General features: G+C 45.4%; 1 protein-coding gene and 1 pseudogene across 1 annotated transcript; both read right to left on the bottom strand.

The window, feature by feature from the left end:
- Positions 1–5205: 5205 nt before the first annotated feature.
- LOC133084571 (ester hydrolase C11orf54 homolog) lies at positions 5206–6405 on the bottom strand (annotated as a pseudogene).
- A 20855-nt stretch (positions 6406–27260) lies between these two features.
- On the bottom strand, positions 27261–28082 carry LOC133084840 (proteasome activator complex subunit 2-like). The gene has a single exon (XM_061181613.1). The coding sequence runs from the start codon at positions 28026–28028 to the stop codon at positions 27309–27311; it is 720 nt and encodes a 239-aa protein (XP_061037596.1). The 5' UTR covers positions 28029–28082; the 3' UTR covers positions 27261–27308.
- Positions 28083–60948: the final 32866 nt, after the last annotated feature.

Below are 60948 nucleotides of genomic sequence, written 5' to 3'. Positions count from 1 at the left end.
GGCTGCTGGGGCTGCTGAATGAGGTACCACACCGTGTATTGTCTCTCGGTTCTGGAGGCTGGAAGTCCAACTCCGGGTGCCAGAAGGGCCGGGCTTCCTCTGACACCAGCTGGGAGGCCTCCCCAGCTTCTGGTGGTTGCTGGCCATCCTCGGTGTTCCTTGGCCTGCAGACCCATCACTCCAACCCTCCCCCTTCACTTGGTCCTCTCCCTGTGTCCTGTCACCAGATGCTGCCCATGACATCTATTTTAACAAAAACTGATTGGTTGCTAATAAATAAAAATGGAAAAGTTGACACCAAAAATCTGGATTTGGGTAGGTAACAGTGACCCGTGTGCCAGCTTTGCTAGAGTGCAGGTGACTGTCTTCTCACACACACGAGTGTAAATGAATTCGTCGTACCCTTTTCTGAGAGTAAACACAGAGAAAGGTGCGGGACACGGGATGGGGCCCTCGAGGTCGGAGGTGAGAGGGGACACCTCTGTCTGGGGCGGGATGAGGGGACCCGAGCCCCTCAGCACCTGGGGGTGCTCCACGGGCGGAGTGGACCTCAGACCCTGCCAGTGCCGCCCCGGCAGCGATGCTGACGCTCAGAGCAGCGCCCTCACTCCTTGGCCTCTGCACCACCCTCGGTCCAGCCTCTCAAGGTGCCCTCCTTCTCTGGCACTTTCCTCGGGCAACAGAAAGGTTTTTCATGGGATATTTTGGAGTTTTTTTAATCATCTGTACACGTTTTGGCTAAGGAGGTGTTTTCTGTGACTCCCAGCCATGCCTACTTCCATCTGGTTTCTCGTGGTTTCCAGGACAGTCCTCGCCCCTGCACCGCCCCTGACCTCGAGGCAATCAGAGCTCTGATTTTCAGGAATATTTCTCACCTGCACGATTCTGCACCCCTTAGAGCCTCTGCTGAGGAGAGTTCTACAAATGCCGTCCTCATTCATTTTTGTTTATACAGCACAGCAGGAGGCATTTGTCCACATCCTTGTTCCAAGGCAACACCGTAGCTAAAATTCCACTCCTCAGTTTACCCCCACTTTTGAATTTCTTGGTTGAGGGCCATCAGTTTCTTAATTTTTTAAAAGACTTCCACCACTGACACATAGCATTTGGCTTTTTTAAGGGCTATTTTCGACAAAGCTACTAATCTTTTAAAAACGATTTAAGTACTATATATACACAAGCTAAAGGTTCTATCCCTGATGAGTTGGAACAATAAGAAAGCGCTGAGTTTCAGCTGCTGGGAGGTCAGCACGGTGGGGTCCCTGGGAGGCCCAAGGTTCTGGGTCCACACTGGGTGAGATGCACCCACACGAGCCTATGAGGCACACATTGCTGTCTGTGTGCTGGAGAGGGGTGACTAGAGCTCAAAGCCCAAGGAGCTTGTCCAAGGTCACTCAGCTACTATAGGGCAGAGCAAGACTGCACTCGGGCTCCCTCACAGCAGAGCTGATTATTCACAGCCTCTGGCCGGGTGACCACCTGCCTCACACCCCCCACTCAGGGGAGTCTGGGAGGAAACACCCTCCTATAGGGGGTGGGGAGCAGGGTGGGGAGGGAGTTAAGAAGACACACCTTTAACTTTATTTGTTTGTGGATTATTCAACTTTGATCCAGGGCCAATTTATTACCTTGGTAATTCTTAAGGAGCAAGAAAATTTTAAAATCGATCCATCCATACAAATAAATATTTGAAGCCTAAGAGAAAATGAAAGAAATGGAGGCTCAGCAAAACTGCATTATTCCATGTCATTGACTTTTATAATCTTTTTTTTTCTTTTTTGGCCGCATTGGGTCTTCGTTGCTGCGCGCGGGCTTTCTCTAGTTGCGGCGAGCTGGGGTTACTCTTTGTTGCGGTGTGCGGGCTTCTCATTGCGGTGGCTTCTCTTGTTGCGGAGCACGGGCTCTAGGCACGTGGGCTTCGGTAGTTGCGGCACGCAGGCCCAGTAGTTGTGGCTCCCAGGCTCTAGAGCACAGGCTCAGTAGTTGTGGCGTGTGGGCTTAGTTGCTCCGTGACATGTGGGATCTTCCCGGACCAGGGCTCGAACCCGTGTCCCCTGCATTGGCAGGTGGATTCTTAACCACTGCGCCACCAGGGAAGTCCTATAATCTTTTGAGAATAGTTGTAAATCAATAGATGTTGAGAGTCTGTGGTGTTGGCTTGGCTGCCATCATCTTGTTGGAACAGAATTCAGTTCTGGATTTTGTCTCCTGTGTATCACTGCTGACCTTACGAATTTTGGGGGTGTATTTTGTAAATTTGCATACCCGAAGGATGGCAAGCCCCTTCAGAACAAACTACGTTCGCATTGCACCTTTATCATCTGTTGTCTGGGGCATCTTGGGCAAAGTGCGTAAAATTCTCATCCTGGGTCTGAGAACAACAGATCTTTTTTTGCTCAGAAAACTAAACAACTGGAAAACAGTTAAGACATAAAAGTCACATGAGAAGTACACAGCTTAACTCAACAGTCAGTATTTACATAGTTAATATAAAGTGGATCATTAACATATAAATATATTTGGAGAATGAAAGAGGAAAAAATAGAAGTAGGTAGTTGCGTTAAGTTCACAAAAATCCTGTGAAAACATTGGCTCTAAAGTTAATATGTACCAGAATCATCGACTAAAATGGTTCCAGCGTTGCCACTGGGAGTGGGGCTTAGGGTGGGGCTGCTGTTTTTCATTAGAAACCCATAATCCTTTATTGTCAGGGTTCTTAGTTGAGACGACAGAATCCACTCTAGCTTTTTTCTTAAGAAGACAGGAGTTTAAGGACTAGCTGGAGCTCCAGGAATCACAGGGAGATGTGAAGAGGCTGGGTTTCTACAGTGGTTCCACACTGGGCTGCAGAAACGGCCACTGCCTGGACGCCCACTGCCCTGCTGAGAGCGGCAGCCTCCTCGCCCCAAGGAGGCGAGGCTCCAGGTCAAAGGTGTGGGAGGTCAGGCGATGGGCAGAACCCACCTCCCACGGTCCGGAGTGGTGCTGAGAACCAGCAAGGCTAAAACACTGCTGGGAAGGCGGGTTTTTATGACATGGAACTGTTCAAACGAATTTTATTTTTTGAAGCCAAGCATACATATTACTTTGATGAAAATAAAAAAAACTAAAAAAGAAAAGGGCTTTGTGAGCTGGAAGTAGAGCCAGCTTCTAGGCTTGTCAAGTACTTTTAATAGGATGAGTTGGCATTTTCACGTGGTAGGTGGAAAGTTATTTGAAGGTTGGTTTTTAGCTCACTTCATCTTAAGGGATGCGGTGTAGCCCTCTTGCTGGCTGTAGTCAAGTACAGGGGAGGCCATGAGCCTGGTCCTTACCCAGGAAAGAAAGGCATTTGCAAAGCCAGTGCCTCTCCCCCGGTTTTGTTCCGAGCTCCTGACCTCCCCTCTTCCCCAGGCCCCTTATGATCGACATGTGAAACTTGATTATCCTAAAGCAGTCATCTGAAATCGCACTGTGTCAGGTCAGATGGCTGACTGAGCCTGGCCAGGGACAGGTGCCCATGGAGGAGGGAGGAAGTGGACACTCCAAGGGGCGTATTTATAGCAGTTGGAGTTAAAAATACAACCAGCCTGTTCCCAAAGCCTGGGCCGGACCCGATGGCGTGGGGACCTCTGTGGTGAGTGAGCCTCACGGTGCCGAGGAGCAGAGTGGGGTGGGGAGGAAGGCCCCTCGCCACAGAAAGCCCCAAGAGACAGCTTGCCCAGAGGTCTGTGATGCCATGAACACAGGTCCCGGGAGGTGACTAGTCACCGGCAACCCGAGGTCTCTTCCCACGTCTGGCTTCCTCGCCAGCTGGAGCTTAGATCGTGGAACACCGAGGGGAGCTGCAGGAACGCATTGATGAAATCTGCAGGGCAGGGGAGGACTTTCCAAAGAGCTTCACATTTAGTCACGGTATTTTCCCCCAAGTTTTACTGAGATATAGTTGACATATAACATTGTCTTAGTTTGAGGTGTATAGCATAATGATTTGCTATATGTATATATATGTCTTGAGGAATGACATGGTGGTAAGTTTCGCTAACAGCCATCACCTCACACAGTTACTCTTTATTCACAAGTTGACTGATTGGCAAGTTTGTCACTGATGTACATTGTGTTGTATCTATTGAAATGCGCTTCTGGAAAGAGATGGAACATTGGTGAAAACTGCTTTTGTGGTAAAAACATTGTTGCAAATGACAAAAACCACTTTTTTTTTTTATGAGTGTAAAATTTTTATTCATTTCTTTTGGTACAAACTAGTGTTTATTTAAAAATAATATTTAGGAATTTATACTCACAGGACATGTTATAGTTAACATCCAAAGACAAAAAATATTTCTTGACAATTTATTATATGCTTAGTACTAAAAAGCTCCGAAATCTGAACAGTGTTGGTATTACAACATTAGAGAGTTGTTTTTGGCTAATGATAATTATAGAAAAACACTGAAGAAAATTTCAACCATTACAATCGGTAAAGGTATAATTTTATATATCATGAAGGACAGTAGTCATATTTAGCAATAGCCTCATTTATAAATTAGAGTATACTCACTTCGAGGTTGTATTTTGATGCTGTTTCTTTTCAATTCTCTTCTTGCAAATAACCAACAAGGCAGAAACTGCTTCCAATTGACAGTCCAAACAAAGGAGGAATCATGGCTAACCGTCTGGTTGCTAATATTTGTTAAAGGCAAATTGCAAACTTCTGAGTATGGTTCAACATCACCAAAAGGAGTAAAGTTGCTCCCTCTGACCACCTTATTCCATGAAAAAAGTGTACTTTGACTTCTAAAATGGATTTCAAAAACTCAGTAGAAAGATTTAACAACTATCAACATTTCCAACACTGATTTTTCTAATACCTAGAAACATCCACTTAGAGGTTGTAAGACTAATTTGAAAAACTGAATACTATTATACAAATGTAAATTATTACTATTAGCTAGTAGGAGTAATCACTTGATTCTTAATCCTGTTTATATTTAATTATAAACATAAGACTGATTTTTATAATAAAAAGATTGAAGAACATCTCCATCATGTGTCTTTGTTCCCAATAATCCCTCTCAGATAGATCTGTGAATACAGAGCACAGTGTCGACATACCTTTCATTTCAAAGGCCGAAAAAAATGGGCCTTAAGTAGTGAGATCACTTCTATTAGGCTTTATATTAGCATCAATTAATGAGTTAATCAGTCAAACGAGTATCAGTTGATTTAATCTCGCCCAAATGAATGGATCTCTGTTGGTTGATCAATGCAATAGAGAAACTCTGCAGGTAAGAAGTATCCAAGAACTCCACTATAACTGGGGTGGTGTCATAATGGTAGTGTCCACCTTCTTCATGATGACTGAAACAATGAGTGTGCTCCAAATCACAAATCAAACCCTGGGTCTCTGGAGATAAAAACTGGCAAACCAAAGGATGCTTCATCTCATAAAAACGTAAACATTTATTCAAGTCTTCATCAGAGTTCAATGGGCAGGAAGAAAATTCTGCCGGCATAATGTGAATCTTCACTTTTCTGAATCACGCAAGTACCTCCCATTCCTACAGGCTTATTTCCATAATGTTTTTCAAGAGTCTGTCTCATACAAGTCACAAACTTAAGTTTTCCAGTTCTTCTTTTGGCTTTCACCTCAATGACCTTTCCAGGTTGGGCTTCACTGGCAAAAAGATTAGCCAGTAATGCACACCCCAAATCATGATATTTCTCACTGTATTTCTCTAGTAGGCACCCTCCCTCTGCCGAGTTAACACGAGCAAAGTAACTTCCATTCACAGGAGGTTTGTGTTCACTTTCTGTTTGAACAACTGGCATAAACTCAGAATTGAATCCAAGAGTCTGAAATGGGCCTGCTCCTGCTCCAAGAACAAAAGCTCCAGGAAGCTGGATTTCTTCTGCGATTTTATTTAGATCATAAACTTTTTTTTTATTTATAAGAGGCAATAAGTAAGGCACACCTCCTACTTCTGCAATTCTAGTTTTCCCACAGATACCTTTTACGGGAAAGGTAAACGGCTCCTTAGTCAAATTAGGGCAATCAACTACAGACACCTGGACATCAGCAAAGTTATCCGTTAGCCCCTTCTGCTGAACTCCAAACTCCGGAACTCCGCGCTCCAGCTGCCCTCCTTTCCACGTGCTGCCTCTCCCCTTCTGCGCAGGTCCTAAGCAGAGGCCCCACCCCACGCTCCAACGTCCCCGAAACCGCTTTCTGAAGGAAGAAAAAAGGCTGCTGGGAGAGGCGGGGAGCGGGCCTCTGCCCGCCTGCGGGGACCCAGTGCAGAGCGGGTCCCGCGTGAGGCCAGGGACGCGGATGCAGACCTCTGGGGCCTGTCGCAGGCCTGGATTAACTGACACACACGGCAGAGAGCCGCCAGCTCCCAGGTACTGCCCGCCACCGTCCACCATCTAGGGAATGCGGCCGGGGAGCCCCTCACACACTGCCCTGGGAGCGGGACGGGGCTGAGAAGAGGAGAAACGCGCAGGGATGAGGCCTGACCAGGGAGCGCCCAGGGGACCCACATGTGAAATCTAAAAAAAGATGGGTGGTTTCTTTTTTCAAGAGAGAAAGAGCTGGGAAGAAGCACACTAATAGGAGACCCGAGTGTGAGCGGACATGTGCCTCCTGCACACGCTGCTGGGTTGATTACTCACCGTGGCCGGGCCGTGGGGTCAGGCTTTGCCCTGGGGAGTTGGGCACTCACAGTTCTGAGTGTTGAAAAAAATAGTCTCATTGCGCCCATGGGCACCTCTGGATGCTCAGAGGGAAAGGAGTCAGCAGGGTCCTCCTCGTCAAGCTGCCCAGAGACCCTGACTAAAGGGGAGAATTATGTGTATTGAACCCCCTGCGTTCTCTCCCCCTTTACTCCTACCCACCCCTGCTTCCCAGACCCCAAAGCAAAAAACAACACAAGAGTGACAACGGTGGCCAGCTTACAGATAGAGAGCTGTGAAAAAAATCCAAACTAGATTTTCAAGTCCACCCTGTTTATGCGACTTGCCAAGTGGTTAAGTCAATGATTCCCAGCCCCGGTTTTAGGACACCCCCAGGTGTCTTTATTCCAAGGGCGATCGTGAAATTCCAAAAATAAAATGATTTTAGGTCCCTGCACTTTAAACTAAGCTCACACCTTGTACTCGTTACAAGCACACACTTTCAGAGGGAAAGAGATTGTGAAATCCAACAACAGTCTGATTCCAACAGACCAGCCACAGCAATCAAAATACCACTTTGTATTTGGGTAACGCTTTGCGGCTTTGAGAGCACTTTCTGATTCCTGGGTCAGTGACTAAACGTGTGAATTAATACAAAAGATGACTGTTCTAGCCTCCACATTGCACTAGAGGTAGGAACGGAGACGGGCCCTTCCTCTGGCACGAAGCGATCGCTATGTAGCTCCTCTGTGAAGTTTCAGTCTGTCAGCGGCTGGTGGAGGTGCTGTTTGGAAAAAGGCTGGTGGCCCAGGCCTGGGCGACAGTGGCATTGCTTGGGCCAGGCAAGCAGGGCTCTGCGGGGCCTGGGGTCATGGTCAAAGAGAAGGAAGGGCAGGCAGCTTCAGGCCGGCTTTCCCACTGGGCCGAGCAAGGCTGGAAGTTCCGGGGCAGCAGCGTGAGCAGCTGGCCAGGTTAGCAATGAGCTCATGAGCAGCAAGGCCCAGACTGAAATCTGGGTCCATTTCTTCCAGAGCTCACTCCCCTGCCAGCCTGCGGAGCTGCCTCTCGGTCGAATTCCTAGAACTGAGTTGTGTTCAGAGAAACTAGGGTCGGCTTACGTGGGGCTGCCTGCATCCTAACAGGTTGATGTTTATTTTAAAGCAACACCATGGAAATTGAAGAACAGAGAGCAAACTTGATTTTAAAGAAAATAAATATGAGACAGAAACTGAGAGAAACATTATGTGTCACAGAAACACAATTCAAAGAGGTTCAGAAGGCCTTCTGCTGAAGCAAGCAGAGCTTCTTCCTCGACTCCTACCTCAGGCCTCACCCTGCTCAGCGCCGGCCCACCTGTTCACTCCCCCCTGAGGGGCTGACGTGCTGTCTGCTTGTGGTTTTGATGCCTCGTGGCAGGATGGCTCAGGGCCCCTCTCGGGAGAGGGACAACTCATTGAGAAAATGGCCAAGGGCAGAGAAACAGCTCCAAAGGCTGATAAGACCAGCCAGAAAGAGTTAGGATGTAATTAGTGGGGTTTGCGTATCTGTCTCCAGAAATCTAGCCCAACAGGTACACTGAGTGCTTAAAGAATGAACTAAAGTTAAAAACATAAAAATGCACATTATATGTGTGTTGTGAGTGACTTTCACATGCACTATGTACAACTGTACTGAATACAATTTTCCAGTCCATACGTGAAACAGTGTGGCAGATTAATAATTTTGGCAATCATATTAGCTGTAGATAACCAACACATAAACCCACATGCTACTGTAAATTGGCAGTTTATTTGTATTTTAGGGAGTCACAACTAACGCTGCATAAGTACATCAAGGTTCACTTTATCAATTCAGGGACTGACTGTTGTATTATTTTATATTTCACTCTGAAAGAATTAAAAAATCTTTAGGGTAGAAAAACATATTTCAGAAAAAACTTTATTTCCTCTTTAAATTGACTGTATCTGGCTATATACTTTTTAACTTATTTCAGTATTTTTAACATGGGTAGTTAGATCTAAGCAACAAAAAGGAATTGTCATTCCCCAGGATATAATATACATGATAGAAAATGACTGTCCTTCTGTATTCACACTGACACAGACAATTACAAAAGGGGCAATCTGGGATCTACTTTATTTTCTGCAGTTGTCATAAAAAGCAAATGTCTATTTTCACTTGGGAAATGGGATACATTATAAAAATCAGGTCAAAAGATGCAGATAGTTGTCACTGTTTATGTGTAGCTTTAAACCCTGGAGAATGTTCTTAATGTTTTATTTCCCGTTCCTTTAGTAGCTTCCATAACTAGGTTTGGGTGCAAGGAAATTTCTGGAAATTTACTTCATAAAAAATTATGCACCACATATTCTTAGTATACACTTTCAAGAGTCAGGCATAGTCTCCAGATTTCGATTTTTCTAAAGTCCTGGCAGTTTGCTACACGTCAGTGATATTGGTTCATACTTTATATACTATTTTATGATGATTCAGGCAGATTCGGGTTATAAGTATCTTTAGGAGAACTGCATCCTTTGTTTATTACAGAATATAGACAATGCTGCATGAATAATTTCTAGCCTAAATGGATGGCAACCGCATACTTCTACTTGCTGAGGCCAAACTTTCAGAATCATTTTTGATTCCTCTCACATTCTACATCCCAATCCACCAGACAGTGCTTTTGACTCAACCTGTGGAATATATCCAGAATCTTCCCAGGGCTCACAGCTTCCCCTGCCATCCTGGAGTGAGGCCCCGTATTCGGGCACTGTTCTCCTGTCTGGGCCTCCTGCCCCTGCCCTGGTCCTCTTTCAGTCTGTTTTCTGCCCAGCAGGCAGAGTGTCTCTTTTAGAGCATGAGTCAGATCTTGTCACTGTCCTGTCCCAGCCCTGCCATGGCCCACCTCACTCAGAGGCAGAGCCAAAGTCCCCACGATGGTCAGCCAGGCCCACACTGCTCGCCTCCAGCTCCACACCCTGCACCAGCCACGCTGCCCTCTCCACCCTGCCTCCAGGCCTTTGCTCTCCCTTCCTGGATAGTCACTTGGCTGGTTCCTTCACCTCCTTCAAGTATCGGCCTAAATCTCACCTTCTTATTGAAGCCTGGTGCAAATACTCCCATTTAGGATGGGAAACCGTCCTGTCACAAACGCGTTCCCCCAAACAGTGCTGATCTCCCCATGCCACTCTCCTCCTCCTCTTTCCGTAGCCCTTATCTATCACCTTTAGCAAACGGTAGAACTTGCCTATTTATTACGGTTATTGTCTGTTTTCTCTCTAAACTGGAATGTACATTCTGGAAGGCAGGGATCTTTCTTTGTTCTGTTCACTGATGCATCCCCAACTCTAGAATGGTACCCAGCCTACAGTAGGTGCTTGATAAATACCTGTTGGAGGCATCAGTGTGATGCCTCAATCTACCTAACGGAGCAGCATCACATGGTCGCTCTGGTGGAGGCCTGTGGGGCTGCAGGCCATCCTCCCTGCACTGGCCTATGGCTCAGTCACGTCTTACCTGGAGAAGGACCAGGGCCCAGCCTCCTTTGAGCTGAGTCTGCTGTCTTATAGATGGATTCGTGCAGTGCCTGTTTTTCTTTTCGTTTTTAGCACCTTTAATTATCATGAAAAACAATTTGAGTGTGATGGTAAATTAAAACATGTTTCTAACATGAGTAATTTATTCTGATGTATGTGCTTTTCCAGGTTTGCAGGCAGGGTTGACCTCGTGAGTAGACCACCCATGTAGTCTTGTGCAGTTGGAAGGGTCTGAGGAAGGCCAGCTTGCCCCCAAATATCTTCCTTCTGGTGGCGTGGTCCACCAGGAGGTTAATGGGCTGGAGGGACAGTTATTGAAGTTTGTGATGACTCCCACCTGGGGGAGGCAAGTCGTGATTGTTCACTTGGTTAGTGAAATCCTAAATGGTGAGAAATAGCATGGAAATGCATTAGCGAATGAGTTAAAGCTGGAAGCCTGAGAATGCATATTAGGGCAATGGCTTGTTGACGGCATGTCTGACATTCACAGTGCGGTTTTCCTTTAATGCCCTTCAGAATGGAACGTCAGCGTCTGCCTCGGTCAGGATGGGGCGGGAGGCTGCGTGGTGGTCCCTGGGCCAACCTGCCTGTGTTCCCTAAGGAGAGCTGACCGGCCCTCCGCTGAGGCTCAGTTCAGAGAAGGAATGCCTTAGAACAGCAGTCACCTACCAGACAAAGAGCAAAAACTCTGGGCACCTGGTGACAAAGATGAGCACGGCAGTTTTTGTTTGAAGGATTTTCCCGGATCTTTCTGATCTATCCATCCGGAAGTTAATGCGAATGAATGCCGACCATTAGTCTGGACCAACGCGCCTTCAGCCTTCCTCGGGAGCATTCGGGGCTGGCAGCTTTCCTACCAGACACACTATCCACTCCCACACAGATGAGGAAGGGAACAGCCTTGGGCCCTGAAGCCTGCGGCTACTCAGACACGAGGCCTCGGAGGCCGTGAGTGAGGAAAACAGGTCCCGCAGCGTCTGTGACCGTAGTGCACAGACCGTCACCTTCTTTTCTCCCCACTGCAGTCAGGAAAGTGCAGGGTCTGGAAGTGCACACGATGCAAAAGGGGACACCCTGTTTGTACTGCGCACATCTGCGGTTTCCGAAGTGTAGGCTTGTCCACAAGTGTAACTTCTGCTACAACGCAACGTCTTTCTGCTGCTTCTCCCTGCTTGAAGCTGGGAGGCCTGGCAGGGACCACCACTGGGCCTTCATTAGGTGGGTCTCACCAGGGCGCACGGGCACGGCCTCTGTTCTGAAGTCGCTAAAGCATTAGCGCAGGCCGTGGGTCCAGCCCTCGGCCCATCGCAGGCCTGCCCGGCTCACTTTCCAGAGGGCTGAAGTCCCTGTCCTGCTTCCCAGTGTCCACCAGGCCACAGGTTGACTGATCCAGGAGCTTCCATCTCCAGACAGGCCTGGACCTGGGGGGCGGGGCCGCGGCAGGATAAGGAGGAGCCTGGAAGGCGCAGGGCCTGGGGAGAGGTGGAGCCTGGGCTGGAAAGGGTGTGTCCTGGGTAGGGCCTGAACTCCGAGTGGCGGGGCCTCAACTTGGGCGGAGCCCGAGGTGGGGCAGGGTAGGCGGGACCTGAAGTCCCCACCCGGGTTGGGTGGGGCCTAGGAAGGGGTGGGGCCTGAACTGGGAAGGGTGGGCCCTGGGTGGAGCCTGGATTGGGAGGGGCGGGGCCTGGGTGGGCGGGGTCACCCTCCCTCTGTTGGCTCAGGTCCCTCTAGGCAAAGCTGCGAGTCTGATCTGGAGGGGTTTCCTTGTGGAGCGATTGCAGGAAGGGTGATGTGCTCTAGCCTTCTTGTGTTTGTCCTGTTCCTCCCCTACACCCAGGGATAAGCTAACTGGTTCAAACAAACGGAGAAATGTGCCCCATCCGGGGCTCCAAGCGTTTTTCCCAGACCAGGCTCCTGGCCATTAGAGTAGATGAGACAGACACAGGCCCCTTAGGAATGAGCTGCCTTACAGGTGAGATGAACTGTGACCTTCCACGAATCAAAATGCTTTTCAGTGGTTTTATGGTTTAAAAAATCACAAAAGAAATACAAGATTATTGCTTAAAAAAATCAAAATAATGCTGTTGTGTATGAAGTAAAAAGTGAAATCCTTCTTTATACTTCTTGCCCTCCACTCCCGCTGTCCACATGGGACACTGTTGTAAGCACTGTTGAAAGGTTTGGTGCACCTTTCTGGAGGTTTTCCTGTCCTTTAAGTGTGAGTGCACACACAATCCACATTAAACATACACATGGTATTTTTTTTTCTTTTTCTTATGTACATAGGGCTGTAGCTTACATACTCAAAACAAAAACACTGCATCAGGAGGGTGTTCCTAGCAGTATATTTGATCTATCTCATTCTTTTCAACCAGGGCATACCATTCCACAGTATGGGTGCAATCATGAAAACATTTGGTGGCTGTATTAGTTTCCTGGGGCTACCATTAAAAAAATTACCACAGTCTTGGTGGCTTAAAACCACAGAAATTTGTTCTCTCACGATTCTGCAGTCTAGAAGTCCAAAATCAAGGTGCCAGCAAGACCATGCTCCCGCAGGGCTCTGGGGGAGGATCCTTCCTTGCCTCTTCCAGTTCTGGGGGCTCTAGGAAATCCTTGGTGTTCCTTGGCCTGCAGCTGCATCACTCCAGTCTCTGCCTCCATCTTCATATGGCCTTCTCTGTGCATCTTCTCCTCTTTTTATAAGGACATTGAATTTGGGGCCCATCTTCGTAACTAATTGCATCTGCAAAGACTCTGTTTTCAAATAAGGTCACATTCTGAGGTTCTGGGTGGACACGAATTTTGGGGGACCACTATTCAACTCACTATGGTAACCATAGGTCTTGATGGCTTCATTTTACTGCCCATTGTCTGTGTCCCAGTCCAAACCCAGGTGGAAGAGTCATAAGGGCCCATTCCTGAAGAACTTTCCATTCATCCCATGAACAGCAATGGACTGAGCACCTGCTATGTGCTAGGCACCTAGATTAGAATAAGCTGTGGGCAAGTCCGGGGCTCCAGCCTCACACAGTGCACTTGCTCTGTGACAAGGGCTATGTCTGTCGTCAGAGAATCCCCATGCCTAACACAGTGCCTGGAGCTTAATAACTAAGTGTTCAATTAATGAATGAGTGAATGGATAAATGAGAGATACTGACAAACAAGCAGATAATAATAATACGTAGTGGTATGATACTGCGATAGGGGCAAAGTACAAGGCAGCCAGAAGAGCAGCTGTAATCTAGACTTTGGGGGTTAGGGATGCTTTCTTGGATGAAATAACTCCTAAGTTGGGACCTTACTGGAGTTAGTTAGGCAAAGAGTGTGGGGTCGGAGTGGGTGGAATGTTCTAGGCAGAGGAAAGGGTGGCTTGGCAGCTGGAGGTGAAACAGGTGTAGAGAATCAGAAGCCATTAGCAGCTCAGGATGGGTCCTGAGCCATCTCCGCGGAGGACAGTGGTAAAGAAAAAGCTGCAGGGCCCTCTAGAACAGTCTGTCTAATAGAACCTTCTGCAGTGAGGGAAGTGCTCTAGATCTGGTCCGTCCAAGGTGGCGGCCATAGCCACATGTGGCTAGTGAGCACCTGAAATGAGGCTAATGTAACTGAGGAACCGAACGCTTAATTTTATTAAATTTTTAAGAATTTAAATATAAGTAGCCACGTGTGCCAGGAGTTCTTGTATGAACAAAGCAGCTCTAGATCCTAATATCCTAACTTAATCCAAAATCACAGTTTTGTCCATGAATTCAACTTCTTCCTGTACTAAGTCCTTTGCTAGATTTATCTACCGTCGGGGAGCCAAACGGATCTGAGCTCTGCCTGCTGTCCAGGTTAACAGAGGCCAAGTCAGGAGCTGGGTGGCAGAGGCAGAGCCAGGGCTTAGATCTGAAATGCAGTTAACATTTATTAAATGTCTATGGAATCTAGACACACATGACCATTCTTTGAAACACACACTGTTACTTTTAATCTAAAAAACTACGTGTAAATATGTACCAACAGTGGGAAAGACCCATTGCCTCTGGGTAGAGTCAACTGAGGATCAGAGGTCAGGAGGTCAGGGGGCAGGAGAGTTTCTTTTCACAAAATGCCCTTTTATACTGTTAGGTTTAATATGAGCACATGCTGTCATTAAAAGTGAACCAAGAAAGCAAAACCAATGGCTTTTAGTGGTAAACAGTGGCTACTACAAAACAAAGGGAATTAGAATTCCCCTTGGCTCTGGGAGCCAGCCAAGCAAGGTCTAAAGTCAGTGAGATTTACTTGATGCACTTACTGTAGATGAGATTTTAAAAGCTCACTATTTCCCAGAGACAGTGCTTCCTAGCTGTTGTCTGGAGAGGGGCAAGGAGGCTCCCCAGATTCCATAAGAAGCAGGCAACCTAAAATGTACCCCATGCCAAACAAGCCATGAGTTGTGACATGTTTCAACTGTAACTGGGTGAGGGAGAGTGAATCACAACTGAGAAAATGTGGTCACAAGGAGAAGTCAGGATACGGTTTGCTGGGCAACTCCAGGGATATGTCAGAAGCGGCTGCACCAGCAGGCTGACTCTGTCCTCCGGCTGCAGCCGGACAGCCACGGCCATAAGGACCTGAAAAGGGGATACTTTAAGGATATCGGGTCTCCTTTGTTCTGTCTTTATATCCAGTTAAGTAGCGTTCTTACCTTCCTTTGCATTTCGTAGTGCGTTTTCCCACTGGGGAGAAACAGTGCTGACTGGTTGAAACAAGTATGCTCATGATATGCAGGAGAGAATGCGTTAACGCTCTGCAGTGCCACAGCCAGTCCTCTGTGAATTTGGATTTCGGGGGCCAGCGTCACATATGGAAGCAACACAGGCTTGGAATGAGAGGAACCCAGCTCCCATTCTCAGCTTCTCCACTCGTTAATGTGTGATCTTGACCTTATTACTTAACCTCTGAGCTTCAGCTTCTCCTGTGCAAGATGGAAATGAGCTTGGGTAACAATCGAGAAAATACGGGCAAAGCACTTGAGATAATGTCATGTGATAGACATTCGATAGATGGTTCTCTCTCACTCTCCCATGTATAAATGAACATATCAAACCATACATATATGACACAGAGTCCCCCTCAGTGAGCTGGACGGGACTGCAGCCACACGCACAACCTCTAAGCTCCCCCAGAGTCCGTCGGCCAGCTCCATCGAGTTTATTTGGGTTTGGGACATCAGATCAAGCTCTGAAGACAGGAGCCTGGATCTAGGCAAAGTCTACCACCGGCTGGATCTGTGACTGAGCAAGTGACAGAGCCTGCCTGGGCCTCAGAGTCCTCATCTGTCAAATCATGGGGACACCTGAGCAAGAAAGAGACCAACATTGCAAACCACAAAGAATAAAAGGTGGGAGTAATGGCAGAGGAAAAGGACTCAAGTCAAAGACAGTGACACTTGCAGTGTCATCTCCTGAATCCTTCTTTCCTATATGCTGACTGATGATGCTGCAGCTGAGCCCTAGCCTTCGGTGGCCGCTTCCGGGCAAGTGCACTTGGTGGGACGGAAAGGGCCCCTGGAGGCTGTGCAGTCAGGTGGGGTTGGGGCAGGGTTTGTGCCTGGCGGGGAAGCTCCATTCAAGTTGCCTCTGTCGTGTTTGACAATGTTTTTCCCTGAATGAAAGACTGACCCTTAAAAGAAAACATTTTCTGGCATGTAGTGAAATTTTAATAACTCTATATTTTGTATCAGAAGCAAGATGTAAATGTTACTGGATCACAAGGGAAAACTCAATTCTGTTTTACTCATTCACACAACCCAATGAAGAGTGTACAATGGAAAGGACTTGGATGGGTGTGTGATTCACGCTTCTTTCCCAAAGTAGGATAAGCAACAAGGCCATGTCCGAATGGACAGTGGTCATGGAGGCACATAACACTCATGTCCAGATACTGTTGGGAGGCAGTAAGATGCTCTGATATGGGTTCAGCAGGGGCTGGAAGCCAATAGCATTTGGAGAGAGGAGGGTCTGAACAATAAGGCTGTTTCTTCTCCCTGAGCCAGTAAAGACTAAAACCATGAGCTTCAGAAATTGCCTTCTTGGGCCGAGTCCGCACTCCTCCTTCCAGAACTTAGACAAAGACCTCAACTCTGTTTTCAGCTTCCCCACCTGTAACTTAAGGGCATCCTTCATCATTCTCACAGGGTTGTTCTGAGGATTAACTCAGTGAGTAGCCATAGAGTCTGGCCCTTAGCGCTCGTGAAGGTCAGCATCATGCAGAAGGAGTGGAGGAACGGGGTGGGGGGGCAAGGTGAACCAGATGGAGCCTAAGAGGCAAAGTTCGGTTTTGAGCAAGCCCAGCCATGGGAGGTGAGGCTGACACAGCTTCTGGTGTTCAATCAGGAAGAGAAGTTTGAATCAGTAATCACCTAGTGAGAGAGGAAAAACTGTAGGTTATTGTCATCCTTCCTCCCTCTCCTCAACATACAAATGCAACATTAATGACGTCCCCCAGAAAAGAATCCCTCTTTGACCCACACGCCCCTTCAGTTACTGAACCCTCTCTCCTCCGTCCACTCCTGACTCCAGGGAAGGTCCCGCCGTCTCTCCTCTGTCCACAGCAGAACTCCAGGCTGCCTCTTACACCATCCTCCTGTGCTTTCTCTTGTTCTCTCTTGCACTTGCTCCATCAGGCTTCACTCCACGAAGGCTACCAATATCAGGGTCCCCAGTGACCTTCGTGGGGCTACATCAACCCGCAATTCTTAGTTTTCCTCTTTCTTGACCGATTTGCGGCTCTTGTCACATTTGACCAATTCCTCCTCATTACACGATTGTTTTCAGTTGGCTTGGGGGACACCACACTCCCTTGGTTTTCTCCTCTGCTCCTGACTGCTGCTTTGGAGTCTCCTGTGCCGTTCTTCCTCACCCCCAAACTCTGCCCATTGCGGTGCTCGGGGTATCATGGGTCCTCTTCACTTCTGGTGATCTCATTAGTCTCCTGGCCACCGGTAGGGTGAGGTCTCCCACATTCAGATCTCCGGCCCAGACCAGCTCCCTTAACTCCAAGTTTATGTCCAACACCCCAGGTGAACAGGCATCTCAAGCCTCCAACTCTTTTTTTTTTTGACATAGGAATACCAACTTCATTTTGTCCAAGAAGGATGTTAAAAGGAAAAAAAAAAAACTTTACTATTTAGAATCACCTTCATTTCACAAAACAAAGGACATGTTAACATTTTAAAAATAGGAAGGGCGTAATCTCAGAATCAAGCCTCCAACTCTTGCTCTTTCCCCCAAAACTTGCTGCTCGTGTGGCTTTTTATTTCAGTAAATGACAGCTTCATGCTTTTGGTTGCTGCTCGGGACTGAATTGTGTCCCCCAAATTCATATGTTGAAGCCCTAAGCCCCCATGTGACTGTATTAGAGAGAGGGCCCTACGGCGAATTAAGGTTAAATGAGGTTGTAAAGGTGGAGCCCTGATCCCATAGAACTGGTGTCCTTATAAGAAGAGGAAGAGACACAGATCTGTCAGCAAATTCTGTCTTCAAAATACATCCAGACTTTATCTGCCACTCATCACCAACAGGGTTCAGGCTGTCGGATTATTGCAGCAACCTCTTAGCTCATCTTCCTGTGCTGGTAGGAAGGAAGGTGCCATCCGCCTGGTACCTGAAAAGCTTTCCTTGGGAACATGGGGAGTTTTCCTTCTTCTGGGGTTGGAATAATCCTCGGAGAAACAATATGTGGGGTTCAAACAGTCCCAGTGGTCTCCTTGGGACTTACCGGTAGGAAAAAAGGAAAGTTACCCAGAAAAGCAGTGGTTCCAGTGTCCGGCCAGGGTCCGCGTGGGCCCGCTGAGAGCACTTGCCCGCGATGCGGGTCACAGCCAGCCTGGCCTTGGGCCCTACATCGTCCGCCAAGCCCGCTCTAACCCCAGGAGGGAGTCTGACACTCACAATGCAGCCAAGAACTGTTACCGGAACTGCATGTTCTGATGGCTCCTGCAGAGACCGCTGACAATTTTTGCTTCAGAGTACGCTCTTCCAGGAAAAACCTTCTACAGAACAGATTTAAAATCACATCAAGTCACAAGAAGATATTCTTTCTGACAAAGAGGCAGGAGGAGCCAGGGGCTGCCTGACCTTTGGCGAGGGGTCAGCCTGGGCCTGCCTGTACCTACTTGCTTCGGTGCAGGAATTAACCCTGGCGGCGTCTTCCTCCAAGGCCAGAAAGCCCAGAGCGCTGAGTGTGCTAAGCCTACTGCCTCCCAGTTCCTGGTGGGCGCTGGTTACAGGGAGGCAAGGGGTCTTTGAGTTTGGCTCCTGCCAGCTGGGACTATGAGAGCTGATTGCCTTCAGAGCGCTTCTCTTGTTGAATGTTTGTGCTCATTCCTTAAAACATTCTGAAACAGGCGGTTAAGAACTGGTGACTTCAAACTGAAATGAAAGGCATAAGAGAAAGCATCATGGGTGTTGTATAGCAACCATCTTCAAGAAACACGAAGCACTTCACATCAGGGGATGTCTTGACATTCGGTCCCCAGACTCCGGAGGCCCAGGTTGCCTTCGGTCCCTTGCCATGGGATGCTGGGTGGATATAAATGATTTGTTTCTCGTCTTTAATAAAGTGCTTAAAATGGCCACAATGGTACATGCATCTGGTTAAAAAGTTCCAGCAGCGCAAAGGCTTTGTGAAGGACCACAGGCTTTTCTCCAGCTGTCTCTCCCCTCCCACCACCCCTCCTCCTCTCTTGGTTTTTAACAGGGGACTTTTAGTTTTACACCGTCACGGTTCATATCCACGTTTGCCTCTAGAAACACAGTGAAATGTGGTGCTCTGTCTGTAGATTTATTCCAAATGTTTCAAACACGTAAACAGTGTTTGATATGCAAATGTCAAGGTCTTTTAAGACCTTTAGGCTCTAACTCTCTGAGGCCTGGGTCCCTGTGTGATTACCAAAGAAAACCCTGGTTTGGCCCATTCAGTTATCTTCCAATCGTCTCCTTTGGGGTGGCAGGAACCATGCAGGCAGCAGCAGATCCCATCATGTAAAGGCTTCATTCTGCACGTATCTGCATGGCTCCGGACCAGGTTTGCAAGGCACACGCGGATGTTGTGCAATTACCTGAGGTAATTACTGACTAGTCTTGCTGGCTGCCTTGCAATAAAATCAGGGAGAAGGGCTCCACAGCTCAACCCCAGTAGGTCACCAGAAGGCCCAGTATCTTCTTCTGAGCATGAGTTTAGGACAGGAGAGCTGGCGAAGATGGAAATGTAGGCTTCTGTGTAGCTGTCAGGGCCGCAGAAGTGTTCAATTCAAGTGTTCAACATCACCCCGCAGAAGCTGCAAAAATAAAATAAAATAAAATAAAAGTGAAAAGATTTCCCAAAGCCTTTGACAGAAAAAGTACTTTTTAATCAGATGCAGAAATCCTTCTCAGCAAACAGCGGTGCTGAAGCAGCCACACTCAGGCCACAGCATGGCGAGGGCCAACGAAGCAGGACCTGCTTTAAGTGTCAGAGACTGTGGACCCAGGTGGACCCAGGTTTGGTTCTTGGCTTTGTTCCTTATGAGCTGTTGGGTCCTCTTAACTTACTTCCTCTCTGTAAGCCTGTTTCCTAAAGTGTAGGGGTACCTGCCTTACCCTTCTTGTGGGATGGTGAACCTCCACGCCCAGCAGACTGTGCACAGCTGGTCACCACCACCCACTTCCTGTTCCCAGGAGATGTTCATGTCTTCGCTCTGGTCCATCCTGTTTCAGGCAGGGTTGAGATAACACCTGCAGACGGACCTCGTCTTCAAATGCATATTTTTTTTTATCATCTTTATTGGAGTATAATTGCTTTACATTGTTGTGTTAGTTGCTGCTGTATAACAAAGTGAATCAGCTATACGTATACATATATCCCCATAACCCCTCCTTCTTGCATCTCCCTCCCACCCTCCGTATCCCACCCCTCCAAGTGGTCACAAAGCACCAAGCTGATCTCCCTGTGCTATGCGGCTGCTTCCCACTAGCTAGCTATTTTACATTTGGTAGTGTATATAAGTCCATGCCACTCTCTCACTTCGTCCCAGCTTACCCTTCCCCCTCCCTGTTTCCTCAAGTCCGTTTTCTACGTCTGCGTCTTTATTCCTGTCCTGCCCTTAGGTTCGTCAGAACCATTTTTTTTTTTTTAGATTCCATATATATGTTAGCATATGGTATTTGTTTTTCTCTTTCTGACTTCACTCTGTATGACAGACTCTAGGTCCATCCACCTCACTACAAATAACTCATTTTCGTTTCTTTTTATGGCTGAGTAATATTCTATTGTATATATGTGCCTCATCTTCTTTATCCATTCATCTGTTGATGGACACTTAGGTTGCTTCCATGTCCTGGCTATTGTAAATAGTGCTGCAGTGAACATTGTGGTACATGACTCTTCTTTTTTTTTTTAAATAAATTTATTTATTTTTATTTTTGGCTGCATTGGGTCTTCATTGCTGCACGCAGGCTTTCTCTAGTTGTGGCAAGCGGGGGCTACTCTTCGTTGTGGTGGGCGGGCTTCTCATTGCGGGGGCTTCTCTTGTTGTGAAGCACGGGCTCTAGGCACACAGGCTTCAGTAGTTGTGGCACGCGGGCTCAGTAGTTGTGGCTTGCGGGCTCTAGAGCGCAGTCTCAGTAGCTGTGGTGCATGGGCTTAGTTGCTCCACGGCATGTGGGATCTTCCCGGACCAGAGCTTGAACCCGTGCCTCCTGCATTGGCAGGCAGATTCTTAACCACTGTGCCACCAGGGAAGCCCACATGACTCTATTTGAATTATGGTTTTCTCAGGGTGTATGCCCAGTAGTGGGATTACTGGGTTGTATGGGAGTTCTATTTTTAGTTTTTTAAGGAACCTCCATACTGTTCTCCATAGTGGCTGGATCAATTTACATTCCCACCAGCAGTGCAAGAGGGTTCCGTTTTCTCCACACCCTCTCCAGCATTTATTGTTTGTAGATTTTTTGATGATGGCCATTCTGACCGGTGTGAGGTGATACCTCATTGTAGTTTTGAGTTGCATTTCTCTAATGATTAGTGATGTTGAGCATCCTTTCATTTGTTTGTTGGCAATCTGTATATCTTCTTTGGAGAAATGTCTATTTAGGCCTTCTGCCCATTTTTGGATTTGGTTGTTTGTTTTTTTGATATTGAGCTGCATGAGCTGTTTGTATATTTTGGAGATTAATCCATTGTCAGTTGTTTCGTTTGCGAATATTTTCTCCCATTCTGAGGGTTGTCTTTTCGTCTTGTTTATAGTTTCCTTTGCTGTGCAAAAGCTTTTAAGTTTCATTAGGTCCCATTTGTTTATTTTTGTTTTTATTTCCATTTCTCTAGGAGGTGGGTCAAAAAGAATCTTGCTGTGATTTATGTCATAGAGTGTTCTGCCTATGTTTTTCTCTAAGAGTTTTAGAGTGTCTGGCCTTACATTTAGGTCTTTAATCCATTTTGAGTTTATTTTTGTATGCGGTGTTAGGGAGTGTTCTAATTTCATTCTTTTACATGTAGCTGTCCAGTTTTCCCAGCACCACTTATTGAAGAGGCTGTCTTTTCTCCACTGTATATTCTTGCCTCCTTTATCAAAGGTAAGGTGACCATATGTGCGTGGGTTTATCTCTGGGCTTTCTATCCTGTACCATTGATCTATATTTCTGTTTTTGTGCCAGTACCATACTGTCTTGATTACTATAGCTTTGTAGTATAGTCTGAAGTCAGGGAGCCTGATTCCTCCAGCTCCGTTTTTCGTTCTCAAGACTGCTTTGGCTATTCGGGGTCTTTTGTGTTTCCATACAAATTGTGAAATTTTTTGTTCTAGTTCTGTGAAAAATGCTGTTGGTAGTTTGATAGGGATTGCATTGAATTTGTAGACTGCTTTGGGTAGTATAGTCATTTTCACAATATTGATTCTTCCAGTCCAAGAACACGGTATATCTCTCCATCTGTTTGTATCTTTAATTTCTTTCACAGTGTCTTATAGTTTTCTGCATACAGGTCTTTTGTCTCCTTAGGTAGGTTTATTTTTGGGTATTTTGTTCGTTTTGTTGCAGTGGTAAATGGGAGTGTTTCCTTAATTTCTCTTTCAGATTTTTCATCATTAGTGTATAGGAATGCAAGCGATTTCTGTGCATTAATTTTGCATCCTGCTACTTTACCAAATTCATTGATTAGCTCAAGTAGTTTTCTGGTAGTATCTTTAGGATTCTCTATGTATAGCATCATGTCATCGGCAAACAGTGACGGTTTTACTTCTTTTCTGATTTGGATCCCTTTTTATTTCTTTTTCATCTCTGATTGCTGTGGCTAAAACTTCCAGAACTATGTTGAATAATAGTGGTGAGACTGGGCAACCTTGTCTTGTTCCTGATCTTAGTGGAAATGGTATCAGTTTTTCACCATTGAGAACAATGTTGGCTGTGAGCTTGTCATATATGACCTTTATTATGTTGAGGTAAGTTCCCTCTATGCCTACTTTCTGGAGAGTTTTTATCATAAATGGGTGTTGTATTTTGTTGAAAGATTTTTCTGCATCTATTGAGATTATCATATGGTTTTTATCCTTCAGTTTGTTAATATGGTGCACCACATTGATTGATTTGCATATATTGAAGAATCCTTGCATTCCTTGCATAAACCCCACTTGCTCATGGTGTATATTCCTTTTAATGTGCTGCTGGATTCTGTCTGCTAGTATTTTGTTGAGGACTTTTGCATCTATGTTCATCAGTGATAGTGGCCTGTAGTTTTCTTTTTTTGTAACATCTTTGTCTGGTTTTGGTATCAGGGTGATGGTGGCCTCATAGAATGAGTTAGGGAGTGTTCCTCCCTCTGAAATCTTTTGGAAGAGTTTGAGAAGGATAGGTGTTAGCTCTTCTCTAAATGTGTGATAGAATCTGCCTGTGAATCCATCAGGTCCTGGGCTTTTGTTTGTTGGAAGTTTTTTTTTTAATTTATTTTTTATTTTTTGGCTGTGTTGGGTCTTCGTTGCTGCACGTGGGCTTTCTCTACTTGCGGCGAGCAGGGGCTACTCTTCGTTGCAGTGTGCAGGCTTCTTATCGCAGGGGCTTCTGTTGTGGAGTGCGGACTCTAGGCATGTGGGCTTCAGTAGTTGTGGCACACGGGCTTAGTAGTTGTGGCTCGCGGGCTCTAGAGCACAGGCTCAGTAGTCGTGGCACACGGGCTTAGTTGCTCCACGGCATGTGGGATCTTCCCGGACCATGGCTTGAACCCATGTCCCCTGCATTGGCAGGCGGATTCTTAACCACTGCACCACCAGGGAAGCCCCTGTTGGAAGATTTTTAATCACAGTTTCAATTTCAGTGCTTGTGATTGGTCTGTTTATATTTTCTATTTCTTCCTGGTTCAGTCTCAGAAGGTTGTGGTTTTCTTAGAATTTGTCTTTTTCTTCCAGGTTGTCCATTTTATTGGCATATAGTTGCTTGTAGTAATCTCTCATGATCCTTTGTATTTCTGCAGTGTCAGTTGTTACTTCTCCATTTTCATTTCTGATTCTGTTGATTTGAGTCTTCTCCCTTTTTTTCTTGATGAGTCTGGCTAACGGTTTACCAATTTTGTTTATCTTCTCAAAGAACCAGCTTTTAGTTTTATTGATCTTTGCTATCATTTCCTTCATTTCTTTTTCATATATTTCTGATCCGATCTTTATGATTTCTTTCCTTCTGCTAATTTTGGTGTTATTTTTGTTCTTCTTTCTCTGATTGTTTTAGGTGTAAGGTTAGGTTGTTTATTTGAGATATTTCTTGTTTCTTGAGCTAGGACTGTATTGCTATAAACTTCCCTCTTAGAACTGCTTTTGCTGTATCCCATAGGCTTTGGGCTGTCGTGTTTTCATTGTCATTTGTTTCTAGGTTTTTTTTTGTTTCCTCTTTGATTTCTTCAGTGATCTCTTGGTTATTTAGTAGTGTATTGTTTAGCCTCCATGTGTTTTAATTTTTACAGTTTTTTTCCTGTAATTGATACCTAGTCTCATAGCGTTGTGGTTGGAAAAGGTACTTGATACGATTTCAATTTTCTTAAATTTACCAAGGCTTGATTTGTGACCCAAGATATGATCTGTCCTGGAGAATGTTCCATGAGCACTTGAGAAGAAAGTGTATTCTGTTGTTTTTGGATGGAATGTCCTATAAATATCAATTAAATCCATCTTGTTTAATGTATCATTTAAAGCTTGTGTTTCCTTATTTATTTTCACTTTGGTTGGTCTGTCCATTGGTGAAAGTGGGGTGTTAAAGTCCCCCACTATTATTGTGTTACTGTCGATTTCCTCTTTTATAGCTGTTAGCAGTTGCCTTATGTATTGAGGTGCTCCTATGTTGGGTGCATATATATTTATAATTGTTATATCTTCTTCTTGGATTGGTCCCTTGATCATTATGTAGTGTCCTTCTTTGTCTCTTGTAATAGTCTTTATTTTAAAGTGTATTTTGTCTGATATGAGAATTGCTACTCCAGCTTTCTTTTGATTTCCATTTGCATGGAATATCTTTTTCCATCCCCTCACTTTCAGTCTGTATGTGTCCCTAGGTCTGAAGTGTGTCTCTTGTAGACAGCATATATATGGGTCTTGTTTTTGTATGCATTCAGCCAGTCTATGTCTTTTGGTTGGAGCGTTTAATCCATTTACATTTAAGGTAATTATTGATATGAAATACAAAATATGAATATTCCTAGTACCATTTTCTTCATTGTTTTGGGTTTGTTATTGTAGGTCTTTTCCTTCTCTTGTGTTTCCTGCCTAGAGAAGTTCCGTTAGCGTTTGTTGTAAAACTGGTTTGGTGGTGCTGAATTCTGTTAGCTTTTGCTTGCCTGTAAAGGTTCTAATTTCTCCGTCAAATCTGAATGAGATCCTGCAGGGTAGAGTAATCTTGGTTGTAGGTTTTTCCCTTTCATCACTTTAAATATGTCCTGCCACTCCCTTCTGGCTTGCAGAGTTTCTGCTGAAAGATCAGCTGTTAACCTTGTGGGGATTCCCTTGTATGTTATTTGTTGCTTTTCCCTTGCTGCTTTTAATATTTTTTCTTTGTATTTAATTTTTGATATTTTGATTAATATGTCTCTTGACGTGTTTCTCCTTGGATTTATCCTGTACGGGACTCTCGGCACTTCCTGGACTTGACTAACTATTTCCTTTCCTACACTGGGGACGTTTTCAACTATAATCTCTTCAAATATTTTCTCAGTCCCTTTCTTTTTCTGTTCTTCTTCTGGGACCCCTATAATTTGATTGTTGGTGTGTTTAATGTTGTCCCAGAGGTCTCTGAGACTGTCCCCAATTCTTTTCATTCTTTTTTCTTTATTCTGCTCTGCGGTAGTTACTTCCACTATTTTATCTTCCAGGTCACTTATCCGTTCTTCTGCTTCAATTAATCTACTATTGATTCCTTCTAGAGAATTTTAAATTTCATTTATTGTGTTGTTCATCATTGTTTGTTTGCTCTTTAGTTCTTCTAGGTCCTTGTTAAACATTTCTTGTATTTTCTCCATTCTATTTCCAAGATTTTGGATCATCTTTACTGTCATTACTCTGAATTGTTTTTCACGTAGACTGCCTATTTCCTCTTCTTTTGTTTGGTCTGGTGGGTTTTTACCTTGCTCCTTCATCTGCTGTGTATTTCTCTGTCTTCTCATTTTGCTTAACTTACTGTCTTTGGGGTCTCCTTTTCACAGGCTGCAGGTTCATAGATCCCGTTGTTTTTGATGTCTGCCCCCAGTGGGTAAGGTTGGTTCAGTGGGTTGTGTAGGCTTCCTGGTGGATGGGACTGGTGCCTGTGTTCTGGTGGTTGAGACTGGATCTTGTCTTTCTGGTGGGCAGGACCGCGTCCATTGGGGTGTTTTGGGATGTCTGTGAACTTAGTATGATTTTAGGCAGCCTCTTTGCTAATGGGTGGTGTTGTGTTCCTGTCTTGCTAGTTGTTTGGCATGGGGTGTGCAGCACTGGAGCTTGCTGGTCGTTGAGTGGAGCTGGGTCTTATCATTGAGACAGAGATCTCTGGGAGAGCTGTTGCCAATTGATATTATGTGGGGCCAGGAGGTCTCTGGTGGTCCAATGTCCTGAACTTGGCTCTCCCACCTCAGAGGCTCAGGCCTGACACCAGGCTGGAGCACCAAGACCCTGTCAGCCACATGGCTCAAGTCACCTTTGCCGGCAGAAGCCTTCTTTCCGCTCTCCTATCAAGGAAGCCAGCCATTCCCAGATTAGGAAAAAAGTCTTTATGCCCGTGGCCCAAATGAATATTTTTTTTAAACTGAAGTCATTCTTTTAAAAAATACGTATAATTTATTTTTTTGGCCCCACAGCACAGCTTGCAGGATCTTAGTTCCCAGCCAGGGATTGAACCCGTGACCCCTGCAGTGAAAGTGCAGAGTCCTAACCACTGGACTGCCAGGTAATTTACCCCAATGCATATTTAAAACTAGAGTTTCTGGAAAGAATTCCTGCTGTCTCTCCATTCTATTTTTGCCAACTGGGATTTTTAAGTTTCAAGATGTTTTACCTTTCCCAGGTGGGCTACAAATAATATCATACTTTAACATTTCTTGACGGGCAATACCATAAGCATTTAAAGATATATGTCTTAATCTCAGCCAATGTGAGCCTAAGTGAGTCGGAGGGAGATGGAATTGATAAAAATTCTGGTATTTTATGATTGTCTAATAAGATGGAGATCCCAGAATGTGTGTATGGGTTCCAAATGAGGAAGCATAATACCTGCATGGACCTCATTTTAGTGTTGGCATTAATATCTTGGCCAGGTTTTTAAAAGGTGTCCATAAATAAGAAAACCTTTATAAGATCCTTCCAGTTTCTATTGAGTGTGTATAAGTACGTAGAAGTGATACTAGAGAAAATACAGCTATCTCAGCCACTAAAATTTGTGTGTGTGTGTGTGTGTGTACATACATATTTCCATTTAAAACCCAGTGAAAATAATTGAAATAAAGGAACATTCTGGATAGGTATCAATGTAGACAAAAAGTACACCGAATTGCACCATGATCGCTAAGTAAATAGTGCAATTCAGAATTAATAAGTGATAAAATTACTCCTTTGCTTTTTTTTTTTTTTCCCACACAAAGTATAGGTCATTTATTTCCCCTCTAACCCTGGGCTCAGTACATAGATGGCTTCTCTTCACCCTTTGGGTTGACAGTTTTCTCCAGGTTGCTGCTTATAATATGGTAAAGCTCAGCATAGAAGGCCCTGAGGTCCAGCACCATGGCCCTGAGCTCTCCATAGGCTGCCTCGTCTCGCTCGTGCACCAGGGCCCGGTAATCCATTACGTGGGTCTCCTTAGAGGCCTTGGCCACAGCATCCCCACGTTCTGAGAAGTACTTGGAAATGGTTGTCTGGAAGGCTTCCACTTTGGTCTTGACTGCATTTACCCTCTCCAGCACCTTCTCCTGGATTGCCACCCCAAAGTCATTTCCATCCTCAATTTTGGGGATGAGATGCTGGATCCATGTGATCACCAGAATGCATTTTTCTTTGAGAGTCCAGACTTCTGGCTTAACCAGGGCAAGCAAGGCCAGGACCTTCTCATTCCCAGGGAGAAAGCCGCACTTAGGGACTTCTTTCTTCTCCTGCTTATCCGTTTCCATCTCATCATCCTTGGGTGGAGGGTCTGGGATGGGGATGTCCAGCAGGGCCCGGAGAGAAGTCATGTCAGTCACGTTGAGGGAGTCCTCTTGCAAGAGCTGATTCAGGTATATGATTTTCTGAGGTAAGAATCTGTAGAGGAATTCCTCAGCCTCCTGGAAAAGATTTTGCCTGAAGACATCCACCGGTTTGCGGGCTTCCCCGCTCAGGCGCACCCCACAAGGCTTGGCCATGCTGCTCCAGTTGCTGCTAGGTCTCCGGTCTCCCTGTTCGCCGCCTGGGCTTTCGCTTTCCACTCCTTTGCTTTTTAACTCACTTGATGTTTTAAAGTTCCGTTTCTGTTACAAACTCACTGAAATACTCAGAGAAAACTCTCAAGGCATCTTCAAGCTGACTTTTTTTATAACGAGTAAATGAAAACTAACAGCCAGTTGCTCGGAGTTTGGAAATCCAGGCACTGGGTTGTTCTGGCCTTTTTGGTAAGTTTCCTTTTATGACAATAGCTGCAAATCTCTTTTTTTCCTTATTAAACTCTTTATCTAGAAATTTTTATTTATTTATTTACTGTTGGCCGCACCACGCGGCTTGTGGGATCATAGTTCCCCGACCAGGGATTGAACCAGGGCTCGGGCAGTGAAAGCACTGAGTCCTAACCACCACCGTGGAATTCCCTAGTAATTTTTAGATTTACAGAATTATTACAAGGATAGCACATAGAGTTCCATGCACCCTGTGCTTAGTTTCCTCTATTATGACCATCTTATATTAGTTGTGATATATTTGTAACAAATGGCGAACCCATATTGATATATTATCATTTGAGTCCACACTTCAGATTCCCTTATTTTTAAACTAATGTCTTTTTTCGGTTCCAGTGTCCCATCAGATACCATACTATATTATTTGTCATGTCTCCTCAGGCTCCTCTTGGCTGTTACCTTTTTCAGACTTTCCTTGTTTTTCTTAACCTTGACAGTTTTGAGGAGTATGGGTATGGTGTTTTGTGGAGTAGCCCTCTATCAGGATTTGCCTGATATTTTTCTCCGATTAGACTGGGGTCCTGGGTCCTGGAGTAGAAGGTAAAGTGCAATCCTCATTACATCATATCAAGGTACATGCTCCCGACATGAATTATCACCAATGATGTTACCCTTGGCCATCTGGCATGGGGTAGTGTGTATCAGGTTTTTCCACTGTAAATTTACTTTTTTCCCTTCCCTTTGTATCCTTTTTTTATTTTTATCAAAGGAAAAATATCTCTCTCCTCACTAAACTCATCCATAGCATTAACTTCATACCCATGGAGATTTAGGATGCTAAAGTTTCCTTAAGGATTTAAGTCTCTGGAAATCCCTGAGAGTGATCTTTTAAAAATACTGATAGTGAGTCTGTTCACACCTTCTGTCTAAGATCTGATGGGTAGTAGTGGTCATACTTTGGTAGGAGCACAGTGGAAAAAGATTTCTCACCATAAATATCCAGCAAGTATGGAAGATATGTATTCTTGTGGCTCCTTAAGGTTACAATTATCATTTTCTCCCTGTACTGCATGTAAGTTCTGCCACTTTAAAAAGAAACAATTCATTGTCTGCAGTAATCAAAATATGTTATTTAAATAGCCTTCTGTGTTCTATATTCAATATATCTTCTGGCTAACGGCTGTCGAAAACTTAGCATATTCCCTCTCTTATCTATGGTAACTAGATTATCTGGTGCAGCCCAGCATTTGCACTCTTTGCAGCCCAGCAGTTTCTGAGAGTGGAGCCAGGTCAGATGAAAGAAGCAACAGGAAGATGTTTGGGAAGTATCCTGTGACTGCATCCCACGTCCATCCTGTCCAGCTGTGGTGAAAGCAGAAAGGGATTTAGTATAGGGTATTAGCTGGCTGAAAGGAGCACTGGGAGGACAGAAGAAGCGGGCTCTGGGCTGAGCTGCCAGCTCCCACATTCCAGCAGTGGGTGCGAGGGAGTCATCGGTCCAACCACATCAGAAAGCTGCCTGCAGAACTGGGAGGCCTCCCCTGGAGCGGTTGGCACCAGATCCACCCAGTTCGGCTGCGGTGCACACCAGCAGGCTGGAGGCCCTGTGCCCTGCCTCTACCCCACCTAATTCCATTCTAAATTCAAGTCTTGCATGAGTGCACCCAATTAGCAGCACCTGAATCTCACGTAGAACCCTAGCTGCTCAGGAGCTCATGAAGTGCCCTTTCCTGTCCTGGCTCCCAAGACAGGAAGTACATTAGAGTGAGGCTGTAACACAAACACAGCGAGTAAATCCCCAGTCACACCCCATAGCCCTACTAGCATTGCTCCTCTGACGGGTAGGGTAGCATCACTCCCAGGGCCAGTGAGGGGAGGTGCTGGTACGTTCCGTCAAGCCCAGAAGACTCCGCTTGAGAAATGGAAGGTGGGAGCTGGTAACGGAGTGAGTTACGCAGCTGAGACCTTAGGTCCAGTCCCAAAGGGTGAAGTGCGGAGCGGAGGGCTGAGTGTCGGGGTCCCCACGCAGTGGGAATCTAAATCAAGAGAAGGGGCAGACAATATGTTTTAATTTCCACATTGCCTGTGATTAATTGGTAACGGCTTCTTGGAGCATCAAATTAAGAATTTCTAGGTTCAATGGAGAAGAAAGTTGTGATGTATTAGGAATATCTGCTGTAGGCACAGGTAGGGGTGACTTGAGTGTAAAGTGTTGACCATCTTTTTCATGACGGTCTCAGGACATCAGCAACAAGAAGTGAGTATAGGAAACTCAAGCTCTTGCTTCTTGTGTCCAGGAAGAAAGAGGGTGGGGTGGTCGGAGGACCTGAGAGCTGGAGGTGGTTAGAGGTGCCTCGCTCAGAGAGAGAGAGAGAGAGAGAGAGAGAGAGCGCAAGATGGCAGCACAAGGTCCTTCCTGGCCTGGAGGACGGCTGTACATTTAACTTTACAAGGAACACCATGAATGCAATACAAAATAATACGCAACTATTCATCTTGAAGTTAGCAGTGAAAGCATTTTTTTTTTTTTTTTTTGGCAATGGGATAGCCAAACTATGTTTAAGTGCACACGAAAAGGGGGAGTGCTGGCAATCGACTTAAATAATGGAAATATCCATCCTGAGTTGACTCCTAGTCTCAAATGACGTCAGCAGATGATGCAGTCACATCCTGTCCAGCCTCAAACCCTGACAGCAGCAGGGGGCTCTGCAGGGCTTGCCCCACACCCTCTTGAACAGCTTTAAACTGTGGTTCAACGAGGCCGGAATTCCACATACTCCCATTATATTTTCCAGTTCCATTAAGGAAAAGAACAATATGAATTACAGATTTTTTAGACACCTGCACAAAACGACTGAAATGAAAGTAGGCCAGAAGTGGCTCCACAGAAATTAACTCTCAATAATTGCTGAGAACAATTAGTGGCTAAATATTTCCAGATTGTTTTAGGATGCCTGAAAGGTTGTTCTCTAAAGTTGCTCAGACAACCCACTATCAACTTATTTTTTCCTTCATATTATTTTCTCTCACTTTTCTCCGCTTTTTCTGTCTTCACTCCTATATTATATGACCACGATTGACGGGGCTGGCACCAGATCCACCCGGTTTGGGGTGACAATACAATACAAAATACCATTTTCATTTCAAAATATACAATGCCATTTTTAAATGGCATACTTGGGACCTGCTTGGGACAAAAAAAAGTCAAACTGTATAAGTATATAAAAAAGCATGTAAGGAAAAACATGAAATTTCCTCCCCATACTCATCCCCAGAAGCAACTACTGTTAATAGAGGCACACTTGTAAAAAATGTTGTCTACGATGAATAAAGCTTTATGTTCTTTCCTGTGGCTACAGAATTTACCTTGTCCTCTCAAAGAAAAATTTCCTCAATCTGTTTGTTATATTAACCAACAACCCAGTAAGTGAGAGAATGCTTTTTAAAAAAATCAGATGTACTTTTGTCTACCTATTATCTATCTATCTGTCTATCTATCTATCATCTGCGTACAATACACGTACACACAGACATATAGATATGTATAATACAACCTTTAAAATGATCTAACTTAAACATTTTTCATGAAGATAGAAGCAATTATTAAAATCGTAGCATATTATTACAACTACTGTTACCAGTTATACCCAGGGTTCCTCGTGCCTATGTCACTATTGCTCACAGGATCCCCATCATTCATGGCCCTAAGGAAGCACCCATCAACTCAGGCTCCCTAGGAAGTCTTTCCATGTCTCTTGATGACATTGTTATTGCTACCTGCTCCAATACCTACCTCTTCATAAAGTGTTTATTACTTAAACAAATAATGATTTAAATTTGATGAAAAATTGCTCTTGAACTGCATTTTAACGATGGCTTCAGGGTGTGAGTGATGGGCAATGAGTCAGGCTTAGTGCGTTGTCCAGGACGACCCCCCAAGCCCGAGTGAGGCCATTTGGCGTGAGCTCCCTGTGCGGTCTCTCTTGTAGCCTGGAGTCTTGTCTGTTTTCTATAAAATTCAGAGTGCATTTCCAGAGCCCTGAAAATGAATAACAGCACACAGCGAAATCTCTGAAAGTGCCTCTGTGGATCACAAATCTAATTAGAGTCCAGTCAGCCCTGCCTGTCCCCAGACGCCCCACATGTCCAGTGTTTCTCTCCCCACTGACTGGGGGCGCCCACGCAGCAGCCCACCCGGTGCCCTGACCTCCCGCATCTGCTCACGTCCTTCCCCAGGGTCACGGTCACGCCTACCTCTGGGTCAGAGGAAGAGCATCTCGAAAGCTTGAGGGCCTGTTTCTTAGAAATGGAAATTGGTCTTCTTGGCCTAATATTTTATAAAAACGTTTGTTCTTACATATTTTGTTAAGAGAAGGCTCCTTTATTCATCAAAACGTTTACTTTGTGGCCAGTGCAGACAGTTGTCAACTGTCAGCTTTGGCCTTGATAGCTGCTCTGCTCTCTGCATACCCTGGAAGCTGGGAGCAGTTCCGGCTCCTTCCTTGACATCCGTGCACTCAGGGGGTCAGTTCTATCCCAGAGCAAACGGCCATGGAGCCTCATCATGGAATCGCCTCTGCTTGCTCTGGGTCCACTATTAATACTGGTGTTAAAGAAAAGGCAGAATAAGAAACGAACTTACGGTGCAAGGGGAAACATCTAGTTGTTTTGCTTAAAGAAAAAGAAGTTGGTGAGATGGAACTAAATCCAGATTTTCTTCTTCAGTGTTCAAGAATAGACTTTAGAATCTCTGTCTCTTTCTTTTTCTTAGAACAGGTATCCCAACAATTTCTTGTAAGATCCCATTTTCCACGTGACCACCTGACATCCCGTAACAGATCAGGGTTCTTGTAGGATAGACTTTTCCTAATAAGCTAAGTTGGTTTTTTTTAAAACAAAATAAAGGGTTACCAGCTTCCTCCTCTGTCCGTAGCAGATAATTCCATGTATTTTAGTTGAAAATCTGTGAGTCTTTAGGACTCAGATTTCTGTGAAAGTGTCTTTCCACCTGTGTACATTGAGACATTCAGCCAAATGGGGATGGCTCGGGGATGGGAGAGGCCTGGAGGCCCATCCTGGGCTCACATCAGCCAACACAGATGAAGACGGGGCTGGGGAAAGGGAAGCATATCTGAGAGACACGTTGAAGATGGAGCTGACACAGTTGGCAGCTGACAGGGCAGTGGGTGAAGGCGGCCTGGGCCTGGGTGACCAGCATGTCTGTCACAGCACTGACCCAGCACCAGGGCGCCTTCATCAGATTCCATCCCACTCACCAGGATGTCATACATCACGAAATGACAGGGCTGGGATGAGACCAGGCTTTCTCAGGTGAGCCCAGCCCTCCTCTCAGGCTGCCACGCACCCTAGAGAAGGCCCTCAGCACTGCAGTTGCCCCCCACTTCTGCCTCCCCTCCCTGCTTACTATTGATATTTCCCCTGCTGTATGGGCTCCCCGCACCCATCATGCTGCAGACTCTGCCCCAGTGAGGTGGCCAGGGACCTCCTTGTGGCTAAATGGGGCAGATGCTTTTGTGGTGTCCTGTTGAATGACTTCGGCATCACTGGTGGAGGTACCCCTCCTTGCAAACCTCTCCCCTCGACTCAGTTCCCAAGGCCGAGTCTCTGCCTCTGCCCACTCCTTCCTGCCTGTCTGTTGGCAGCTTCTTCTCCAAGCTCAGCGCCAGGCCATCTTCTCTCCTCGCTGCACCCTCATCCCCCAGTGAATTTTATCTGCTTCCTCAGCTTCGGATGCTGTCAGCACACTGCCAAGGCCCCAGTGTGTGTCCCCAGCCTCTTCCAGCCAGCTGCCCCCTCCACCTCTCTGCGTGGCTGTCTTGTGGACACTTCAGACGTAATGCGCCCCGCATCCGGCTCCCTGCCTCTCCCCCTCACCCTGAGACCTGCCCCCTTGGGTGTCTTCGTTTCTCACAATGTCAGTGAAGGAATTGTTTGGTTTTTTTAAACTTTTTATTTTATATTGGAGTATAGTTGATTAACAATGCTGTGATAGTTTCAGGTGTACAACAAAATGATTCAGTTATACATATACATACATCTATTCTTTTTCAAATTCTTTTCCCAATTAGGTTGTTAAATAATATTGAGGAGAGTTCCCTGTGCTATACAGTGGGTCCTTGTTGGTTATCCATCTTAAATATAGCAGCGTGTACGTGTCAATCCCAAACTCCCTAACTGTCCCTCCCCCGCTGCCCCACAGTAACCATAAGTTCGTTCTCTAAGTCTGTGAGACTGTTTCTGTTTTGTAAATAAGTTCATTTGTATCATTTCTTTTTAGATTCCCCATATAAGCGATATCATAGGACATTTGTCTTTCTCTGTCTGACTTACTTCACTCAGTATGACCATCTCTGAGTTGTTCAATTAAGTTGACAATTAAGAGTTGTTCTTAGTTCCTCTCCTCTTATCCAGTCTGTTAACATGTCCCCTGAGTCCACTTCCAAAATCCACCTTGTCCTGGTCTGCCCCGTCCACTCCCACCGCTACCCTCGCAGCCCAGGAAACCATTTCTCGCTGGGAGGGTTGCGTGAGCATCCTGACGGGGCTCCACCTGGTCTCCCTACCGCACCCCAAGCTGGTCTTTACAGAGCAACCAGAGCCACCGCTCGGGAGGCCGATCCAGTCACGCGCCAGTGTTTCAAGGACCCGTTGTGCGCCCCTCCTGCGTGAGCAGCCTCCTTGGGGCCACTGTCCCTGGGTTCACCACGCTCGTGCCTCCTTCTCGTTCCTCACTCGCCACGTCCTCCCTGCCTCAGAGTCTTTGCATGGGCTGTTCCCTATGCCCACGACTCTCTTCCCCACACTCTCTGCCTGGCCAGCCATTCTTCATCCTTCAAATCTCAGCTTAATATCAGAGAGCTGTCCTTAGCTCTCTGCCACCCCCCATCTGATCCCCATGTCATCTCTCAGCACACCTTTTACTTTCTCTTGGTAGCTCTCATCACATTTAGCAATTATATATTTACTTATGTGATTTTTGGGTTTGATGTCTGTTTCCCTCATTACTTCTTATGCTTTGTTCATGTTCTTGTTTGCTATATCCTGGCACATAACAGGGACTCAAAATTTTGCTACACGCATGTGTGAATAAATGATTACTAATGGTTTAGCATAAATGATTTCACTCCGAGTCTCTAGGAGTGATATCATTTGTCTGAATAGGTGACATGGCTGTTCATGTCAAAGTCAGTTTCGTTAGAATGGCTCTACCCATGGGTGATGGTTCTCTGCTATTTCAGAGACACATTCTTCCAAAATTACAGATTCATACTTACCTCCAAATGGCTAGTCTTCTGTTCTAATAGCCACCAACCCCACTTTTTCTTTTTTTTAATTTTTGGCTGTGCTGCGCAGCTTGAGGGATTTTAGTTCCCCAACCAGGGATTGAACCCGTGCCCTTGGTAGTGAAAGCACGGAGTCCTAACCACTGGACCACCATGGAATTCCCCCAATTGCCCTTTTAAATCCAGAAACCCGTGGAATGACAAGTAGACTCCTGGGCTATTGTCAACCACATTTTTAAACCACGGTTACCTACCTATTACCTTTCTTGTCATCTTTAGTTTTCCTTTTCTAATGAAACTATTTCTTACAGTTTTCAGTAAGAAACAAACAAACAGAAAGTCCCATAAGAAGCAATACAAAGACAAAACCCAAAAAAACGAGAAACACCTAGCCACAACAATAAAAGCCTTACTTTGGATCATTATAAGCGATTTGTGTGCTTCCTGACAACACACATTTTAGGGACATCCTGGCCTCCAACTCCCTGTTGTGGTTCCGAGCACTTCTGTGATAGGAGTGTCAGCATCAAGCAGATTGAGGTACAGCCTGAATTTACAGAGCCTCACGTCACTTATTTAAGCCAACACCCTTGATTACGGTTGGACGGAACCTAGAGGGAAGAGCTGGCCCTGGCTAAGTGGGGACTCAGGGCTGGCAGGAAGGCCACCATCACCAACGGGGAGGACGCCACAGTCACATAAGCAGAGGTCCCATTTCAGGGACGGTTATGCTTCTCTGCAGAGGCCAGCTCGCCGAGAGGTTTTCCCCTCCATGTGAAGGTGGTTGAAGAGAATCAGGGTTTCAGGACCGCAAATCAGGAAACCCATCATTTTATTTATCTTCAACCAGGGTTATTTTCTCCCAGCAAGTGGTCAGGGTCCTGGGCTCTGGCCTGAACTGGGTTGCAGTAGCTGGTCCCTGAAGCTTCAGGGCAGGAACTGAAGAACAAACGACACTGTCCAGGGACAGGAAGAATGAGACACCTGGTACATCCTCCAAGATGGGTACATAAATAAGGGTTGTGTGTTCAGGAGGGTGGCCAGGTGCAGAGGCTGGAGAAGCCCCTGGGGTATTGGGGCAGAAGTGGAGCCTGTTTGCCCAGGATGCTGGCTGGCGGTCACCTCTCTGGGAGCCTTCAGGCAGTTTCACTGTTGGTTGTCATCACCATCACCGCCTTGTTCTCTCTGCCTGGCACAGTGTCCTCCACTTGGGAAGGAGGGTAGTAGATCACGTCACTCTTCAGGGGGCTGTTCCTATGATGGACTAGTCACCGTGCTGTTGTCGCACCTGTTGGAATGTGTGTGAAAGTTCTGTGTCCCTGGTGCTAGAACCACAGCAGGGACCGAAGGAAGGACTAGTCGAGGGACAGAGTTGGCTGTGAACATCACCAGACAGCACACTTCACCTTGCTGCTGCAGGCTGCTCAGAACTTAGACGACCACCACGTGGGCAGTGTCTGGGCCAAGGTGGGAACGTGGCCAGATCTGCTCTCGCTGCCTGATCTATTCGCTCCTGAAAAAAGGCTGCTATTGGTCAAGGCTGAATCAGCTTCCTGCCACGCACATGCCAACAATCCACGTCTTAGAAACCACAAGCCAGCAGGACTGATCCATTGTTTAGCCTGTTGATCAGGAATTCTGAAGCGCAGGCGACCACGACTTTGCCTACAATGTGTGCATTTAAAAGGGGGAGGCTGCAAATCTGTGGACCCTGGAAACTGCTCAGAGAGTGTGTTCGGGTGAAATGAGAGTCCCTAGCCCCGGCCTTCCGGCTGTCTACTGCCCACGCGGTAACAGCTGATCGAGTATTTATCAGGGCAGCTTCATCTCCGTCTGGTGAGCTCCGAGGAGCTACTGGAATAGCAAATGCCTTTTTGGCTGGTTAGACTCTTCCAAATGAATCCCAGCAGAAAACCGGAAAGCAAGTGCCGTTTCTCCTTCCTCCTAGCCTTTGTCAGAACGCAGCTGCCTTTGCTGAGGACTTGGGTTTCAATCTCTGGTCGAAGAACTAAGATGCCGCAAGGCGTGGCCTTAAAAAAAAAAAAAAAAGGGTACAGCTGCCCTGCTATTCAACACTGCCCCACCGTCCAAGCCAGAGTCCACCTGCCCCCAACCCCTGCCCCACAGCCCCACCAAATGTGGGGATTCCACCATTAAAGATCTTTCTCTGGGGTTGCTTAGTGACTTCCCGGCATGTGCCTTAAAAACACCAGTGTGTGGCCAAAGGAGGGTAATAGTAAACCCAATTTTTGTTAGTCCAAATTCTGGAGACGCAGGGGAGGGAGCAGGAATGGGGAATGGGGAAAGCTTAGGCATGTATGTTCCCATGTGAAGAGCGGCAACAGGAGACAAAATGTTGGTGAGAAGACAGCGAGAAAGACCTTGGGGTGGTGGTGGGTCTCCCCAAAGATAAAGCTCTGGCTTAAAGTTGCCTAAGGCCTCTAAACCCCACACCAGAGGACTGGCAGACTCCTAGAAAGGCCGTTGTTCCTGTGATGTAATTCACCGTTTAAAAGATTCTGTTGGGTCTATTTCAGTTGAATCCAGCCGCACATCTGTTTGCTGTTAAAAGTGTCATCTCCATCCTAATGTTCTTCAGCTTGAAGGAAATAAATTCTGGGTACTGAAGGCAGATAAACTGGGATGGCTCATGTACAATTGCCTTGGCTCAAGTTCAAGGGCATTATGACTCTTGGCCTAATAAAACCCATGGGTTGTTTTCAGCTACTATAATAAGATGCCGGTTTTCCATTTAGTCTCCTATAAAGAAATTAGAAATTGAACATCTTTATTTCCTTCAGAATTTTTATATAAGGTTTAATTATATGGTGCCTACCATATTTTCAAAAATGGGTCACCATTCTGTCTAGCTGTTGGATTCCTCCAAGTGTAGAAACGAATAGGGTCAATGTTACTTGCCATTTGTACACCAGCAGGGTGTATGCTCAGTGGGATCAACAGCAAGGAAAAAGACGTGATTGCTCTTTTGGCCAGTTTGACAATATTGACCTTGATCTGCTGATCTGAAACCACACATGGGAAAACAAATAGGGAAGAGTCTTGGCTTTGATACTTGGTGCCCAAAGACAGTGACTGATAAGAAAAATTCCGGTACCCTTTCTTCAAAAATACTTTTAAAAGGAGTTTTGCAATGAAAGTGCCCATCTTCCCATGGAGGGTGATGCCCTGGGGCCCGCCCAGCTCAGTGCTGTCTCTGGCGGTCCCCACCTGGGCTTGCGAGGGCTGGACAGGCCCCCCGTGGGTAGCTCCTAGCAGCTGGTCCTCTCTCATCAGCAGGTATGGACATGGGCCTTGAACACCAGCAGTGTGTGCTCACGGGGAGGAGGCGCTAGAGTTCCTGAGCTGGAAGTTTCACTCTATCATCCAGTGCCTGTTGACAGTTGTTAAGTGCCGAGCACTTTCTAGGCATCGTGGACATGACTGTGAACAAGAGAGAAATGTTCCTGCCTCGTGGAGCTTACATTTCAGTGAGAAGACAAACAATAAACAAGTAAAGTAAGCAGAAAGGTGTGAGTACTATGGAGGGAACGAAGGTTTAGTGAAGGGACGAGGAGTGTGGGCAGCGTCTAGCACAGCAGCCAGTGGGGTGGTTTGCATGGGTGTAACCATTTGTCCAGCCTGGCTTTTGACGAGCAGGGCTCCCTGCACTGCCCTTCCCTGCCTCTGGCCGTCACAGGAGCCTGGGGGATGCTAAGAGCTTGAAGGAGATCAGTTTCTTTTGGACTGGAGGGATACTGACTTGAAGGGTGCAGGGGAAGGTACAGGGCAGAGTGGTGTAGGACATGGTACCTGGGACGTCCTATGTCTTGTAACATCAGAGAACGCAGTGACGTTGGTGGCCATAATTATGCATATTTTCCATAAGATAATAGTCTCCATGAATCTCAGAGAGACCCCATGGAAAAGCAAAATGGGTCCATCTTAAACCTAATCCCATTCCCACACCACAGCACAGGTGTGATTATTGTGCTAGTAAATGCTTAACAGCAAGCTCTCTAAAAAAAAAAAGTTTGTATATGTAAAGATTTTATTATAAACTTTACCAACATAAAGAATGTATAGCACACAATTTACAGATAATAATGAAATATACAATTTTTCTTTTTCTTTTTCTTTTTTTTTTTCACCGTGCAGTTTATGGGATTTTAGTTTCCCGACCAGGGATTGAACCCCGGACCTTGGCCATGAGAGCGCAGAGTCCTAACCACTGGACAACCAGGGAATTCCCATGAAATATACAATTTTAACAATACAGTTGACCCTTGAACAACAGAGAGGTTAAGGGCGCCAACCCCTGCACAGTGCCAAGTCCAAGTATAACTTTACAGTCGGCCCTCTTGTTTCTGCGGTCCTGCATCAACTAACCGTGGATACAACTAACTGAGTAGTACTGTAGCACGTAATTTAGTGAAAAAGAGCCGTGTCTAAGTGAACCAGTGCAGTTTAAACCCTTACCGTTCAAGAGCCAACGGTTTTTTTTTTTCAATTTTTATTGTAAATTCCATATAGCCAATTAATTCTCACAGAATGGCTTCATTGATTTTTTTAAAAATTTCATTTCTTTTTTTAAAAAATGTATTTATTTAATTTATTTATTTTTCGCTGTGTTGGGTCTTCGTTGCTGCGCACGGGCTGGGCTTCCTCTATTTGCGGCGAGCGGGGGCTACTCTTTGTTGCGGTGTGCGGGCTTCTCATTGCGGTGACTTCTCTTGTTGCGGAGCACGGGCTCTGGGCATGTGGGCTTCAGTAGTTGTGGCTCGTGGGCTCTAGAGCGCAGGCTCAGTAGTTGTGGCGCATAGGCTTAGTTGCTCCGCGGCATGTGGGATCTTCCCGGAACAGGGATGGAACCCGTGTCCCCTGCATTGGCAGGTGGATTCTTAACCACTGCGCCACCAGGGAAGTCCGGCTTCATTGATTTTTGTCAAACTCTGTGTCCATAGGCAACCTTAGGTTACAACTAGAGAACAAGTGTGGTTCCATCATGCATGTTGGTTGATATTTTCCTTTAAGTGAACAAGTTAAGATGAAAGTGAAACAAGCAAGATGTGTGTCAGAACTTCACTCACTGGTTCACCAACAACACGAGTGACTGATTTGCTGAACTGGACAATGGTCTTTGAAAACTGAAAAATATTTCCTGAATTTTCTGTGCTTTTGGCAATGTAGCAGTTTTTCCTATTACTTCCTTAAGTCTAGACAATGAACAAAACAAAACAATAAATCAAATCAAGCCCTGATTTGTAGTATCTGCCAATTTCCGAGGTGTAAATACTCCCACAGTGGCTGATTTCAAGCTGCCCAGTGACCTCACTGAACTTGAAGTTGAGAAGGGACATGTATTCCACTGTATACGATTCCCACCATGTGGATATAAGAAATATAAATAGCTTCGAGAGCACAGACAATAATAAAATGTAGTAAAATAATTAGGAAGTGATGAATTTTGAGTATTTATTACCATCATGATGCTCATGAAAACTGGTACAAACATGATTCCATCTAATTCAACTTTCAGGAAAAGAGCCCAAATCCAGCTTCTTCTCACCATATCCCACTAGTATGACCATGGTTCAAGCATGGTCATCTTTTGTTGGCATTATTTCACTCACATACTGCTATGGACTAAATTGCTTTTTTTTTTTTTTGTGGCTGCACCACACAGCTTGTGGCATCTAAGTTACCCAAGCAGGGATTGAACCCAAGCCCCTGGCAGTGAAAGCGTGGAGTCTTTCCACTGGACTGCCAGGGAATTCCCATGGACTAAATTGTACCCTTCCAAAATATATACATAAGTTAAATCACTAGCCCCCAGTGTGACTGTATTTGGAGGCAGGGCTTTTAAAAAGAAGGTTAAATTAAGGTTAAATGGAAGGGACCCTAATCCAATATGACTGGCGTCCTTATAAGAAGAGGAACAGACACCAGGCATGTGGGGACACAGAAGAAAAGCCCTGGGAGACACAGAGAAGGCAGCTTTCTGCATGCCAATGAGAGAGGCCTCAGGAGAAACCAAGCTTGCCAACTGGATCTTGGACTTCTAGCCTCTGGAAATGTGAGAAGGTAAATTTCTGTTGTTTAAGCCACCCAGTCTAAGGCAGCCCTAGCAAATGAATACACCTCCTGACGGGTCTCCCTGCCTGCGTCCATGCCCCCAAAAGTCTGCTTGTAATACAGCAGCAGCCTGAGCCTGTTGAAACGTGATCATGGCATGCCTCGCCTCTGCTGAAATCCCATCGGTTTCTCATGCAGCTCAAGCCACAGCCCATGTCCTCACGCTGGCCACAGTCTGGTATTATTTGGCCCCTGCTCTCTCCTTGACCTCATCTCCTAAGTCTCCCCTTTTCTTGCATGACTCCGACCGCCATGGCCTCTTTGCTCTTTCCCAAACATGCCAGGCACGTTCCTATCTTAGGCCCTTCGTGATGGTCCTTTTGCCCTGAACAGATATGAGCACGACTCACCCACGTGTCTCCCTCTCCTCCAGGGCACTCCATCCTCTGGGTCAGGCCTTCTGACCAAATAACGTAAAACAGCAAACTCTGCCCTCAGTCAAACAGTCTCTATCCCCTTATCCAACTTGTCTTCATAATTCTTACTACCTTCTGACATTCGACACATTTGCTTCTTTATTGTTTATTGTCCGAATTTGTTTACTGCATGAACAAACGAATGAACTTTCTTGATGTTCTTTCTACTTGTAAGTACCCTGCTGTGATCTGATTTTATTCCAAAGGACTGCAGCTGGGAGTCTTAGGAGCCTGTTTAAGAGAAGGAATGAAGTCCGAAGACCAGGCTCTGCGAGTTTCGGTGGGTTTGATGAGACTGTGAGGCTGTTAGGACCAGGGAAGTAGCAAAAGATAACAGATCATGAGAACAGGGACCTCCTCACTGCCTGCCTTATTTTTCAGTCAGAAGGGCACACGCCACTTGACGCAGCGCTCCCAACTTTGAGTAGGAATCAGTGTACGCGAGTTGCATATCATTAACATGAACTGGGGTGCCAGCTGCCACTGGCCATAATTAAAGTGGAGCATTATGGCATTATAATTCTGTTAATGCAAAACCATCTTGCAGTGGGAACCAGTGAAGGAAGAATCTCATTAAATGCAAGTACTCAATTCCTTAAAACTCCCTCAAACGCTGCATACTGTGCGCCCAGGAGATGAGGGTGGAAATGCGCCTCCTTTGAGGTATGGTACAGAGAAGCAGCTGCGCAGAGCGAAACAAAGCTTCCACACGTCCATCAGATGTCCAGCGCTGGCAGAAAATGCGGGGGGATGCACAGAAGACACAGCTGTACTCCTGAGCGGTGGGCATTTAGCGACATCTAAGGGGGCTTCTTTGCCTCTTAAATTCATTAGTCTCTTGATAAGACTGTGCGGTGATTAGCAGGCAGATCTGACTTCTCAGGAAAATGGAATGAGAACAAAGTGCTTGGGGGAGGGGGCTCTTTCCTGAGGCAGCTGTGAAGTCCTATCAGGAGGCAAACAACTGATTACACAAAAGGAGAGCAGCTGCAGGGGAGCCTCTAGGGGGTGGGGGTCACTGTCCCAGACAGCCACCAACCTGGCAGGCCGGGAAGGCAGGGCTCCAGGGTCGAGCTGCCAGGTGACAGCTGTGGCTGCAGCCCCAGCAGACCCCACAGAGCCATCTTCCAGGCCGGAAGCTGGAGAAATGTGGATGGCGGCCCTGATTCAGCTGTTTTGGGTAATTCCAAGCATTTGGCATCACATCTGGTGTCAGTGATTTGGTTACTGTTTTACACATTTCATTTCACATTGGGTATTAAGGGATGAAGCCAGTCATCCACCAAGGCAGGGAGTGTGGAAAAAGAGCCCACTTCTGAGCAAGTCCTCAGGTCACAAGGTTAATCCACTCCTGTGGCTCCTGTAAAAACCGCTAATTGAAGCGTGGCTCAAGTCTGGGAACGCAGGCAGCATCCTTGCCTTGGTTATTACCGCATCCTCGCAGACGTTCATTCAGCTCCCGGCCCGACTGCCTTTCTGTGGATGCTACCTGGTACTGGGACAGCTTTTTTTTTTTTTCAGAAATGACTGTCAGAACATTAAGTTTTTAGTGCCACTCGCCCACGATTGAGTATTGGCTCTGTGAAAAGAGGAAATCTCTAATGCGTAAATCGGGTGTAAGAGTGAACAGCTGGGTAAAGAGTCATGTGAGGTGCTGTGGTTATTACTAGACCACAAGTGGGAACGGCTTGGGCAGGAGCGACCTTTAGCCCTATAAGCAGTAGGCCTCAGTGTAAAGAACACACAGCATTTGGGCTTGAACCTGGGTCGTGTCCAGGTTCTGCCTCTTGCAAACTGTGTGGCCGTGGATGAGTCCCGGGCTCAGTGTCCCCACCAGCAAACGGGGACAGCACGCACCTCAGATGGTTATTTGAAGTCGAGTGAGGGGAGTATGTGAACGAGATGGACGATCTGTCCACTTAGTGCCAACCGTGGGCATCCCTGGTGCTAGGGACCCGGGGCTCCCGGGGAATCCCTGTTCCCACCCAAGCTCCGCCCACATCCCGGCCCCCCACGCATCCCTGCTCTCCCCACTCATCTTCCTGCCACCTCCACGCCTTATCTTGATCTCCCGTATCCTTTTTCTTCTTTTTTTTTTGGCCATGCCTGGCGGCTTGTGGGATCTTAATTCCGGACCAGGGATGGAACCCCAGGCCCTCGGCTTTGGCGGTGAAAGCACGGAGTCTTAACCACTGGACCGCCAGGGAATTCCCTTGGTTTCGTATCTCGTGGCCACATTCCAGATCCGACTGTCACTGAGTTTTAGCTGCAACTGTCCCCCGGGTAGAGGTGTCACTGATTTCATCTGAATTTCACACTCAGGAGTGACAGCGTGCCCATCTCTAACTGCCCTGTGCATCAGTCGGTCTCCCTGAGTAGATTTTTAATCCCAAGGGCGGAAACTGCTCCAACTGTTTGTCTGGTCCAAGTAGCCAGTGGCGAGGCTCAAGGAACACCTGAGCACCTGCTTTTTCTGGTCACAGGACAGAAAAGGGGGTGTTGACATTATATCATAGTTTTGCAGGGTTTCCTGTTAGTCTTACCCAACTTGGAATTAAGGTGACTGACTTTGATAAGGTGGTAAGACCATCACCCTCTGGACAGAAGCGGAGGAGAACCCCAGGCTGGCAGATGCAGGGACCGGGGACCCAGGGGAGATGGGTCCTTCCCGGGCTCAGCAAGCCCAGCTCGCCGTCCGCATCTGAGCACCTGCAGAGCCCCCTCAGGACTGGGGAGTGGGCCAGGAGAAGCCAGAGAGTGCCTGTGTTTCCATCAACAAGGGACTTATTATGACTTTTCTTCTAATTCTAAAATATCTATTAAGCTTCCACAGTGAGCCAAATGCTGTTTACAGGGTATCTAATAAGATGGTTCTTGCTCTCAGAGACAGTTTTGAAAGCACGGTAATCACAGTTTTTTAGATAGTAAAGAAAAATTTTTTCCTGGCTTCTGAACGGCTGGGCCCGCCCATGCCGCCGTTTCCAGCTGGGTGGACCCATAGGGGCTGCTCTTGGTGAAGTGGGCAAGTGGACAGTGCCGGTCTTTCCCATCCAGGTCCAGCTCTCCGGCGCCTCCCCCTGGGAGTGAGTGCCCCGCTGCTCACGGGAACCTCCACTGCTGTCCAGAACAAGCCCTTTCTTCCCCTAGGGAGCTCGGCACAGCCATCTCTCTCCAGACCCCCTCTCGGGTCATGTTCTAAATGAAGTATCTTTTTGACTACTAGGATGATCCATACAAAGTGTAGGGCAACAATGGTCACATATCAGCAATCTCATAGAGTTCACCTAATAGATGTCAGATTGAAAGAATCAGATAAATTATTTTAGTTAATAGCTTAAGGGAGCATAGGAGTGGCTAGGAACCCAGACTCAGGAGTCAGATAGGCCTGAGTTCAAACCCTGGTGCTGCCCCCCTGGCTGTCCAACGTGGGTCACTGTTTCCCTCTGTTATCAAATGAAGGTAACAATACCGACCTCAAATGTTTGGTGTGACGGTTAAAATTCACAACCCAGAAAAATGCTCTTACTAACTGATGGGCATTTACAGGTGAGCCTTGATGATATGTTGGTAACAGAGCAGATCTTAGGTGGTGTGTCCTTTGTCTGTTTGGAAGGCCTGCTGAATGCTGAGTGCACCCCACATGCCCAGCGCTGATCAAAGTGGTTGACGTGTATTAATGTGCGAACTCTCACAACAACCCTGCAAGGTAGATACTATTATTATTGTTCCCATTTTACAGATAAGGAAATGGAGGCTCAGAGAGGTGAGGTAACTTGCCCAAAGACACACAGCTAGAGAGGGGCAGATCTGGGTTTCAAATCCATGTGGTCTGCCTCCAGAGTCCACACATGTAATCTCCTTGCACCTGGTTTCTCTCTGGGTCCTATAATCGACTCGGATAAGAACTGGATTTCAAAAGACTATCTTATTAAAAAGTGGGCAAAGGGCCTGAACAAACATCTCAGCAAAGAAGATACACAGATGGCAAGTAAGCACATGAAAAAGTGCTGAACATCACGTCATGAGGGAATTGCAAAATGAAACAATTAGATACCATTACACATCTTTTAGAATGGCTAAAATCCAAAACACTGACAGCAAAGGCTGGTGAGGATGTGGAGCAACAGGAACTCTCACTTATTGTTGGTGAGAATGCAAAATAGTACAGCTACTTTGGAAGATAGTTTAGCAGTTTCTTACAAAACTAAACATACTCTTACCATACGATCCAGCAGTCACACTCCTTGATATTTATCCCAATGAAATGAAAACTTGTGTTCACACAAAGACCTGTACACCAATAGTAGCTTTATTCATAATTGCCAAAACTTGGAAACAATGAAGGTGTTCTTCAGTAGGTGAATGGATAAATAAACCGTGGCACATCCAGACAATGGAATACTATTCAGCGCTAAAAACAAATGAGCTATCAAGCCATGAAAAGACAGGGAGGAACCTTAAATGTGTATTACCGAGTGAAAGAAGCCAATCTAAAAGGACTACATAGGGAATTCCCTGGCGGTCCACTGGTTAGGACTTGGCGCTTTCACTGCCAGGACCCGGGTTCAATCTCTGGTTGGAGAACTAAGATCCCGCAAGCCGTGTGGTTTGGCCAAAATAAAAAGATAAAAATAAAAATAAAAAATGAGACGACTACATATTGTGTGTTTCGAACTATGCGGCATTCAGGAAAAGGTAAATCTGTGAAGACAGTGGACAGCTCAGTGATTGCCACGGGTTGGGAGGAGGTGGCACACAGAGGATTTTTAGGGCAGTGAAGCTAACTGCAGCAGTAGGTATCTGTCATTATACACACAGACGTAGGGTGCCAGGAGTGAGCCCAGATGTAAACTACGGGCTTTGGGTGATAACGAGACGTCAGTGTAGTTCATCAGTTGTAACAAATGTACCATCTGGTACAGGATGTTGATAGTGGGGCAGGCAGAGCACGTCCTGCGGGGACAGGGGTGAACGGGAACTCTGTACCTTCTGCTCAGTTTTGCTGTGAACCTAAAACTGCTCTAAAAAATAAATCCTAGGTAAACAAAAAAAAAAGAAAAGACTGTCTTTGGGGGCCAAAGAAGACTTTGAACTAACCCTCCCTTTAAGCCCTTCTAGGATCTAACTTCAGCACTCAGAAAGAAAAAAAAATCCCTAACTTCAACTCAGAGTTCACCAGACCAGCACAACACCTTGCCAAAGCTATGCGCGTGTGTGTAAGGGAGAATCCCATGATAACACAGCGTCTGGGAACATGCAGCTGAGCGGTGAGGACGTTGCTAGACATTTGAGTTGCTGGAAGAGCTTACTGGTAGTCTGGGCTCGGGGTTTGCAGGACAAGGCTCTTAATGAATGAGGTCTTCGACTTATCTGTGAGCAAATCGTGTGTGGGCTCATGTCAGGCACCACCTGTGCATGAATCAGAAGCACTTAAAAAAAAATCCATGCTGTTAGTGAAATCAAGAAATCCAATACATGCAGAAACATCAGTGCTGTGTCACTCAGAGGCCATCCTCAGACACATGTGAAGTGGAACTAATAAACTGAGGTGCTGAAATAGTCATTCTGTCCTTGTTTTCTTTCTTGTGTTACAGTCTCAAAACTCAGAACATGTATAAGTCTGCTCAACAAATTGATTTGGACTCATGATTTTGGGGCCTGAGCAGAACTGGGCCAAGCTTTAAAAAAACTCGGATTGGAAGAAAACTTGAAAATACCACTTGCTCTGTAGTCGGGGGGTGGTTTCAGGGTGCTGTCTCTCCTTGCCATCAAATACTACTTCTGTTCTACTTGGACTACACAAGGGGAGAACTGGCTAGAAGGCTTATAGGCTGAAGTTTTCAAGTTCTGTCTGTAAGAATCTGAGAGCATGTACCTAATAAGTCTGCTGAGTAAAAGCTCTTTTGTTGTCTGTGCAGGAATCCTGGTCTTCAGTGAGAGTAAAGGAAACTCACTTTTTTATCTTCTGGATTTCTGTCTTCTTTAAAGGGCACTTCTTCTGGATCCTTCTCCCCTTGTGAGGTGGTCACACATTGTAGCAATAAACTCACCATCCAGGACCCACCTTTGCTCTTTGCTTAGAGCAGACAAAAGAACACCCCCCAAAATTCTGAGGGCTTTTTCTGGTTTTATAATTGCTTTAGATGTAAATTACTTGGGGCGCAACTTTTGCTTCCATTCTTATCCACATTGTACTAGACAGTTTTCCATGCGGGCAGGTTTAGTGTTCCCTAAGGACCAGTGATATCGTGTTCCCTGAATAACTAGTTTTGGAATGGAAAAGAATGGGTAGAAATAACTCATAATCTTTTGACTTCTTCAAAAAGTACTTATTGTCAGTGAGACTGGCCTTCCTCTGGTACAGAGAGTCATTTGCACCTCAAAGGGTTCATGGCAGGCAGGTTGAGAACACTCTATTAGGACACAAAGGAGACTTTCCTACATATTCTCTAACAGGAAAAGTAAAACAAGTTTTCAGTCTGCCATAAAGGGGCAAGTAGACATCATTAAGGTGATTGTCCTGAAAATTTGAGTACTGCTTATCTATGACTGTACTGAAGAGATGCTCAAGAAAATGGTTATCGTTTGAACTGCTTGATCATCTACTCAAAATTGTCAACAGAATGATTTTTTTAAAATTATTTGCTTTATTTGCTTTATTTATTTTTAAAATTTTATTTATTTATTTATTTATGGCTGTGTTGGGTCTTCATTTCTGTGCGAGGGCTTTCTCTAGTTGCGGCAAGCGGGGGCCACTCTTCATCGCGGTGCGCGGGCCTCTCACTATCGCGGCCTCTCTTGTTGCGGAGCACAGGCTCCAGACGCACAGGCTCAGCAATTGTGGCTCACGGGCCTAGTCGCTCCGCGGCATGTGGGATCTTCCCAGACCAGGGCTCGAACCCGTGTCCCCTGCATTGGCAGGCAGATTCTCAACCACTGCGCCACCAGGGAAGCCAACAAAATGATTTTTTAAGAGGCCAGGTAATGTTTTCCATGTGCATTTCTCTATTATGCTAGGGTAATTGGACAGATGGAGGCTAATTTGAAAATACATTAAGATGAACCAAGATGATCATTTTTAATCGACACAGGAAATGCGTAGCCCTTTCACTCCTCTGAAGCATCCCACGAGCCAACCCCTCCTGTAGGAGGCCAGGTGCTCAGCCATCGGGGAGGAGGCTGCACTAATATAAAGGTCCCGATTCCAGCCTGTGGTTCATGATGACAACGCCTGTCACTGTCCCTGTGAGTCCACTCTGAGGAGTTAATTAATTGTCAGCCAAACAGCCTCAGTTGGTGGCTGGAATGAAACTTGGAAGTTGATCCATCGAGATAGTCGTCTCAACGGTCACCTTTCCTCGAAGCTCATAGTTGTGATGCCTCTTCGCCAGGGTTCACATCTAGATTACATGGCTCCTACCACGTGGTGGCACGGGGCAGAGCCCCCTAAGTCCCTTCTGGCTGAGACCAGCCTGGAGCAAGGGGCTGGCAGTTGCCGGGCTGGCAGGGCCGGGGGGGCCTCTGTGCGTTGCCCGGTGCAGGCGGAGAGCTCTCGCCCCCCCCCCCACTCTGCTGACTCCAGGGAGCGGCTGCTCCAGACACACCGTGCCCCCTCACTGTCATTCTCCTCTGAACACTCTGCCTTCCCCAGAACCACCTGCCTCACATTGCAGTGTTTGGTGTTGTTTTTGAATTGGGCTGTTGGCACTGAGTCAGCAAATACTGCTTTCTGTTTCCCGGTGATGCTGCAGCCCCTCTTTTCTGCTCCCTTGTCTTCACCTCCAGACACGATATGCAGAGAGCAAGAGCTGGGCACTTGGCAGATGCTTAGTAAACACAGACTGATCGATTGGTTGATCAACTGGTTGACTGATTGAGTGGGTGACTAATTGGTTGATTGGAGCTCCCTGCTCTTTGCTTAGGTCATGGCAATGCATCCCCCTAAGGACGGGGTTATAGGCAACGTGCATTTGAGGGGTGGGCTGGGCTGCAACCGGCTTAGTCTCAGAAACCTCTTCCTCCAAGACGTCCAGCTCAGAGAGACTCACATTTGCATGATTAAATCCAGAGGAGCATCAAAACGCTCAAAGCCTCAGGACTGAAAAGTGGTGGGGGAAGAGAGTTCCTTTGTGGTGGGCCCAGCCTGCTTTCTTCTCTGGCTCAGGGCCCTCTGCAACCAAACAAAAACAAGTGCTGGAGGCCTGCTGGCTTCTGGCTGAATGAACTAGTCAGAAATATGGTCAAATTTCCCCCCCTCTGAGCTTCATAGCCCCTGCTTCAAGGGAGCTAGCAACTGTATACATTCGAACAGCACAGGGAAAGGCTAACTCCACTGGTATTTTTGACATTGCAATGTTTATCTTTGTCTTTAGGTTTAACCTGGAACATTGAGGATCTGAATTTATTATAAGCCAGTGACATTTTTAGCTGCCATCCCGACAGTGGGAGCTGACTCTGTATGTGTATGGTTTATGATTTTTGAATTTACTGTGCCTGGCAAAAATAATTATGCAGAGAAATGTTCTTTATTATAAACTCTTCTTATATAGTAAAAGACAATTTGGTCAGACTAATTGCTAAATTAAGCTTGTCCCTAATCAAGCTCAGCTGATTAATTTTAAAGGTTTTGACAATTGACATTTTAGGAGTGTTTAACCAGGCTAATAAGTGCTCTTAAAATAGAAATCTTATGATAACCACACTCTAAGCTGGATAAGTAAAAATGTGCAATGGACACCCCACCCATTAGCCACAAAGAGAAAAATTATAGCCTATACATACACATACATGTGGTATATATATATATATACATATGTATATATATATATATATCCTTTTAGCTGAAATCCTATAATTTATTGTATATGATTATAGAATAGGAACAAATAAGGAAAAGGTTTAGGCTCTGATGAAATTTTAGCATTATGTTGGAATGGCTCGTGGTAACGTGTATAAATAAAGTTTAAAAGAAACCGCCCACCCCGTCCCCATATATAAGCAATGCAGATATACACACTCTGTTTTCAAACAAATAAAATTTAGATGCTCAGGGCTTCACCTCTAATAGCCAAGGCCTTCTTTAGCTATAAAAATATGGTTCTTTCCAGGAGATTTCAAAATTCACTTCACATATACCTGAAAAACGTGAATGCACAATTGACTGGTTTTCTTTATGGGATAATAAAATGATCTGTTCTCTAACCTCTCATTTTTATCGTTGGCAGGAATGTGAGTGTACTCTAACCCAAAAGACATCTGTTAGCAATTTGCAGTCTCTGAGTGGCCCATGGTTTTATAGGAGCTTCATCTAAAACTCTGATTCATTTGTTAAGAAGTCAGCTAACTGAAGTGGGGTGGGGCAGCCAGTCCCACACTGGGATTGGGAGAGGGTCTGGTTGGAGTCTGGGCTAAGCAGAGGCTCACAGCATCGGGCTGATCAGCCCGGGGTTTCTGGGCTGCCCCAGAGCAGGCAGTGGTGGGCGGCGGCACTGCCCACCGTGGGCCTGAGGTTGGGTTGCTGAGAATCTGGTCTCTTGCCTTGCCATCCTATTTTCTGTAATGTGCTCTTACTTTCACAGAGGGGTCTATTCCGAGTTGACACAAGCATGTTTCTCAAGTCATAAAATCGGAAAACACACACTTGCACCCTGGAACTAATGGAAAAGCTCACCCTTGGATTCACACAGACATGGCTCCAAATCCAGATTCCTAGCACTGTGACCTTAGGGAAGTAATGAATTTTCTTGTTATCTAGAAAATGAACATGATAATGCCAACCTCGATGGAGATGAAGTGATGTATGTCATGTTCTGGGAGCAGAAAAGAGCATCATTTTATAAGGCCAGGTGCCCCACTCCGCTGCTGTATTTCTGTTAATCAGAAGATCTGTTTTAGGCCCTGGTGTTTGCACAAAGCAGGTCAGCCCCCTCACGCTGGCTTAGCCTCTACCTCTCTCCTGGTGGCTCTGTCCAGTAAGGAGCCCCTGTTGCCCACTCTCCAGGGCAAACACTTCAGTTTCTTGTAGCTCTTTCTCCTCGTATTTACCTTCATATTTCTCAAACAGTGCCCTTACTCTGCTGTTTCTCAGTTCATCAAGTTTAGACATTTTCTCTTCTGATTCTAACAGCTGAGCATTTCTCTATAATGTACCACCCCCTTTCTCCCTCCCCCATGCGGTGGTTGTATCTTGAGGGAGGACTGTATTGATGCAAACTAGTATATAGAGAATGGATACACAACAAGGTCCTACTGTATAGCACAGGGAACTGTATTCAATATCCTGTGATAAACCATAATGGAAAAGAATATGAAAAAGAATATATATGTATAACTGAATCACTTTGCTGTACAGCAGCAATTAACACAACATTATTAAATCAACTATGTTTCAATAAAATATATATATATTTTTTTTTTTTTTAAAAAGAGAGTGCTGGGGACTTCCCTGGTGGCACAGTGGTTAAGAATCTGCCTCCAATGCAGGGGACACGGGTTTGAGCCCTGGTCCAGGAAGATCCCACATGCCGCGGAGCAACTAAGCCCGTGTGCCGCAACTACTGAGCCTGTGCCCTAGAGCCCGCAAGCCACAACTACGGAGCCCGTGCACCACAACTACTGAAGCCTGGGCGCCGAGAGCCCGTGCTCCACAACAAAGAGAAGCCGCTGCAATGAGAAACACGCGCACCACAACAAAGGGTAGCCCCCGCTCTCTGCAACTAGAGAAAGCCTGCGCAGCAACGAAGACCCAATGCAGCCAAAAATAAAAATTAATTAATTAATTAATTTAAAAAAGACTTCAAAAAGAGAGAAGAGTCAAATCAACAGAATTAGAAATGAAAAAGGAAAAGTAACAACTGACACTGCAGAAATACAAAGGATCATGAGAGATTACCACAAGCAACTATATGCCAATAAAATGGACAACCTGGAAGAAATAGAAAATATGAACAGACCAATCACAAGCACTGAAGTTGAAACTGTGATTAAAAATCTTCCAACAAACAAAAACCCAGGACCAGATGGCTTCACAGGCGAATTCTATCAAACATTTAGAGAAGAGCTAACACCTATCCTTCTCAAACTCTTCCAAAATATAGCAGAGAGAGGAGCACTCCCAAACTCATTCTACGAGGCCACCATCACCCTGATACCAAAACCAGACAAAGATGTCACAAAGAAAGAAAACTACAGGCCAGTATCACTGATGAACACAGATGCAAAAATCCTCGACAAAATACTAGCAAACAGAATCCAACAGCACATTAAAATGATCATACACTATGATCAAGTGGGGTTTATCCCAGGAATGCAAGGATTCTTCAATACATGCAAATCAATCAATGTGATACACCATATTAACAAATTGAAGGAGAAAAACCATATGATCATCTCAATAGATGCAGAGAAAGCTTTCAACAAAATTCAACACCCATTTATGATAAAAACCCTCCAGAAAATAGGCATAGAGGGAACTTACCTCAACATAATAAAGGCCATATATGACAAACCCACAGCCAACATCATCCTCAATGGTGAAAAACTGAAACCAGTTCCACTAAGATCAGGAACAGAACAAGGTTGCCCACTCTCACCACTATTATTCAACATAGTTTTGGAAGTTTTAGCCACAGCAATCAGAGAAGAAAAAGAAATAAAAGGAATCCAAATCGGAAAAGAAGAAGTAAAGCTGTCACTGCAGATGACATGATACTATACATAGAGAATCCTAAAGATGCTACCAGAAAACTACTAGAGCTAATCAATGAATTTGGTAAAGTAGCAGGATACAAAATTAATGCACAGAAATCTCTTGCATTCCTATACACTAATGATGAAAAATCTGACAGTGAAATTAAGAAAACACTCCCATTTACCACTGCAACAAAAAGAATAAAATATCTAGTAATAAACCTACCTAAGGAGACAAAAGACCTGTATGCAGAAAATTTTATAAGACACTGATGAAAGAAATTAAAGATGATACAAGTAGATGGAGAGATATACCATGTTCTTGGATTGGAAGAATCAACATTGTGAAAATGACTCTGCTACCCAAAGCAATCTACAGATTCAATGCAATCCCTATCAAACTGCCACTGGCATTTTTCACAGAACTAGAACAAAAAATTTCACAATTTGTATGGAAACACAAAAGACACCGAATAGCCGAAGCAATCTTGAGAAAGAAAACCAGAGCTGGAGGAATCAGGCTCCCTGACTTCAGACTATACTACAAAGCTATAGTAATCAAGACAGTATAGTACTGACACAAAAACAGAAATATAGATCAATGGAACAGGATAGAAAGCCCAGAGATAAACCCACACACATATGGTCACCTTATCTTTGATAAAGTAAGCAAGAATATACAGTGGAGAAAAGACAGCCTCTTCAATAAGTGGTGCTGGGAAAACTAGACAGCTACATGTAAAAGAATGAAATTAGAACACTCCCTAACACCATACACAAAAATAAACTCAAAATGGATTAAAGACCTAAATGTAAGGCCAGCCACCATCAAACTCTTAGAGGAAAACATAGGCAGAACACACTATGACATAAATCACAGCAAGATCCGTTTTGACCCAGCTCCTAGAGAAATGGAAATAAAGACAAAAATAAACAAATGGGACCTAATGAAACTTAAAAGCTTTTGCACAGCAAAGGAAACCATAAACAAGACGAAAACTCTCAGAATGGGAGAAAATATTTGCAAACGAAACAACTGACAAAGGATTAATCTCCAAAACATACAAGCAACTCATGCAGCTCAATATCAAAAAAACAAACAACCCAATCCAAAAATGGGCAGAAGACCTAAATAGACATTTCTCCAAAGAAGATATACAGATTGCCAACAGACACATGAAAGAATGCTCGACATCATTAACCATTAGAGAAATGCAAATCAAAACTACAATGAGATATCATCTCACACTGCTCAGAATGGCCATCATCAAAAAATCTAGAAACAATAAATGCTGGAGAGGGTGTGGAGAAAAGGGAACACTCTTGCACTGTTGGTGGGAATGTAAATTGATCCAGCCACTATGGAGAACAGTATGGAGGTTCCTTAAAAAACTAAAAATAGAACTACCATATGACCCAGCAATCCCACTACTGGGCATATACCCTGAGAAAACCATAATTCAAAAAGAGTCATGCACCACAATGTTCATTGCAGCTCTATTTACAATAGCCAGGACATGGAAGCAACCTAAGTGTCCATCAACAGATGAATGGATGAAGAAGATGTGACACATATATACAATGGAATATTACTCAGCCATAAAAAGGAACAGAACTGAGTTATTTGTAGTGAGGTGGATGGATCTAGAGACTGTCATACAGAGTGAAGTAAGTCAGAAAGAGAAAAACAAATACCGTATGCTAACACATATATATGGAATCTAAAAAAAAAAAAAAAAAAAAAGGTCAGAAGAACCTAGGGGCAAGACGGGAATAAAGATGCAGACCTACTAGAGAATGGACTTGAGGATACAGGGTGGGGGAAGGGTAAGCTGGGACAAAGTGAGAGAGTGGCATGGACATATATACACTACCAAACGTAAAATAGATAGCTAGTGGGAAGCAGCCGCATAGCACAGGAAGATCAGCTCGGTGCTTTGTGACCAGCTAGAAGGGTGGGATAGGGAGGGTGGGAGGGAGGGAGATGCAAGAGGGAAGAGAGATGGTGACATATGTATATGTATAACTGATTCACTTTGTTATAAAGCAGAAGCTAACACACCATTGTAAAGCAATTATACTCCAATAAAGATGTTAAAAAAAAAAAAAAGACTTCAGCATGGACTGTGTGATATTGTGTGCATGCTAGTTAGTGCAGTTTATAAATAGAGGGCTGTATTAATAGTGTCAGCATTATTAGGACCTTTTAAATACTGTCCACTGCTGAGCCATAGAATGTGCTATAATTACGTTTCCTTTCTTACACGACATTTCCCTTTTTCCTGGAATGAATAATCAATGTTTTGTCTTTTTTTTGCTTTTTTATAAACTTAATTTGATCCACAAGCTTCATCTAAGATATTATAAACATTTTAGTATTATTTTTCAAATAGTGAATAAGCTAGTGGATCAATCCATTCCATTCCTCCTGCCCTTCCCACTCCAAACCCCTGGAAACCCCCTCCCAGAGCTCTTCACTCTCCTGCTCCCGTCTGTACGGTCCTGGACAAAGTTGTCCTCATAGAAACGACCTTTACTGTGTACTGCTCTCCTTTGAATCCCACTTCCTGGGTTGCTTTTCTTCTTCATCTATGCTCTTGATTTGGAGAGGGGAACCCTTCATTCTTGAGAAAGAATGTAGGGGAGGCAAATTTGAGTCCGTGCAAAACTCGTATTGGAGACTTTTCTCAGATGCTCTTTGCTTCTTGCCTGTCCGTCCGTATTTGAGAGGGAGGTGCTCAGGATGCTCTTTGGAAGCTCTCTATGCTGATGTAGCTTGTCTGCTCAGGAACTTCCACGTTGAATGATTAGGTGGCCTTTTCATTGGCCCCAAAGTCAACATGTTCAGGGTGTTAGGAGAAGATTCCTGCAATCCCAGCCCCCCCTCCCGCCCCTTTCCTTGGGGGCCAGAGGGCAACCTGCTGGAATTCTGGAAGCAGATTAGGAATGAAGGGAGTCAACTTGAAGAATTCACTTAATAATCCTATGTTCAAGCCCTGCTTTCTCTCTATTTCCTTCTGGTCTCTTGGCATTTGGGGTGGTAAGGAGGGTGCATGGGTGGGGTGGGCAGGTACCTGATTTCTGGGCGTGGGGGAGTGAACTCCACCTCCCACCTCCCTGTCGTCAGTTCTGAGCCTTCCAGGTCCCGTGGAAAAAATCGGTGCTCTCTTTAGCATCCCCTCTGCAAACCAAACTATGGATCCAGTCTGTCCTCTTTCACTCTGCAGATTAGCCGCCCCTCCACTCTTGGCTCTCAGAAATGTGTTCAAATCGTTCATCTTCTGATGTCTCCTCTACCAATATCTTTGCCCTTGTGGTTTTATGTATTTTTTATTTTGAAGGGAAAGGAGATATATGTACGGGGCTAATTCATCGCATTTAACCAGGAGTCTCAGACCTGTCAATTTTGCTGAAGAAATTTCACCAGCACTGGTGATAGGAGGGAAGGGCAGAGGTTCCTCCACTTCTGGGTGGTGAGGCCATCCCAACTGAGGCAGGACAATATTTTGTTTCTGAACCTTCTTTTATCTTTTAGGCCTTCCCCCATTCGGTCAGCCACATTCTGGCTTTGGGCAAAGATGATACAGCGGAAAGGCAGAGAAAAGTCTTTTGACTCACACTTTCTTAACTGGGGATCCATGGACTGGTTGGGGGGTGGGGAGGCTGTGGTTAGAATGTGAGGGAAGTTGGATGGGAGAAATATCACATCTCTATTTTCAATAGCCTCTAGTTGAAATTCAATTATGAATGCTGCAACAAACCACAGAGGTAAGTAATGGCAATATTTGTGACTTCATTACCAATAGAAATCATAGATGTTTTCATATCACAAGACAGTAGTTGCAGATACTTCTAATCATTTACACTCATTGGAAATTGTGGTACTCATCAGACCTGTTGGTCTTATTTTTTTAATGGGTTAAAATAGAAGCATTATGTAACAACTTCATTTTTTTTTTTTTTTTTTTTTTTTTTGGTGGCACCATGCAGCTTGCGAGATCTCAGTTCCACAACCAGGGATTGAACCCGGGCCCCAGCAGTGAGAGCCCAGAATCCTAAATACTAGGCCACCAGGGAACTCCCCTTAAATATTTTGATAAATATATTTCCATATATTTGGCTTATTTTGTAATCCAGTGCATTATGTTTTTGCAATTACAACATTTTCTGAGAACTGGTCCATAGGCTTCACCAGACCCCCAAAAGTTTAAGAATCCTGCTTCAGAGTTTCAAATGCTTAGCATTCAGGGCTGCAAGAGTCTAGGCTCTGAAGGGACCCAGAGCATGGAGGATGCATGAGGATGCAAGAGGGACAGAGGCTCCAATCAGAAAGTGTATTTCTATAATCAAAGAAATTAAAAAGCGTTACATAAAAGCGTTGTATTTCTTACCTACCTGAGTTATCAAATGCAATTTACATCCAATACATATGACGAGTGACTTTGGCTAAAACTGCACAGGCCTGAAGGTGTCTTTTTGCTACAGACTTGTTTTTTCTTTTCTTTTTGTTTTTCTTTGCAGTGAACAAAATGAACAAGAAAGAGCACCAGATTGGCCGCAGAAGACCTAGGTTCTAGTTTCAGATGGGTGGCCTCGTGGAATCATCCAACCTCAGCTGGGAAATTGGACCGGGTGCCTTTCAAAGGCCTTCCATCTCTCTGGACATGTGAGATTTTAAAACAGTTTTCCTGTCTGGGTTTCAGAATCTTCTGAGAAATAGATAATGCGTAAATGAGCCATGAGCATATTGTGAACCTCAAAGTTCCTTGATTCTTGCAAGGAAATAGATTGGAGCTTTCTGACATTTTTTTCAGAGGGAATAAGTCTTGATCTCCTTTGATACTGCCCCACACACTGTGTGCTGAGTATTTGGCCAATGAATATCTATTGACTCATTGAGAAGCAAAATCTTAGTTTTATTTATATTAGTTTAGACTAGTTCCTGTAGGAGACGTAACTCTGGGAGAGGTCTGCAAGTTTAGTGAGGTGGGCAGCACGTTCCCATTTCCCGTATTACTGCACTGAAACATCTGCCTTCAACTGTCTAGACTGTTACCTACAAGTGGCAGCAGTATTTCTGCTTCAAAACCCACCTTTCCCATTCCTCCCTCCCTCCCTCCCTCCCTCCCTCCTTCCCTCCTTCCCTCCTTCCCTCCCTCCTTCCTTCCTTCCTTCCTTCCTTCTGTATCAGTTTAGAATGATTTTGGATGCAAGTAACAGAAAACCCCTAAACTGTCTAACTTAACTGTCTAAAATAATTAGGGAATGTGTTCCTTGGCCTAACGAGAGGTCTAGAGGAGGGTGGCTTTGGGGCTGGTTCATTCAGTGGCTCCACACTGTCACCAGGGGTCGCCATTCTTTCCTCCCTTCCAGCCTCAGTGAGAACTCTGGCTACTCACCTTGTGTTCACAAGATAATCATGGTAGGTCCGAGCCTCACATCCAGATATGGCAACACGGGCAGAAGAAAAATGATCGTTCCTTCATTTGTGACTCTTTTTATAAACAAGAAAATGTTTCTTGGAATTCCCTCCCCATCCCCAGAAGACCTCCCCTTATATCACAAATGGCCAGCAATGGGCACAGGGACATCCCTAGATAAATCACTGCTGAGGGGAATGGAACCATTAGGACTGGCTTATCCAAGAGTCACAGAGGAGAAGCCCAGATACTGTGACAAAAGTAGGGCTCTCTTGAGAATTCCCTGGTGGTCCAGTGGTTAGGACTCTGAGCTTCCACAGCAGGGGGCACAGGTTCGATCCCTGGTCAGGGAACTAAGATCCTTCAAGCCCAGTGGCCAAAAAAAAAAGAAAGAAAGAGAAAGGAAGGAAGAAAGGAAGAAAGAAAGGAAGAAAGGAAGAAAGAAAGAAGTAGGGCTCTCTTGGCAAAGAAAAAGTGGGGAGTGGTGGTGGTAGCGAAGCAGCAGTGCATTACACTGGCTGACAGTTTTGTCCTTGTTAAGATGGTATGAATGGATTTTTTTTTTTTTTTAGTTTCTCCACTTCCTCAGAGAGAGTGAGCGCCTCAATCCCTGTTATTTCACAAGTCTCCTGAGGTGTGTGCTGAGCCTCTGGTTCCATCCTAGGGGCGAGAGAGCTGCCTTGGGGGCTCCCGCTGGCCACTGGCCGTGCTGTGTGGTCTGACACCAGTCTCTTGCTCTTTGCCACGCTTTAGGCACCCTGACCAGCTTGTGGCTGGAACTTTCGCTCCACTGCTGTCACAGGTCAGGATCCCATGCCCCCCCCAACCAAGATTCTTCATAGATGGGTCTCATGGGAACCAGCTTTATCCTAAACCACGTGGTCCCCCATGTTTGTAGTTGCGCACTTGGGATCTTCCAGTGGAATGAAATCGATTTTAGTCATGTTTGTTCTTATGGCTAAAACTCAGGTGAACATTTATCTCAAGTTTGTTGATGTGACGCAGAAGGCAGGGCTTAGGATACATATCCACCCATCCTAAAGTGTCTTTGGATTTCCTTACAAAGGTGGCGCGAGCCATCAAAATACTCAGAAATCAAGCAACTCCTGTTGTTTCAAAATGGAATTTTCTTCCTGTCACGCCCTGGATGTTCTGATGGGACTGTACTTCCAGCTTATGGCCAGCCCAGATTTTGAAAACTGATCTTCTAACACAGTCTCCTGTTTTTCTAATTCGCATGTCTTCCTTCTTCTGCCCGCAGTGGCAGAGGTTGCTGCCCCATCCCAGGAAAAGCCCTGGGCAAGCTGGCTTTCTCTCTGTGTCTGGCTGACGTGGCCAAGAGTCTACCTCCTGTCCTGAAATCCTGGTACAGCTGAGATCCAAGAAGAGGTTATAGTCTGTTGGGAAGAACACAGGGCTGCAAATCTCCCAGTTCTTTGCTTTCTACCTTGTTTGTATCTATAGACCTGAAATTTTTTTCCCCCTGAAAATCCCCTTGTCCCCTTCACTCCCTGCTTCTAACACAAGTTGCTCTGTGCCTGGGGCTGCATACACAGCCCACAGCCCCGGGGGAGAGGAAGGATGAACAGAATAAACTAAAAAGCAAACCAACTAACCAGAGCTTAACCAACCTGGGGGAAGAAAAATACTCAACTCCAACCTTCCACTTGGAGATCGTACACCTCTCACAAAAATTAAATCAAAATGGATCATA

This window comes from Eubalaena glacialis, chromosome 2 (assembly GCF_028564815.1).
Source record: "Eubalaena glacialis isolate mEubGla1 chromosome 2, mEubGla1.1.hap2.+ XY, whole genome shotgun sequence".
Taxonomy (NCBI): domain Eukaryota; kingdom Metazoa; phylum Chordata; class Mammalia; order Artiodactyla; family Balaenidae; genus Eubalaena; species Eubalaena glacialis.
Note: the sequence above shows the minus strand (reverse complement) of the source record. Positions and strands in the feature narration are given on the sequence as shown.

Bases quoted from the DNA above. Each gene is read 5' to 3' on its own strand.
- LOC133084840 (XM_061181613.1), bottom strand. From the start codon at position 28,028: ATGGCCAAGCCTTGTGGGGTGCGCCTGAGCGGGGAAGCCCGCAAACCG.